This window comes from Coregonus clupeaformis, chromosome 19 (genome assembly GCF_020615455.1).
Source record: "Coregonus clupeaformis isolate EN_2021a chromosome 19, ASM2061545v1, whole genome shotgun sequence".
Lineage (NCBI taxonomy): Eukaryota > Metazoa > Chordata > Actinopteri > Salmoniformes > Salmonidae > Coregonus > Coregonus clupeaformis.
This window is the reverse complement of record NC_059210.1, coordinates 56,922,741-56,994,829: the sequence shown is the minus strand read 5'-3', so window position 1 is coordinate 56,994,829 and position 72,089 is coordinate 56,922,741. Positions and strand designations below refer to the sequence as shown.

General features: G+C 44.5%; 1 protein-coding gene, 1 long non-coding RNA gene and 5 other non-coding genes across 8 annotated transcripts; 2 read left to right on the top strand and 5 right to left on the bottom strand.

Annotated features, from left to right (window-relative positions):
• Positions 1–1,468: 1,468 nt before the first annotated feature.
• On the bottom strand, positions 1,469–1,540 carry trnag-gcc. The gene has a single exon. It is a non-coding gene; the product is annotated as a tRNA-Gly (tRNA).
• Positions 1,541–3,243: 1,703 nt separating this feature from the next.
• On the bottom strand, positions 3,244–3,314 carry trnag-gcc. Its single transcript has one exon. It is a non-coding gene; the product is annotated as a tRNA-Gly (tRNA).
• Positions 3,315–5,018: 1,704 nt separating this feature from the next.
• Positions 5,019–5,089, bottom strand: trnag-gcc. Its single transcript has one exon. It is a non-coding gene; the product is annotated as a tRNA-Gly (tRNA).
• A 1,704-nt stretch (positions 5,090–6,793) lies between these two features.
• On the bottom strand, positions 6,794–6,864 carry trnag-gcc. The gene has a single exon. It is a non-coding gene; the product is annotated as a tRNA-Gly (tRNA).
• Positions 6,865–8,568: 1,704 nt separating this feature from the next.
• On the bottom strand, positions 8,569–8,639 carry trnag-gcc. The gene has a single exon. It is a non-coding gene; the product is annotated as a tRNA-Gly (tRNA).
• A 32,434-nt stretch (positions 8,640–41,073) lies between these two features.
• Positions 41,074–54,758, top strand: LOC123481391. The gene is made up of 3 exons (XR_006657082.1): positions 41,074–41,209; positions 53,171–53,222; positions 53,413–54,758. It is a non-coding gene; the product is annotated as an uncharacterized LOC123481391 (long non-coding RNA).
• Positions 54,759–63,092: 8,334 nt separating this feature from the next.
• On the top strand, positions 63,093–66,718 carry LOC121532330 (uromodulin-like). Of its 2 annotated transcripts, none has more exons than XM_045205173.1 (9): positions 63,093–63,284; positions 63,383–63,458; positions 63,552–63,659; positions 63,763–63,971; positions 64,189–64,346; positions 65,245–65,487; positions 65,735–65,909; positions 66,054–66,159; positions 66,583–66,718. In XM_045205173.1, the coding sequence occupies exons 1-9, from the start codon at positions 63,261–63,263 to the stop codon at positions 66,699–66,701; spliced, it is 1,218 nt and encodes a 405-aa protein (XP_045061108.1). In that variant the 5' UTR covers positions 63,093–63,260; the 3' UTR covers positions 66,702–66,718. The 2 variants fall into 2 exon arrangements, with proteins under 2 accessions (XP_045061108.1, XP_045061109.1); XM_045205174.1 differs by having other exon boundaries at positions 63,094–63,284; positions 63,407–63,458.
• Positions 66,719–72,089: the final 5,371 nt, after the last annotated feature.

The following is a 72,089-nucleotide window of genomic DNA, read 5'->3' as shown; positions in this document are numbered from 1 at the left end:
ATCTTACCCTCCTCCCCTCTCCCCTTGTGCTTCTCTGCCTGTGTGTGCACCGTTGCTGTGACTATTGCACAGACAGCTGTGTGAAAAGTCCCCAAATGCTATAAAACGTTAGAGACAACTGGAAGGCAGCTTGATAGTAGCTGAATTTGTCATTAGGCTCTTTCACAAACAGTTGCTGGAGAAAACTGAAAACTTGCCAAATTCTTGCTAAATTGTTAACACTCGGCTCTAGATTCTATTTCTGTTCATTTCACCCCTCCTGTGATGTGAAGGATATGCAGGGGCACATGTGCAACGTTCAAACTATAGCCCATCTCAAGCATGGGTGGTTGAGTGGTAGAATTCTCGCCTGCCACGCAGGGCCCGGGTTCTATTCCCGACCAGTGCATGGATCCTTTTGAAACATTGCAGGGTTTGCTTGGTTAAGAATAATAAAAACAGCAACTATGTATACACTTGCAAACAAAACACTAGCTTTAAGAGTAGACTAGAAACTATCTGTGTATACCTGAAGTTCCTTGTACGAGTGTTGTCACGATACCAGAATTGTACGTTTAGTATCACGATACTCAATACCACGGCAAAGAAAAGGCATATTAGCCAAAGTCACAGAATGGCACTTGATCCTGACAGATAAACTCAGCTAATGCGGTTCAATCTTTATGCATTGTTTGAGCTCAACATCACATTACATTATACTTTTTTACGTTAACATTTGTCAGAGGCAGCCATGTATGCATTAATGAATCAATGATACAGTCAATTTGACTTTGTTTTTACCAATCTAACTACATCAAATAATTGTAATCATTTATTTGAATGGTAAATCGCTATGTAGCTTAGGCCTATTCAAAATACAGGTGAATGCATATTCAATAGTAGTGCATGCATGCATTGAGTTATTGAGCTTGTTTTGGCAGATTTCATGGGGCTACAGATGACAAACAGTCTGGTTACCTTCCATTTGGGACTTATTGTACTGATCAACAACATTTGCATAGAAGTAGCTTATTTTATAAAACTGCGCAATGTCTCTTTAACCAGTGATGACATCATTCAGGAGGAAAGACAGGGAGCCTTGATCCACGAGACACAATTGACAGAAGTACCGAAAGTAACAAAAATCCGATGAACAAACTGTTGTCTAATATCGGGGGAAAAAAACTATTTTTCGGGTACACCGTGCAACACTACCGTGTACACAAGGTCCAAAGAGAATTTGGCTTCCGCTCTAGCCCAAAAAGAGACTGTATATACAGTTGGGAGAGGGTGGAGCAGGGGGCTGTTGCACTAGGTGCCCGTGGAGTAGTTGTTGTGGGGGGGGGTAGGTGCCTTGCTCAAGGGAGCAATGGCACCTAGAATTTGATACCAGCAACCCTCCGATTGCAAGCTCACTTGCCGACAGATTCTTCCAGTCAAGACTCGGGATTGTAATTGGCAACACTACCTGCCGCCCTAAAATGTAACATGCATTGGCCGGGGAATCGAACCCGGGCCTCCCGCGTGGCAGGCGAGAATTCTACCACTGAACCACCAATGCTTTGATAGCAATTTAAAGGGGGTTCCCCGACTCAATGGAGTGACTAAACAAGTTGATGGAGTGACTGAACAATACAGAAGACTCCAATTATCAGAGAACAATCAAGCTCCATTGTGCCTGTTTTTCCTACCCTTCAATATTCTTCCCTCTTCTCTTCATTCCACTCTATGTTGCCAACTATTTAGCAGCAAAAAGTGCTATTGGCTGCTTGATCTGTCGCTAAAGTTGCTAGATTCCATCTTACCCTCCTCCCCTCTCCCCTTGTGCTTCTCTGCCTGTGTGTGCACCGTTGCTGTGACTATTGCACAGACAGCTGTGTGAAAAGTCCCCAAATGCTATAAAACGTTAGAGACAACTGGAAGGCAGCTTGATAGTAGCTGAATTTGTCATTAGGCTCTTTCACAAACAGTTGCTGGAGAAAACTGAAAACTTGCCAAATTCTTGCTAAATTGTTAACACTCGGCTCTAGATTCTATTTCTGTTCATTTCACCCCTCCTGTGATGTGAAGGATATGCAGGGGCACATGTGCAACGTTCAAACTATAGCCCATCTCAAGCATGGGTGGTTGAGTGGTAGAATTCTCGCCTGCCACGCAGGGCCCGGGTTCTATTCCCGACCAGTGCATAGATCCTTTTGAAACATTGCAGGGTTTGCTTGGTTAAGAATAATAAAAACAGCAACTATGTATACACTTGCAAACAAAACACTAGCTTTAAGAGTAGACTAGAAACTATCTGTGTATACCTGAAGTTCCTTGTACGAGTGTTGTCACGATACCAGAATTGTACGTTTAGTATCACGATACTCAATACCACGGCAAAGAAAAGGCATATTAGCCAAAGTCACAGAATGGCACTTGATCCTGACAGATAAACTCAGCTAATGCGGTTCAATCTTTATGCATTGTTTGAGCTCAACATCACATTACATTATACTTTTTTACGTTAACATTTGTCAGAGGCAGCCATGTATGCATTAATGAATCAATGATACAGTCAATTTGACTTTGTTTTTACCAATCTAACTACATCAAATAATTGTAATCATTTATTTGAATGGTAAATCGCTATGTAGCTTAGGCCTATTCAAAATACAGGTGAATGCATATTCAATAGTAGTGCATGCATGCATTGAGTTATTGAGCTTGTTTTGGCAGATTTCATGGGGCTACAGATGACAAACAGTCTGGTTACCTTCCATTTGGGACTTATTGTACTGATCAACAACATTTGCATAGAAGTAGCTTATTTTATAAAACTGCGCAATGTCTCTTTAACCAGTGATGACATCATTCAGGAGGAAAGACAGGGAGCCTTGATCCACGAGACACAATTGACAGAAGTACCGAAAGTAACAAAAATCCGATGAACAAACTGTTGTCTAATATCGGGGAAAAAAACTATTTTTCGGGTACACCGTGCAACACTACCGTGTACACAAGGTCCAAAGAGAATTTGGCTTCCGCTCTAGCCCAAAAAGAGACTGTATATACAGTTGGGAGAGGGTGGAGCAGGGGGCTGTTGCACTAGGTGCCCGTGGAGTAGTTGTTGTGGGGGGGGTAGGTGCCTTGCTCAAGGGAGCAATGGCACCTAGAATTTGATACCAGCAACCCTCCGATTGCAAGCTCACTTGCCGACAGATTCTTCCAGTCAAGACTCGGGATTGTAATTGGCAACACTACCTGCCGCCCTAAAATGTAACATGCATTGGCCGGGAATCGAACCCGGGCCTCCCGCGTGGCAGGCGAGAATTCTACCACTGAACCACCAATGCTTTGATAGCAATTTAAAGGGGGGTTCCCCGACTCAATGGAGTGACTAAACAAGTTGATGGAGTGACTGAACAATACAGAAGACTCCAATTATCAGAGAACAATCAAGCTCCATTGTGCCTGTTTTTCCTACCCTTCAATATTCTTCCCTCTTCTCTTCATTCCACTCTATGTTGCCAACTATTTAGCAGCAAAAAGTGCTATTGGCTGCTTGATCTGTCGCTAAAGTTGCTAGATTCCATCTTACCCTCCTCCCCTCTCCCCTTGTGCTTCTCTGCCTGTGTGTGCACCGTTGCTGTGACTATTGCACAGACAGCTGTGTGAAAAGTCCCCAAATGCTATAAAACGTTAGAGACAACTGGAAGGCAGCTTGATAGTAGCTGAATTTGTCATTAGGCTCTTTCACAAACAGTTGCTGGAGAAAACTGAAAACTTGCCAAATTCTTGCTAAATTGTTAACACTCGGCTCTAGATTCTATTTCTGTTCATTTCACCCCTCCTGTGATGTGAAGGATATGCAGGGGCACATGTGCAACGTTCAAACTATAGCCCATCTCAAGCATGGGTGGTTGAGTGGTAGAATTCTCGCCTGCCACGCAGGGCCCGGGTTCTATTCCCGACCAGTGCATAGATCCTTTTGAAACATTGCAGGGTTTGCTTGGTTAAGAATAATAAAAACAGCAACTATGTATACACTTGCAAACAAAACACTAGCTTTAAGAGTAGACTAGAAACTATCTGTGTATACCTGAAGTTCCTTGTACGAGTGTTGTCACGATACCAGAATTGTACGTTTAGTATCACGATACTCAATACCACGGCAAAGAAAAGGCATATTAGCCAAAGTCACAGAATGGCACTTGATCCTGACAGATAAACTCAGCTAATGCGGTTCAATCTTTATGCATTGTTTGAGCTCAACATCACATTACATTATACTTTTTTACGTTAACATTTGTCAGAGGCAGCCATGTATGCATTAATGAATCAATGATACAGTCAATTTGACTTTGTTTTTACCAATCTAACTACATCAAATAATTGTAATCATTTATTTGAATGGTAAATCGCTATGTAGCTTAGGCCTATTCAAAATACAGGTGAATGCATATTCAATAGTAGTGCATGCATGCATTGAGTTATTGAGCTTGTTTTGGCAGATTTCATGGGGCTACAGATGACAAACAGTCTGGTTACCTTCCATTTGGGACTTATTGTACTGATCAACAACATTTGCATAGAAGTAGCTTATTTTATAAAACTGCGCAATGTCTCTTTAACCAGTGATGACATCATTCAGGAGGAAAGACAGGGAGCCTTGATCCACGAGACACAATTGACAGAAGTACCGAAAGTAACAAAAATCCGATGAACAAACTGTTGTCTAATATCGGGGAAAAAAACTATTTTTCGGGTACACCGTGCAACACTACCGTGTACACAAGGTCCAAAGAGAATTTGGCTTCCGCTCTAGCCCAAAAAGAGACTGTATATACAGTTGGGAGAGGGTGGAGCAGGGGGCTGTTGCACTAGGTGCCCGTGGAGTAGTTGTTGTGGGGGGGGTAGGTGCCTTGCTCAAGGGAGCAATGGCACCTAGAATTTGATACCAGCAACCCTCCGATTGCAAGCTCACTTGCCGACAGATTCTTCCAGTCAAGACTCGGGATTGTAATTGGCAACACTACCTGCCGCCCTAAAATGTAACATGCATTGGCCGGGAATCGAACCCGGGCCTCCCGCGTGGCAGGCGAGAATTCTACCACTGAACCACCAATGCTTTGATAGCAATTTAAAGGGGGTTCCCCGACTCAATGGAGTGACTAAACAAGTTGATGGAGTGACTGAACAATACAGAAGACTCCAATTATCAGAGAACAATCAAGCTCCATTGTGCCTGTTTTTCCTACCCTTCAATATTCTTCCCTCTTCTCTTCATTCCACTCTATGTTGCCAACTATTTAGCAGCAAAAAGTGCTATTGGCTGCTTGATCTGTCGCTAAAGTTGCTAGATTCCATCTTACCCTCCTCCCCTCTCCCCTTGTGCTTCTCTGCCTGTGTGTGCACCGTTGCTGTGACTATTGCACAGACAGCTGTGTGAAAAGTCCCCAAATGCTATAAAACGTTAGAGACAACTGGAAGGCAGCTTGATAGTAGCTGAATTTGTCATTAGGCTCTTTCACAAACAGTTGCTGGAGAAAACTGAAAACTTGCCAAATTCTTGCTAAATTGTTAACACTCGGCTCTAGATTCTATTTCTGTTCATTTCACCCCTCCTGTGATGTGAAGGATATGCAGGGGCACATGTGCAACGTTCAAACTATAGCCCATCTCAAGCATGGGTGGTTGAGTGGTAGAATTCTCGCCTGCCACGCAGGGCCCGGGTTCTATTCCCGACCAGTGCATAGATCCTTTTGAAACATTGCAGGGTTTGCTTGGTTAAGAATAATAAAAACAGCAACTATGTATACACTTGCAAACAAAACACTAGCTTTAAGAGTAGACTAGAAACTATCTGTGTATACCTGAAGTTCCTTGTACGAGTGTTGTCACGATACCAGAATTGTACGTTTAGTATCACGATACTCAATACCACGGCAAAGAAAAGGCATATTAGCCAAAGTCACAGAATGGCACTTGATCCTGACAGATAAACTCAGCTAATGCGGTTCAATCTTTATGCATTGTTTGAGCTCAACATCACATTACATTATACTTTTTTACGTTAACATTTGTCAGAGGCAGCCATGTATGCATTAATGAATCAATGATACAGTCAATTTGACTTTGTTTTTACCAATCTAACTACATCAAATAATTGTAATCATTTATTTGAATGGTAAATCGCTATGTAGCTTAGGCCTATTCAAAATACAGGTGAATGCATATTCAATAGTAGTGCATGCATGCATTGAGTTATTGAGCTTGTTTTGGCAGATTTCATGGGGCTACAGATGACAAACAGTCTGGTTACCTTCCATTTGGGACTTATTGTACTGATCAACAACATTTGCATAGAAGTAGCTTATTTTATAAAACTGCGCAATGTCTCTTTAACCAGTGATGACATCATTCAGGAGGAAAGACAGGGAGCCTTGATCCACGAGACACAATTGACAGAAGTACCGAAAGTAACAAAAATCCGATGAACAAACTGTTGTCTAATATCGGGGGAAAAAAACTATTTTTCGGGTACACCGTGCAACACTACCGTGTACACAAGGTCCAAAGAGAATTTGGCTTCCGCTCTAGCCCAAAAAGAGACTGTATATACAGTTGGGAGAGGGTGGAGCAGGGGGCTGTTGCACTAGGTGCCCGTGGAGTAGTTGTTGTGGGGGGGGTAGGTGCCTTGCTCAAGGGAGCAATGGCACCTAGAATTTGATACCAGCAACCCTCCGATTGCAAGCTCACTTGCCGACAGATTCTTCCAGTCAAGACTCGGGATTGTAATTGGCAACACTACCTGCCGCCCTAAAATGTAACATGCATTGGCCGGGAATCGAACCCGGGCCTCCCGCGTGGCAGGCGAGAATTCTACCACTGAACCACCAATGCTTTGATAGCAATTTAAAGGGGGGTTCCCCGACTCAATGGAGTGACTAAACAAGTTGATGGAGTGACTGAACAATACAGAAGACTCCAATTATCAGAGAACAATCAAGCTCCATTGTGCCTGTTTTTCCTACCCTTCAATATTCTTCCCTCTTCTCTTCATTCCACTCTATGTTGCCAACTATTTAGCAGCAAAAAGTGCTATTGGCTGCTTGATCTGTCGCTAAAGTTGCTAGATTCCATCTTACCCTCCTCCCCTCTCCCCTTGTGCTTCTCTGCCTGTGTGTGCACCGTTGCTGTGACTATTGCACAGACAGCTGTGTGAAAAGTCCCCAAATGCTATAAAACGTTAGAGACAACTGGAAGGCAGCTTGATAGTAGCTGAATTTGTCATTAGGCTCTTTCACAAACAGTTGCTGGAGAAAACTGAAAACTTGCCAAATTCTTGCTAAATTGTTAACACTCGGCTCTAGATTCTATTTCTGTTCATTTCACCCCTCCTGTGATGTGAAGGATATGCAGGGGCACATGTGCAACGTTCAAACTATAGCCCATCTCAAGCATGGGTGGTTGAGTGGTAGAATTCTCGCCTGCCACGCAGGGCCCGGGTTCTATTCCCGACCAGTGCATAGATCCTTTTGAAACATTGCAGGGTTTGCTTGGTTAAGAATAATAAAAACAGCAACTATGTATACACTTGCAAACAAAACACTAGCTTTAAGAGTAGACTAGAAACTATCTGTGTATACCTGAAGTTCCTTGTACGAGTGTTGTCACGATACCAGAATTGTACGTTTAGTATCACGATACTCAATACCACGGCAAAGAAAAGGCATATTAGCCAAAGTCACAGAATGGCACTTGATCCTGACAGATAAACTCAGCTAATGCGGTTCAATCTTTATGCATTGTTTGAGCTCAACATCACATTACATTATACTTTTTTACGTTAACATTTGTCAGAGGCAGCCATGTATGCATTAATGAATCAATGATACAGTCAATTTGACTTTGTTTTTACCAATCTAACTACATCAAATAATTGTAATCATTTATTTGAATGGTAAATCGCTATGTAGCTTAGGCCTATTCAAAATACAGGTGAATGCATATTCAATAGTAGTGCATGCATGCATTGAGTTATTGAGCTTGTTTTGGCAGATTTCATGGGGCTACAGATGACAAACAGTCTGGTTACCTTCCATTTGGGACTTATTGTACTGATCAACAACATTTGCATAGAAGTAGCTTATTTTATAAAACTGCGCAATGTCTCTTTAACCAGTGATGACATCATTCAGGAGGAAAGACAGGGAGCCTTGATCCACGAGACACAATTGACAGAAGTACCGAAAGTAACAAAAATCCGATGAACAAACTGTTGTCTAATATCGGGGAAAAAAACTATTTTTCGGGTACACCGTGCAACACTACCGTGTACACAAGGTCCAAAGAGAATTTGGCTTCCGCTCTAGCCCAAAAAGAGACTGTATATACAGTTGGGAGAGGGTGGAGCAGGGGGCTGTTGCACTAGGTGCCCGTGGAGTAGTTGTTGTGGGGGGGGTAGATGCCTTGCTCAAGGGAGCAATGGCACCTAGAATTTGATACCAGCAACCCTCCGATTGCAAGCTCACTTGCCGACAGATTCTTCCAGTCAAGACTCGGGATTGTAATTGGCAACACTACCTGCCGCCCTAAAATGTAACAAGCATTGGCCGGGAATCAAACCCCGGCCTCCCGCATGGCAGGCGAGAATTCTACCACTGAACCACCAATGCTTTGATAGCAATTTAAAGGGGGTTCCCCGACTCAATGGAGTGACTAAACAAGTTGATGGAGTGACTGAACAATACAGAAGACTCCAATTATCAGAGAACAATCAAGCTCCATTGTGCCTGTTTTTCCTACCCTTCAATCTTCTTCCCTCTTCTCTTCATTCCACTCTATGTTGCCAACTATTTAGCAGCAAAAAGTGCTATTGGCTGCTTGATCTGTCGCTAAAGTTGCTAGATTCTATCTTATCCTCCTCCCCTCTCCCCTTGTGCTTCTCTGCCTGTGTGTGCACCGTTGCTGTGACTATTGCACAGACAGCTGTGTGAAAAGTCCCTAAATGCTATAAAACGTTAGAGACAACTGGAAGGCAGCTTGATAGTAGCTGAATTTGTCATTAGGCTCTTTCACAAACAGTTGCTGGAGAAAACTGAAAACTTGCCAAATTGTTGCTAAATTGTTAACACTCGGCTCTAGATTCTATTTCTGTTCATTTCACCCCTCCTGTGATGTGAAGGATATGCAGGGGCACATGTGCAATGTTCAAAATATAGCCCATCTCAAGCATGGGTGGTTGAGTGGTAGAATTCTTGCCTGCCACGCAGGGCCCGGGTTCTATTCCCGACCAGTGCATAGATCCTTTTGAAACATTGCAGGGATTGCTTGGTTCAGAATAATAAAAACAGCAACTATGTATACACTTGCAAACAAAACACTAGCTTTAAGAGTAGACTAGAAACTATCTGTGTATACCTGAAGTTCCTTGTACGAGTGTTGTCACGATACCAGAATTGTACGTTTAGTATCACGATACTCAATACCACGGCAAAAAAAAGGCATATTAGTCAAAGTCACAGAATGGCACTTGATCCTGACAGATAAACTCAGCTAATGCGGTTCAATCTTTATACATTGTTTGAGCTCAACATCACATTACATTATACTTTTTTACATCAACATTTGTCAGAGGCAGCCATGTATGCATTAATGAATCAATGATACAGTCAATTTGACTTTGTTTTTACCAATCTAACTACATCAAATAATTGTAATCATTTATTTGAATGGTAAATCGCTATGTAGCTTAGGCCTATTCAAAATACAGGTGAATGCATATTCAATAGTAGTGCATGCATTCATTGAGTTATTGAGCTTGTTTTGGCAGATTTCATGGGGCTACAGATGACAAACAGTCTGGTTACCTTCCATTTGCGACTTATTGTACTGACATTTGCATAGAAGTAGCTTATTTTATAAAACTGCGCACTGTCTCTATATAACGAAATGCTCCGTCGCAACTTTGACGCGACCTCAAAAAGGCCGTCGTCAGAAATGGGGGCGTTCAATAACGAGGCTCTGTCCGACTCTTTCATGGCTGTCATTGACAGCCAAAGGTGTCGCTCTGCGACCACCGAGGTGGCCATAGACCTCCCTGCACAAACAGCCGACGCCTGCGTTAGGTGGAGATGGACGCTTCCTCCCCTGTGAGCTCAGACTTACCCGTGGTTAGACGGGACAGAGAGGCTGCTAGGAGGGCAATATTATTCGCCGCTGCTACGGCCTGGGCTCCCAACACAAAGGACTTCTCAACCAGCTGCGCTGTGAATCGGTCCTTCTGTGTAGGCAGAGCGGCTTTCTTCGACGAGGGCCAGGGACTCGAACCCGGCACGGGGTACGCAGCCAAGACGCTCTCGAGTCTTGGGTTCCCTTGTAGAAGCCCTGCTGTCTCCCTTCCACTCTGGTGAATGGGAGGTACGCCTTAGCTGGCAAACGCGCCGCCAAAGGTGCCTCCCATGAGCCCTCCACATATTTACTGAGCGAGGGCATGGTCGGTGCCAGAGGCTCCGCCACCCTCCTAGGCCTAGAATAAGGGCTGCCCTCCTAGGCCTAGAATAAGGGCCGCCCTCCATCATATCCACTTCCGGGTTGGAGGGAATTGGGGGCAGTTCTATATCGTGGAGCTCCGCCCCATAGGGGAGCTCTGCTCCTATTGGTTTACCCACTGCCCTAAGGCAGCATCAGCCTGAGACAAAATGATGCACACACCTGCAGCCAATAGGAGTACAGGTGTCCCTATAAGAGGGGATGCCTCCCCTCAATCAGACTCCCTTTATCTTCAGCGACTGGACTAGACTGAAGAAGCCAAGAAGAGACGAAGAGAAGACTCAAGACGAAGAAAACGCCGTCGATTTTCCAGATCATCGACATCGTCCCACAATGAGCACACCAAGCTTATCCATAGGGTAAGTATTTAACAAAAGCTATTTTCAGAGCTCAATGTCGCTGTTCCCCTTGGTGGCTGTCGACCCCCCGACTTATGTTTTGTGGGTTGAGGGACACAGCACGCCAGGGACGGCCTCATTAGTCCCCCACTATGCGCCAGCTGCGCCCTCCTTTTTTGAAGGAGAGGAAGCAGCGTTGGGCATTTTTAGGGTGGATATTCCTCTTGAGGATGTGCTATCAGTGTTAGCCTCAGCTTCTGAGGCATCATCTGAAGGCGCTGACTCAGGAGATGACAGGGCTATTGGGGAAGAAATGAATATTCTATTGGAACAATTCATTACACTGAACCAGATGTTTAACACCCCTTTTCCCTCAGGAAAGTGTGAGGTCATTTACATCCCTGGATGATGACGCCACAGCCTCTCTGTGCTCTGAATTTTCAGGTCTCATTGAGTGGGCTGCTAAACAGTGGGAGATTAAGCTGCCCCCCATTCCCTCCAACCCGGAAGTGGACATGATGGAGGGCGGCCGTTACTCTCGCTACAGCTTGGCGAGAGTGATGCCAGGATGATGCTTTAATGACCCCCCTGCAGCGCCAGAGGTGCCGACCATTCCGCCGGCGAGAGAGGTCATTAAAGCATCATCCTGGCATCACCCGAAGGGCGGCCAGAAGAGATGCCGTTTATGACATGGCGAGGGGGAGAGAACGGAAGACGGCGCAGCGCCTGGTGTGACTGAGCCCACTGTTCCCCCCCACCCTACCGTTGAGTGTATGGAGGAGAATGTTTTTTGTTGATGTGTGTAATAAAGAGTTGGCTAGGAGTGCTGTATTGAGTGTCTCACATAGCAGGCTGCAGTCTCAGCCGGATAATGGCATGATGACGCGACCGCTATTCGGGACGGCGCTCTGTCTCAGGCTAAGGTCTCAGTCAGTGCAGTTCAGACCCGTGCTGCGTTCATGGAGGGCCGGAATACTGTGGTTACGAGTTTAACCAACGTATCGGCGCCCCCGTTTCTCTCAGAACGCGCTGATGCTCACCACACTGAGTGTAGCTCAGCCCACCAGGGGTGCAGAGCTGAGCACACACAGGAGGTGAATGTTAAAAAAGAGTATCAAGGCGCCGCCTTGTGTTACCTCATAGAGACCTCACATTACAGACTCCTAGGAGTGCTGTAGTGAGTGTCTCACATAGCAGGCTGCAGTCTCAGTCAAATAGTGACAGGATGATGCAACCGCTATTCGGGGATGGCGCACTGTCTCAGGCTAAGGCCTCTGTCAGTGCAGTTCAGACCCGTGCTGCATTCAAGGATGGCCGGAATACTACGGTTACGGGTTTAACCAACATATCGGCGGCCCCGTTTCTCTCAGAATGCGCTGATGCTCACCACACTGAGTGTAGCTCAGCCCACCAGGGGTGCAGAGCTGAGCACACACAGGAGGTGAATGTTAATAAGGTATCAAAGCGACGCCTTGTGTTACCTCATAGAGACCTCACATTACAGACTCCTAGGAGTGCTGTAGTGAGTGTCTCACATAGCAGGCTGCAGTCTCGGTCAGACACTGACAGGATGACACAGCCGCTATTTGGGGATGGTACACTATCGCAGACTAAGGTCTCTGTTAGTGCGATTCAGACCCATGCTGCGTTCACGGAGGGCCCGATTACCACGGTCACGAAAGTAACCAACGTATCGGCGCCCCCACCTCTCTTAGAACGCGCCAATGCTCAACACACTGAGTGTAATTCAGCCCACCAAAGGTGCAGAGCTGAGCACACACAGGAGGTGAAAGGGAAAAAGATACCAAGGCACCGTCTTCGGTTATCTCAAAGAGACCTCACATTACAGACTCCAAGGAGTACTGTAGTGAGTGCCTCTCAAAGCAGACTGCAGTCTCAGTCAGGAGACATGATGACGCAGCCGCTATTTGGGGATGGCGCACTATCGCAGACTAAGGTCTCGGTTAGTGCGATTCAGACCCATGCTGTGTTCACGGAGGGCCCGATTACCACGGTCACGAAGGTGCCCAGTGTATCGGCGCCCCCACTTCTTTCTGAACGCGCCAATGCTCACCACACTGAGTGTAGTTCAGCCCACCACACTGAGTGTAGTTCAGCCCACCAGAGGTGCAGAGCTGAACGCACACAGGAGGTGAAAGGAGGAAAGATACCAAGACGGCGTCTTGGTTGATCTCAAAGAGACCTCACATTACAGACTTCAAGGAGTACTGTAGTGAGTGCCTCTCATAGCAGGCTGCAGTCTCAGTCAGGAGACATGATGACGCAGCCGCTATTTGGGGATGGCGCACTATCGCAGACTAAGGTCTCGGTTAGTGCGATTCAGACCCATGCTGCGTTCACGGAGGGCCGGATTACTAAGGTTACGGGAATAACCAACGCACGGGCGCCCCCACCTCTCACAGAACGCGCTAATACTCACCACACTGAGCGTGACTCAACCCACCAGAGGTGCAGAGTTGAACACACACAGAAGGTGAAGGTTAAGAAGGTATCAAGGCGCTGCCTTGTGTTGCCTCATAGAGACCTCATATTACAGACTCCTAGGAGTATTGTAGTGAGGGGCTCTAATAGCGAATTGCAGTCATCTACGATGACACAATCGCTTGCTGGGGATGGTGCCCTATCGCAGGCTGTGGCCTCGGTCAGTGCAATTCAGACCCGCGCTGCGTTCACGGAGGGCAGGAATACGACGGTTACGGGTTTAACTGACGTCTCTGCCCCTCCTTCTGGTTCAGAACGCACTAATGTTTCCTCTCCCTTTCATGGGAGGCCCGCCTTGGGCTGTTCCACCACCTCAGTGTTGGAGAACAGCGGCGGCAAGGGCCATAGAGGAATACAGGTCCTTCCTACTGAATGTACCACAGCTTCGCGCTCGGCAGCTTTCTCTGTATTGCTGGCAGTGGCAGCGGAGCTGCACCCTCTCACGCTGGCTAGAACAGATGTTGCAGAAGGGTTATGCTCTCCAATTCCATCGGACCCCACCCCCATTCAGGGGAGTGGTGGAGACGGTGATGAAAACGCCCGAAAAAGTGGCCGCTCTGGTTTCAGAGATTACGGAATTTTTGGCGAAGGAGGCGGTCACAGTGGTTCCCCAGGAGCAAAGGAACAAAGGGCTATATTCGCCCTACTTCCTGGTGCCCAAAAAGACGGGGGGAATGAGGCCGATATTGGATTTACACATTCTCAACGAGAGCGTAGCCAAACGGCCCTTACGAATGCTAACGACAAAATGTCTGCTGGAATGTGTCCAGAAAGGAGACTTTTGTACGACCATAGACCTAAAGGACGCGTACTTTCATGTGCCGGTACAGCCGCGTCACAGGAAGTTTCTGCGATTCGCCTTTCAAGGGGTGGCGTACGAATACACGAGGATGCCATTTGGGTACGCCCTGGCACCTCACACGTTTTCCAAGTGTGTGGAGGCGGCATTGGAACCGTTGCGTCGTCAGGGAATACGGATACTAGCCTACCTAGACAACCTACTGGTTCTCGCCCCGTCAGCAGAGCTGGCGATCACTCACACAACACAGACAGTGATTCATCTCACACGTCTGGGGTTCGCTGTGAATTGGAAAAAGAGCGCGCCCTGGCCCAGTCATCAGATTGTCTACCTGGGGATACAGCTAGACACTGTAATGATGAGGGCTCGAATTTCGGACCCCCGAAGGGTAGCCTTGTTGCTAGCCCTGAGGAAGTGTCGTCCGAATCACACGGTGACGGCGCTGTCGATCATGTCACTCTTGGGTCTCATGTCGTCAGCCCACTCTGTGGTTCCGCTGGGACTCCTGCACATGCGCAGGATGCAGCGATGGTTCACCCAACTAAGACTAGAACCATTACGTCAACGTCATCGGTTGGTGGTGGTTCCCCTCTCGCTCAGTGCAGATCTGAACTATTGGAGAAACCCGCGCGTTCTCACGCACGGAGTCCCGATAGGCAGAGTGTCCTCTTACATCCCAGTGTTCACAGATGCGTCTCTGACGGGATGGGGAGGGACATGTCAGACCCAAGCGATAGGAGGTGTGTGGCCTCTTTCGAGTGGCCACATCAACCTCTTGGAGTTGGAAACGGTTCGACTGGTTTTGACCCACTTCGCGTCTACCCTTCAGGGTCGCGATGTGCTGGTCTGGTCAGACAACCGGACCACAGTAGCCCACATAAATCGCCAGGGAGGAGTCAGGTCTCCTGCTCTCCATTGGGCAGCAGAGGAATTGTGGCTGTGGGCTCACGAGCACCTTCGCTCATTGAGAGCAGCACACATTCCGGGCTACTTGAACGTAGGAGCAGACCTCATGTCAAGAGGGGGTCCTCGAGACGACGAGTGGTGTCTGCATCCGGACATTGTTCTCCAAATTTGGGAACAGTTCGGGAGAGCCGAGGTGGATCTATTCGCATCACGTGTGAACGCGCAATGTCCCCTATGGTTCTCTCTGAGGGAACAGGAAGAACCGCCACTAGGAAGAGACGCCTTTGCACACCACCCGTGGCCGAGAGTTCTTCTGTATGCATTCCCTCCGCTGTCCTGCATTCTCCCACTGTTAGCCAGGGTGAGGTCAGGAGGGCTGTCAGTGATACTGGTAGCCCCCGATCGCCCAGGGGCTGCTTGGTTTGCGGAGATGAGTCAGATGTTGATTGCGTCACCTTGGCCAATTCCACATCGACGGGACGCGTTGTCTCAGGCGGGGGGCACGATAGGGCAGTTGCCCATAATCGGCCAACCACTGAAGGCCTGGCTGCTGAGAGGGACAGGCTAGAGCGCCATGGGAGATCTGATGCGGTGATCAGGACCATACAGGGTTCACGTGCCAGTTCCACTTCTAAGATGTATGCCAGTAGATGGAACATGTTTTCACAATGGTGTGTCACACAAGGTGTAGACCCCATGAGCTGTCAGGTTGAGAGTATTCTCTCTTTCCTACATCTTATGTTTGACAAGCAGAGATCGCCCGCCACCATTAAGGTGTTTGCAGCGGCGATTTCAGCTTGTCACAAGGGGTTTGGCAGAGACAATGTCTTTAGCCACCCTCTAGTGAAACGTTTCCTATTAGGAACGCGGCGGCTTAGGCCAACACCTAGAACCACGCTTCCTCAGTGGGATTTGGCTTTGGTACTCGAAGCGCTATGTAAGTCGCCGTTCGAGCCATTGAATCAAATACCCCTCAAGATGCTGTCTTTGAAGACAGCACTGTTGCTTGCTTTGACTACGGCTAAGCTGTTAGTGATTTGTGTGCCTTCTTTCGACGAGACCCGACTGCCTGGCCATTAATGGCGATCTGAGCAGAGCGGTGTTACGCCCCTAACCCGGCATTTGTGCCGAAGGTTATTAAGAGCTCATATAGATCACAGACCGTGGAGCTGTGGGCTTTTTTCTCCTCCTCCTCAGAGAGAGGAGTGAGGAAAGGCTCCACTCGCCTGTGCCCAGTACGCGCCTTGGTGTGTTACGTCGAGCGCACAGCAGCGATTAGGTCATCGCCTCAGCTGTTTGTGTGTCATGTGCTGCTGCACTAGGTAGACCACTTTCGAAACAGCGTCTGTCTCATTGGCTCTGTGAGGGCATTGAGACAGCTTATGAGGCAGCGGGGCGACAATTGCCTCAGGGTATCAGGAGCTCACTCCACTCGTGGAGTAGCAGCTTCTACTGCCCTTTCAGAGGAACAGGGGTAGAGGATATATGTAGAGCGGGCGTCATGGTCAACACCGTCTCCATTTATCAGTTTCTATCTCTTGGATATGTCTTCTAACTCTTTGGCTCAGTCTGTACTCAGCGTGGCTGAAGGGAGACTTTGAGCTAGGAGGAGAGGAATGCAGGACTGTGGAGACAGGGTCTCTATCAGGACATATTGTTTGCATGACTCCTGACTGACAGGTTCAGTACAGTAGAGGGCATGTATTGATCTGCCCACCAGTGATTCACTGGAGTGAGGCGGAATGATGGGGGATAATAGTAGTAACTTGGTTACGATACTATTAGACCGGTCATGACAATTTGACGGAATGTGACGTCATCTATCTGCTTGTTCAGATTAGTATGAATCATGTTCTGGGATCTGCCCACTAATCTCTGGGGTTCCATTGATTGAGTGAGGCGGCCTACCGTGTACACAATGTAGAGTGACACTTTTGTGTCATTCCATTAGTGGTCGGTAGTATTGTAACAGGATATTGAGGTACCATCTATCTGCTAGTACAGATTAGTATGGCCTGTATTCTGGTGATCTGCCCACTAGTCATTGGTGTTGCCATTGGACTAGGTGGGGCGGGTTTTTTGAACCGATGACGCAGTATATTGTGACACTTGTAGGGTGACAGTGGTTACAGTACTGCGGGAATTGGTTGCAGCCATTGCTAGGCCTGACCTTTTCATTTTGATGGGAAGTGTTGTTGCTCGGGGCAGGGAGTACATTTTGGGAGCGCTACGCTCCGCCTTAAACCAATAGGAGCAGAGCTCCCCTATGGGGCGGAGCTCCACGATATAGAACGATTAGTTACCGGAGTGTAACTCCAGTTCTATGAGTGGAGCGGAGCCCCATAGGACTTAAGGCCCTGCCGACCCTCTCTAGTCTCGCTGAAGATAAATATCTCGGGAGGCTGATTGAGGGAGGCATCCCCTCTATAGGGACACCTGTACTCCTATTGGCTGCAGGTGTGTGCATAATTTTGTCTCAGGCTGATGCTGCCTTAGGGCAGTGGGTAAACCAATAGGAGCAGAGCTCCCCTATGGGACTCCGCTCCACTCATAGAACTGGAGTTACACTCCGGTAACTAATCGTTTAATCTGAAGGCGCTCAGCAGCCCTCTCAATAAGCCCTGTAAAGTCAGAGCGCAGAGAGGCTGTGGCGTAAGACGAGGCTGCTGAATTTTCAGAGCCCATGTCGTCATCGCCCGGGGATGAGAACGACCTCGCTCTTTCCAATGGAAAAGGGGTCTTAAAAGTCTGGGTCAATGAGACGGATTGTTCCACTGGAATATCCATCTGTTCCCCAATATCCCTGTTATCTCCCAAGTCAGCACCCTCAGATGACGCCACAGAAGCAGAGGCTAACACCGATAGCACATCCTCCAGAAGGATATTGTGGGGATCTATTTTCTCATAATTGGATCTGTATGTGATGACTAGCTTAGAAGGAATGCATTGGTGATTAAACATAGAAGGTTTGTACTGTACTGATATAAATTGTTTCAGATAACAAGCTGTGATTCATGTGAGGAACGTTAGGGGGTAGGATGAGATAAGAACTTGTGTCTCAAAATACTAGACTACACTGCTTCTTTGTGATCTGTGAACCGTCCTTGAACTTAGGTACTTAGAGTACAGTGGAACGGTGTCTATGGGAGCTGACTCTACAGGTTGTTATGATAACAACTTATGCCTGGCAACAGTGTGCAACAGTGGAGCGCCAAGGGGCTGGGACCAGCCTGAGCGCCAGCGATAGGTTGGGCAAGTCTAAACCACGCCCAACCTCTACCCTGATAGGCCCAGCAAGGAGCGGGAACTATCACTGTCAGGGTATTTAAAAGAACAGCCTGTAACAATGGATCAGTTCTCTGTCTGCCCTGTGTGGTATTTCAGTGAGCCCGTATACGAACCATCATACTTATCATACATACATTTTGCATATAATAAATTTAGCTTGGATTGAATATCTCTTGATTATGTTTTCTATTATTCCAATACCAGATTTGAATTACGCAATTTCTAACAATTGGTGACCTCCGACTGTGATCTGGTAGCGGAACTTCACTGGAATTCATCCAGCCCATTGGACATCGCTGTCGTCGAACGGTGTGTTTCACAAAGTGCCCGGGCTTCTAAAAACAGGTAAGCAGACACCTATTGTTATGTAACTAAAGTTCTGCACATTGGCTTTATCCAAATTAATTTTGTGAAGCACCTGTTTGATGTAAGTGAACTCTATTATGCTATAAATAACGATTATAGAATACTAATTCAATTTTATAGAATACCATGCAAATGTTTGATAATTCTGATGGTTAAACCCATGGGAAATAGAAGCGGCTGTGTGCCCATAGAGGAGGCTGTGTGCCCAATAGAAGCGGCTGTGTGCCCATAGAGGAGGCTGTGTGCCCAATAGAAGCGTCTGTGTGCCCATAGAGGAGGCTGTGTGCCCAATAGAAGCGGCTGTGTGCCCATAGAGGAGGCTGTGTGCCCAATAGAAGCGGCTGTGTGCCCATAGAAGAGGCTGTGTGCCCAATAGAAGCGGCGTGTGCCCATAGAGGAGGCTGTGTGCCCAATAGAAGCGGCTGTGTGCCCATAGAGGAGGCTGTGTGCCCAATAGAAGCGGCTGTGTGCCCATAGAGGAGGCTGTGTGCCCATAGAAGAGGTTGTGTGCCCATAGATTGTGTGTCGAGAGTGTAAGTGTGTCATTTATGACTGTGTGACATATTTGACTGTGTGATAGGATTATGACTGTGTATTGTGAGTGAGTGCGATAACTGTGTACTATTTTTGCTGTGTGATAACTGTATACTACGTTTAACTGTGTAATAACTGTGTACCATTTTTGGCTGTGAATACAAACAATATTTTAAAACAGTAAATAATGAGAATTACAATTAGGAAATAAAGTTTAAATTGTGCAAACGTTAACAAAAGACACCCATAGGAGGTACTTTAAATAGATAGGCAGTGCGACGCTATGGCACATATCAGTTCAGACTAGATATGACTAGGTTCAAAGGAGGCACTTAAAATTCTTTAAGACAGGGGTGACGCTATTGATACGTATCAGCAAAGGCTAGGTACGGCTAAGATCAGAGTGTTGTAGTATGCATGAGAGTGTGAATGATAAACCTGTATCCCTTGATAGAAAACTAATTGGGAATTAAAGACGTCTGTGGCTGTCCAAACTGTATAATTTGTGAATAACTGTTGGGTTTGTGGTTGCTTAAACCGTATAACCCGTTAATAACAATTGGGAAGATAAAGCTAAAGTGATGAATGGCTAGTGTGACTGAACTGAAACGTTTGAGCTGATATGATTGAACTGTGGCGTTTGATGTTTGACATAGCATAATACTGGTTTTGAATAGTTGTGTTGAAGCAATTCGGTTTATTATTTTATTTAATGTTTGATGTTCGACATAGCATAATACTGGTTTTAGGTGCTTGGGTTGAGGCTATTTTGTTTATTATTTGATTTAATGTTTGATGTTTGACCCTGCAAAATACTGGTTAAATAATTAGACCGAAATAATTCGGTTTATCGTTGAAATATAAATATGCACCGACTTTAATTAATTAGGTGGGAATAATTTTATTTAAATAAATAGACTAAAGTACTTTAAATAACGGCAGAATATTGGAAACGCTAAAACGAAAAACAGACAAAGCCTGTTCCCACTGGACACGGAAGAGAGAGTTGCGAGGGGAGGGGCTGGAGACAGCGAGAGTGTGGCTCTTGGAGTCAGGAAAGACTGGTAGTTGGCTGGGAACACCACGGGGCGATTGTTTGAGAGGTGCCTGTGGGTTTCTGACGATATATATACGTATGAACTTGCTCACCCGAACGTAGACGTACATCATGGGTGAGAAAGTAGAGAATATTTACATTTGCATTTTTGGTAATTTAGCGGACGCTCTTGTCCAGGGCGACTTGCAGGAGCAATTGGGGTTGGGTGACTTGCTCGAGGGCACATCGGCAGATTTTTCGCCTGGTCGGCTCGGGGATTGGAACCGGCGACCTCTCGGTTGTTGGCGCGGCACTATTGGTCACTAAGCTGCCTGCCGCCCCATATGAGTTTAAGGTTGTGCCGTTGTTTGATCATGTGATAAGGTTTAATGGGTAATCGGACCATAACTAATGTGGTTATGGAAGTCATGTATAAATAGTGGAGAGCCAGTAGGGGGCTCCATTGAACTATTATGGTTTATTTGGCATTTCAATGGCATAAGGTGAAATCTGTATGTATGAGGGGAATTCGCTTATGTTTTATTATAGTATTATGGACACTCCGTAATAAATAAACTGAACCAAACAAGACGTTACTACAGCAATAGAGGATGGTTAATGTTGTTACGTTAGTTTTTAAACCCGATGATAGAGGTAAATGCAGAACGCTGTTAGAGAGTGTGTTTTATTTTTGCTACTAGGGTGTTTGAGATGAGAGGGCTGGCTAGACGGGGAGTGATGACGTGGCTGCTTGTGCGACATGGAAGTATTTACTCTGAAAGCATCGCGGAATGTGTGGAGTGACTGGCGATGTATGGAGAGGGTCCCTGGTTCGAACACAGGTAGGGACAGTGGGTAAAGCTTTCGCATTGGGGCTATAGACCTAGATTACTATGTGAATTGGGAAATGTGAAAGGTTGAATTAGATAGCTTAAGTAGAAGTATTCTAGAAAGGTCGATGAAAATATGTTACTAGGTCCCCGCCCCTTCCCCGTTGGATAGAAAGGAGCAAGGGGAGGGGTGAGAGATAGTTCAAATGTTAGGAACATCATTAAATGTATGCTTATCAACGATAGCAAGTATTTGTTTTATTAATTAGGGCCTAATCAGAGAGAACAGTTAAAGAAATTGAATAGCGAACTGAAATGGGTTAGCGGAAAAATACAAATAGTTGGTAAATTTTAGAACAATAATTTATTTTAGTTACGGGAAGCAAGTGGCATTGGCTGTTGTGCTGGGGGAATAGCGCCAGCCTGTGGTGGGTTCTGGATTTGTTGTAAACAAACGTATATTTTAAACTAAAGTGATGGAATAGGCTACAATTATAACATATCAGAAAAAAGGCACAATTTAATGTGAAATAGTTACTACAATTATTATTAATAGTTATTACAGTTATTATCATTGATCCAGTAATGATAGAAGGATAGTAGAGGAAAGGCAAGGGATTAAATCTCATTTAGGGAAAGAAGGAGAGTATGAAGTTATATTAGGGAGAAAATACCATTAACTGAGGGAACATTTGATGTAACCGTGATTGTATTGGCTAAAAACTGAAATATGACATTTACAGGGGGGACAGGAACAATAGAAGGGGAGACAGATTTTCCTAGGGGGTTGAACAAATAATTGATAATGGATCATTTGAGATGAGATCACATGTAGCAGAGTTAGGGTAATCAATTAAATAATCATTGTATACTCTGGGAATTTTGAGTGATTTTATGGATTAGTTATGAGGAATTAGATTGATACAAACAATTATTGATGGGTTAAGACTGGGGATATCTGTATCATGTTTTGTGTGTACTACCATCTTTAGATTATAACCAGGAGAAAGAGATTAGCTCATCTCATTGGAATGTTGCCCAGGGCTAGGGGGAGCAGTAGTGAAGTTAGGCAGCATTTAGGTCATAAAAGTGAGCTACCAAATTAAGTGAGGCCTGGCTATTTGTGGTTGATGTTTTTAAAATTGGGTTTTTCAAACAAAAAACAACACACCTAGTATGATGTTTATAAAGCCTTGTTGTTTCAATTTTGGGGGGTTTTCAGCAGGTGAAGGGTGATAGGTCTTAGAGGAGCACGCACAGTGAATTTTATGGAGTTTTTTAGGTTTTGGCTGAGTTTGGGGTATATATGATTTCTTATGAGAATGAATGTCATGAGGACTTAATGAACACTTGGGATAACTAACATTTATGAAATATTTAGAATAATGGTAATGTTTAGTATACTATGGGATGGAACAGTTCGTTGAATGATTTCAATGGCCTCTGAACTCTTTAACTTTCTGGTGTTAATTAATCATCCACACTAGTAAATTCTAAAGGCATGAGAGGAGGACTTTAAGATAGTTTATTTTACTAAGTTGAGGTTAATTTATAATACTGTGAAAAGTGTGACGAAGATTACAATTTGGTAATAATATATATGATTTGAACCATAAAATAACAGAGGAGAGAGTGGAGGGATGGCAATTGGATAATGAATTACCAATATTACCTAAGTGATTGTTTAGGTAGGTGGTAATATTGACACATGGGCAAATCATGTGTCAAAAGGGGGATGGTAGGATTAAATAATAAATATATACGAAGGAGAGGACAAAATACTTTAAAAAAACAAAACAACAACAATAGTAATTGAGAGCTGAATGTGTATGTGTGAAGATAGTTTATTAACCACACCCGTATGTCAGAGGTTTTGTGCCCCACAGGTGAACTCAAGGAGAAGGTGACCCACTATCTAACCAGGAGACTGGTGAGCATCCAGTCCCTAAAGAAGAAAAACTGGAAGCAGGCCTGTTGGGAAGGGCCCTACCAAGTCCTATTAGATCCACCTGGGTGCATGTCACACACTGCAAAAAGGTAAACCCAGTTACACCTGACGAACAAACACAGAGTTAGGAGAAAGATCCGATCACCACTAGGGCTCGGGGGTTGGCTCCTTAACGAAGATTCCCTTACCCTGTCTGATCATCCCTGTGTGAGTTCGATAGAAGGTAAAGCAATGGGTTGGCCTCTGGCGTCTGACATGTTCTCAGGGCGAGGGTGGGGATTCACAGGTCTCCTGACGGTAGGTAGCTGTCTGATTGTGGGGGCCATATTCCTAACACACTCAAACCCTCCTGATCCGCCAGAAGTAGAAGTTAACAAGTTGATAAAATAATACCTGAGCACAGTCTACGAAGGCATAGGAGACAGCTAGACGTAGGGAAAGGGGAAGTACTAGGGACTGTAGGGAAGGACATCACCATATGTATGTCACCATGTACATCCTGGGACTATGTAGTTGCTCATACCATGCGGGAGGGGATATGTCAATCTCCATACACAGTTTAAGGACAGGTGTAGTATTGTGAAAGTAGGGAATTACCAGAAATGGCAGTGCGACCCATATAAGGGTAGGTACTGTCTGAAAGTCTGAATTACGCTAAAACAGGTTACAGACCTGACAAGTAGATATCCTCTTCAACTGGGGCACCCTATAGAGTAAACCTCTCTGAGGGAGGTAGTGAGACCGGGGCTGTGGTGAAGATAGTGCAAACTGTAGACCTGAAGGAAGTAGTACAGGTGGAGACGGGGTGTGGAGATCTTGACCTGTGGTTGGAATGGGTTCAGTATACGGCAATAACTATGTCTAAAGAGGACTGTTATGCCTGTGGGACAGCCAAACCAAGGTTAACAACTACTCCGTTCCCCTTGACAGGCTTTAACTCTCTGTCAGGTTTATCCTCCATGATTACATTGTTCAAGCCACCTGGGAATGTGGTGAAGGAGTCTTGTAGTAACTTGCACTATCTGTTTCCCCCGATAACAAAGTCACCCCGACCTAGGTTGCCTCCGTTTGAAGTCTCAGGGGATTCTTATTATTGTTTTTCTAGGACTAGTAAGATAGGATACAGGGTAGGGCATCTTAGCTCCTGCTCCCACACAGAGAATGTCACAACTAAAGAGACCATGACTAATCTCTCCTCTTTGTTGCAGCCAGAGGATTTTAGGAAGCAAAACCAGGCCTGTGCTGACATCTGATGGTTGTGTGGTGATAACAGATTGTGAACTCACCTACATATGCAAACCATCAAACGTGTCAGAGACTGGTGAGTTGTCACGTAGAAAGTGGGACCTCCTCACGGGATCCTTTGATGAAAGGATATATATTGATGGGATAGGAGTACCTCGAGGGGTTCCAGAAGAATTCAAAGCTAGGAATCAGATCTCAGCTGGGTTTGAATCAAGTCTTTTTTGGTGGTCAACAATTAATAAAAACGTAGATTGGATAAATTATATTTACTATAACCAGCAAAGATTTATAAACCACACTCGTGATGCAATAAAGGGATTGGCTGAGCAGACAGCGGCAACTAGCTTAATGACATGGCAGAATAGAATAGCTTTAGATATGCTTTTGGCTGAGCGGGGCGGAGTTTGTGTTCTGTTTGGATCTATGTGCTGTACTTTCATCCCCAAACAATACAGCACCGGACGGGTCCGTGACCAAAGCGCTTCAGGGACTCACCACGCTGGCGAACGAACTGGCTGAGAACTCTGATATTGATAGCTCCCTAAACGGTTGGTTTGATAACATATTTGGTAAATGGAAAACTATTGTTGTAACTATTCTGGGTGAAGTTATAGCTTCTATGGGTATACAGTGGGGAAAAAAAGTATTTAGTCAGCCACCAATTGTGCAAGTTCTCCCACTTAAAAAGATGAGAGAGGCCTGTAATTTTCATCATAGGTACACGTCAACTATGACAGACAAAATGAGAAAAGAAATTCCAGAAAATCACATTGTAGGATTTTTAATGAATTTATTTGCAAATTATGGTGGAAAATAAGTATTTGGTCAATAACAAAAAAGTTTCTCAATACTTTGTTATATACCCTTTGTTGGCAATGACACAGGTCAAACATTTTCTGTAAGTCTTCACAAGGTTTTCACACACTGTTGCTGGTATTTTGGCCCATTCCTCCATGCAGATCTCCTCTAGAGCAGTGATGTTTTGGGGCTGTCGCTGGGCAACACGGATTTTCAACTCCCTCCAAAGATTTTCTATGGGGTTGAGATCTGGAGACTGGCTAGGCCACTCCAGGACCTTGAAATGCTTCTTACGAAGCCACTCCTTCGTTGCCCGGGCGGTGTGTTTGGGATCATTGTCATGCTGAAAGACCCAGCCACGCTTTCATCTTCAATGCCCTTGCTGATGGAAGGAGGTTTTCACTCAAAATCTCACGATACATGGCCCCATTCATTCTTTCCTTTACACGGATCAGTCGTCCTGGTCCCTTTGCAGAAAAACCGCCCCAAAGCATGATGTTTCCACCCCCATGCTTCACAGTAGGTATGGTGTTCTTTGGATGCAACTCAGCATTCTTTGTACTCCAAACACGACGAGTTGAGTTTTTACCAAAAAGTTATATTTTGGTTTCATCTGACCATATGACATTCTCCCAATCCTCTTCTGGATCATCCAAATGCACTCTAGCAAACTTCAGACGGGCCTGGACATGTACTGGCTTAAGCAGGGGGAAACAGCAGGATTTGAGTCCCTGGCGGCGTAGTGTGTTACTGATGGTAGGCTTTGTTACTTTGGTCCCAGCTCTCTGCAGGTCATTCACTAGGTCCCCCCGTGTGGTTCTGGGATTTTTGCTCACCGTTCTTGTGATCATTTTGACCCACGGGGTGAGATCTTGCGTGGAGCCCCAGATCGAGGGGAGATTATCAGTGGTGTTGTATGTCTTCCATTTCCTAATAATTGCTCCCACAGTTGATTTCTTCAAACCAAGCTGCTTACCTATTGCAGATTCAGTCTTCCCAGCCTGGTGCAGGTCTACAATTTTGTTTCTGGTGTCCTTTGACAGCTCTTTGGTCTTGGCCATAGTGGAGTTTGGAGTGTGACTGTTTGAGGTTGTGGACAGGTGTATTTTATACTGATAACAAGTTCAAACAGGTGCCATTAATACAGGAAACGAGGGGAGGACAGAGGAGCCTCTTAAAGAAGAAGTTACAGGTCTGTGAGAGCCAGAAATCTTGCTTGTTTGTAGGTGACCAAATACTTATTTTCCACCATAATTTGCAAATAAATTCATTAAAAATCCTACAATGTGATTTTCTGGATTTTTTTCCCCAATTTGTCTGTCATAGTTGACGTGTACCTATGATGAAAATTACAGGCATCTCTCATCTTTTTAAGTGGGAGAACTTGCACAATTGGTGGCTGACTAAATACTTTTTTTCCCCACTGTACTTGTTCTTTGTGGATGTTGTCTTATTCCCTGTGTCTGAGGGTTGGTGAGAAAGGAGATGGAGGAGGCGGTTTCCCAACAGATGGTGAGATACGGCCCAATCCCGGACTCCGACCTAAGGAATGAAGGATATGACCTACCAGGCTTGGTTGAGTGACACCCTAGGGTGTCTAAAGGGGGCCAAAATTTACTTCCCTGTTGGTGTTTTATGTTTTAATAATCTTGTGTTTTGTGTTCTATTAATCCTGTGTTTTATGCTTTATTAATCAAGTTAACCATTGTGAATGTTTGTCTTTCCTTATGTGAAGGTTTGAAGTTCCTGGGTGATTGGTAGCCAACCGTTTACAAGTTGGGTGTAGATGGAAGGACTGAGGGTTTTTATTTTGTTTATCATTATTGCCTATTAATAAAAGTGTGATTCTTTTTGTTTGTATTGTATTTTAATGAGTAACACCCTAGAGGGTGTCAATACGGGGAATTATAAATTTCCTTGAAATGTCTTATCTTTTGTTTTCTTATTTTGGGGTCACACCCAGTGGGTGTGAAAAGGGGGATTGTGGAGATCTATTTTCTCATAATTGGATCTTTTAATATTAATATAATATGCCATTTAGCAGACGCTTTTATCCAAAGCGACTTACAGTCATGCGTGCATACATTTTTGTGTATGGGTGGTCCCGGGGATCGAACCCACTACCTTGGCGTTACAAGCGCCGTGCTCTACCAGCTGAGCTACAGAGGACCACATAGCTTAGAAGGAATGCATTGGTGATTAAACATAGAAGGTTTGTACTGTCCTGATATAAATTGTTTCACATAACAAGCTGTGATTCATGTGAGGAACGTTAGGGGGTAGGATGAGATAAGAACTTGTGTCTCAAAATACTAGACTACACTGCTTCTTTGTGATCTGTGAACCGTCCTTGAACGTAGTGTGGGGATCTATTTTCTCATAATTGGATCTGTATGTGATGAATAGCTTAGAAGGAATGCATTGGTGATTAAACATAGAAGGTTTATACTGTACTGATATGAATTGTTTCACATAACAAGCTGTGATTCATGTGAGGAACGTTAGGGGCTAGGATGAGATAAAACTTGTATTTCTTACAGATAAGACTTGTATTTCTTACAGATACGAACACTGCCTCTTTGTTGTCTGTGAACCGTTGTCTGTGAACCGTCCTTGAACGTAGGTACTTACAGTACAGTGGAACGGTGTCTTATGGGTGATGACTCTACAGGTTGTTATGATAGCAACTTTTGCCTGGCAACAGTATGCAACAGTGGAGCGCCAAGGGTCTGGGACCAGCCGGTGCGCCAACGGATTGGCTGAGTAAGTCTAAACCACGCCCAACCTCTACTCTGATTGGCCAGCAGGGAGCGGGAACTATCACTGTCAGGGTATTTAAAAGAACAGCCTGTAACAATGGATCAGTTCTCTGTCTGCCCTGCGTGGTATTTCAGTGAGCCCGTATACGAACCATCATACTTATCATACATACATTTTGCATATAATACATTTAGCTTGGATTGAATATCTCTTGATTATGTTTTCTATTATTCCAAAACCAGATTTGAATTACGCAATTTCTAACAATATCCTCCCTAAAAAATGCCCAACGCCGCTTCCTCTCTTTCAATGAAAGGAGGGCGCAGCTGGCACATAGTGGGGGATCTATGAAGCCGTCGACTGCGTTTTCTTCGTCCTGAGTCTTTGTCTTCTTATCGGCTTCTTCAGTCCAGTCCAGTCCAGTCCCTGAAGATAAAGGGAGGCTGATTGAGGGGGAGCATCCCATCTTATAGGGACACATGTACTCCTATTGGCTGCAGGTGTGAGCATAAATTTGTCTCAGGCTGTTCGCTGCTGTCAAAGTCGCGTCAATTCAAATCTGGCATTAGGAACAAAAGAGGTCAACACGACTTCTAAGATATACTAGTTATTTGAATTAATGCAAAACCTTCAATGGTAAATATGATGTTTCGTATATACGGGCTCTCTGAAATACCTCGCAGGGCACCCCAGAGAACTAAATCCATTGTTTCAGATTGTTGCTCAAATACTCTGACAGAGAGAATTTCCCACCTCTCTGCTGACCAATTAGAGCAAAGACTTGAGCGTGGTTTAGACTTACTCAGCCAATCCGTTGATGCACCCCTGTTGCCAGACATATGTCCATATCATAACAACCTGTCATAGTGAGAAGAGCCAGCTCCCTTAGACACCATTCCTACGTCCAAGGAAGGTTCACAGATCACAAAGAACCAGTATAACCAGTATATTCCAGCATCTGGAGACACAAATCCTTATCTCCCTTTACCCCCTAAAACAGCTCTTCACATCAATCACAGCTTGCCAGGTGTCACAACCTACATTAGCACAGTCCAGAATGCATTATTTCTAAGTTAGTCATCCCATCAATTATAAACATAATAAATCTCTCACACTGCCTAGGCAGCGGGGTAAACCAATAGGAGCAGAGCTCCACAATATAGAACGTCGTGGGAGAGACAAAAAGTGAGTAAAAAACACCCTACGTTTACATATTACATTTTAGTCATTTAGCAGATGCTCTTATCCAGAGCGACTTACAGTTAGTGAGTGCATACATAATTTTTTTATTTTTCATACTGGCCCCCCGTGGGAATCGAACCCACAACCCTGGCGTTGCAAACGCCATGCTCTACCAACTGAGCTACATCCCTGCCGGCCATTCCCCCCCCTACCCTGGACGACGCTGGGCCAATCTCTAGTGGCACAGCTAGCACTGCGATGAAGTGCCTTAGACCACTGCGCCACTCGGGAGATTAACATCCCGTCCTGAATGTAAGCCAGGGCGGGATCAGCCAGCGGCGGCTTCCCGAACGCTCGATTCATTTGCAGTCTGGACCAGTGTTGCCAACTTAGCGACTTTATCGCTATATTTAGTGAGTTTTCAGACCCCTCTAGCGACACATTTTCAAAAAAGCGACTAGCGACAAATCTGGTGTTATTGGAGACTTTTGGAGACTCTGATGTGAAAGCACGTATCGTTCTTACTCTTCTCAACGAGCAGCAGGTGCTGCCTTGGGCCCCACCCCCGTCCCAAAGCACTCACAGGCGGACCAGTCCTCACGCAGCAGTCCCTCCCAGCTGCAGTCAGAGCAGATGTTCATCCTTCCACGTCCAGACTGCAAATGAATCGCGCATGCGGGAATCCGCCGCAGGGCGGGATGTAAATGTAGGGTGTTTTTTACTCACTTTTTGTCTCTCCCACAACATTATTCCTCTCTCCTACAGCGTCCATCACAATTACATGCACATGGCCAATTATGCAAATTATGTGATGACATCATGTAGCGACTTTTAGGTCAGCCAATAGCTACTTTCCTTACTGAGGAGTTGGCAACACTGGTCTGGACGTGGAGGGGTGAACATCTCCTGCTCTGACTGCAGATGGGAGGGACTGCTGCGCGAGGACTGGGCCGCCTGTGAGTGCTTTGGGACCGGGGTAACAAAGCACCCGCTGCTCGTTGAGAAGAGTAAGAACGATACGTGCTTTCACCAATAACACCAGAAAAAGTCGCTGGATTTGTCGCTAGTAGCTTTTTTGAATATGTGTCGCTAGAGTGGTCTGAAAACTAGCTAAATATAGCGACAAAGTCGCTAAATTGGCAACACCGGTTAGGACAGCAGAGTCCCTGCCCATCTTCTGTAAACATCTAAAACCTTACCTCTTCAAACAGTATCTTAAATAATCCTCCTCCTCACCCCCCTTCTAACTCAGACTACTGATAGCTACCTTATTGAGGAAAATTGTACTTTCTGTGCCTGTGGTGTGGTTGTCCCAACTAGCTTTCTTAAGATGAATGCACTAACTTTAAGTCTGGATAAGAGCGTCTGCTAAATGACTAAAATGTAAACAGTCCTCTCCCAGGACAAGAGCAACAGAACAGTGAACTCTCCAATAGAGCAAGACATCCATCTCATTAAAGCTTGAATTCTTAAAACAATAAAGTGGGCAACCCGCCTCTGTTTTGGTAAAAAGCTGAGGGATTGGCCTGGAGAAATGCAACCACTGAAATTCAGACAGAGCGAAAAGATACAAGGACTGACCATCCATTTGATCCAAATTATAGTTTTAACCATGTTGAGGCTATACAGTGTTTATTTACATTTACATAGTAAAACAAGCTTATATATTGGGTTCTGACTGAGGGGGTATGACAGTTGAACTGAAGTTCATGGAGGCAAATTTTTTCAAGAATCAATATCATTAATTTATAAGTCAAAAAATGGATGCGTGGGGATCTATTTTCTCATAACTGATGGGATGACTAATTTAGAAAGAATGCATTAATGATTAAAGCATAAAAGGTCTGTACTGTACTGATATAAATTGTTTCACCTAACAAGCTGTGATTAATGTGAGGAGCTGTTTTAGGGAGTAGGGGAAGATAAGAACTAGTGTCTCCAAATACTACATTTACATTTACATTTTAGGCATTTAGCAGACGCTCTTATCCAGAGCGACTTACAGTTAGTGAATGAATACATGTTTTGTTTTTTTATTCATACAGGCCCCCACGTGGGAAACGAACCCACATCCCTGCCGGCCAAACCCTCCCCTACCTTGGACGACGCTGGACCAATTGTGCGCCGCCCATGGGTCTCCCGGTCGCGGCCGGCTGCGACAGAGCCTGGACTCGAACCAGGATCTCTAGTGGCACATCTAGCACTGCGATGCAGTGCCTTAGACCACTGCGCCACTCGGGACTACACTGCTTCTTTGTGATCTGTGAACCGTCCTTGAACGTAGTGTTAAGTTGCGTCAATTCAAATCTGGTATTAGGAACAAAAGAGGTCAATACACGTCTTCTAAATAGACTAGTATTTTAATTAATGCAAAACCTTCAATGGTAAATATGATGTTCGTATATACGGGTCCACTGAAATACCACGCAGGGCACTCAGAGAACTAATCCATTGTTATGAGTTCTCCTTAAAATACTCTAACAGAGATAGTTCCCGCTCCCTGCTGGCCAATCAGAGTAGAGACTGAGCGTGGTTTAGACTTACTCAGCCAATCCGTTGGCGCACCGGCTGGTCCCAGCCCCTGTACTGTAAGTACCTACGTTCAAGGACGGTTCACAGACAACAAAGAGGCAGTGTTCGTATCTGTAAGAAATACAAGTCTTATCTGTTCTACCCCCTAACGTTCCTTTCATGAATCACAGCTTGTTATGTGAAACAATTTATATCAGTATAGTACAAACCTTCTATGCTTATCATTAATGCATTCCTTCTAAGCTATTCATCACATACAGATCCAATTATGAGAAAATAGAACCCCACAGTAGGTACTTAGGGTACAGTGGAACGGTGTCTATGGGAGCTGGCTCTACAGGTTGTTATGATAACAATTTATGCCTGGCAACAGTGTGCAACACTGGAGCGCCAAGGGCCTGGGACCAGCCGGTGCGCCAACGGATTGGCTGAGTAAGTCTAAACCACGCTCAGTCTCTACTCTGATAGGCCCAGCAGGGAGCGGGAACTATCTCTGTCAGAGTATTTTATGAAGAACTCATAAACAATGGATCAGTTCTCTGTCTGCCCTGCGTGGTATTACAGTGAGCCCGTATACGAACTCTCATACTTACCATTTAAACATTTGCATTAATAAATACTAGACTAACTTGGATACTGTGTAATGACCTCTTTTGTCCCAAATACCAGATTTGAATTGACGCAACTTGACAATTGGTGACCTCCGTAAAGGTGATCTGGTAAAGGGACTTCGCTGGATATCGTCCGGCCCATTGGACATCTCTGTCATTGGACGGTGTGTTTCACAAAGAGTCCGGACTACTAACAACAGGTAAGCAGACACCTATTGTTATATAACTGAAGTTCTGCACATTGGCTTTATCCAAATTAATTTTGTGAAACACCTGTTTGATGTAAGCGAACTAAATTATGAATTATTATGAGTAAATAAGAAATTGTCGCTATTGTGATATGCAAATGTATGGTAAATGTGAGTGTTAAACCCTGGTACCATAGAGTTTTTGTGCTACCGGCAAGGTCCGTAACTGTGGAGTACGGCTAGGTTCGGAGACAATACTGACATCTATCGGCAAGGTCCGTAACTGCAAGAATACGGCTAGGTTCGGAGATACAGGGAATAATTGACTTAAGTAATTGCTATCGGCAAGGTTCGTAACTACATCAGTAGGACTAGGTTCGAAGAATTACACCGGCAAGGTCCGTAACTTCAAGGATACGGCTGGGTTCGGGAAATTTTAGATAATACTGGTGACTGGCAAGGTCCGTAACTTAGGGGTGTGGCTAGGTTCAGCTGAGTATTTTTATTTATTTTTTAGATAGGGAGAAAAATAGTAGACGAGGTTGAATTTGATAATGTAAAGGTAAAATAATGAATAATTAGTATGACTAAACTGAAACGTTTGAACTGATATAATTGAACTGTGTCGTAGTAAATATAAAATGTTATAACGTGAAGAGGGGGATTTTGTCATGTGTCTGGTATTAACAGTGGGCTGTTGTGTTGGTTGTCGAACAAAGGACAGTAGAAGAGCAGCCATATCTTGTCACCGATATGGCCTAGTCAGGAGTGTAATAACAGGACAACACCCACGCCCAAGGCCACAATCACCAGATGGTCCTCACCAGTTCCCTGGACACACACAAATATTTCATTTGCACGCACACTCATTCTCATGCCTCACGAGTTCTTTGACACACACAGACATTTCACTGTGGACGCACACTCAAACTCCACTTCCTTCTACTGGTCGGGTGCCAAGGGCAGAGGACTCTGCCGTGCACCAATGGGGCATCTGCTCTGGACAGAGCAGACCCGCCTCCTACGCCTCGGGAACCAATCAAGGGACTAGAAGAAGGACCCCTTCCTTTATGTTACATTGTATAAGTAATGCTGTAAACTCTGTTTATTCATCCTTTCTCAACTGTCTCCTTAAGAGGCAATTGGTTGGGTCCATGCATGTAGCTTGAGCAGTACCAGCTATCTCTGTTTTAATAAACTGCCTTTTGCTTAAGCAAATTCCTCTCTGTCTAGCGTCGTTGGTTTTGTACTTCCTCTCCAATTATGTGTTCACCAACAACTGTAACGTTTGATGTTTGACATAGCATAATACTGGTTTTAAATAATTAAATTGAAGTAATATGGTTTATCGCTTGAGTTGACATAACAACCATTGGTTAAATAATTGAAACACTTTGGTTTATTCGTTCGATTTACCATTTGATGTGTGGCGCTTGAGTTGACATAACAACCATTGGTTAAATAATTGAAACACTTTGGTTTATTCGTTCGATTTACCATTTGATGTGTGGCGCTTGACTTGACATAACAACCATTGGTTAAATAATTGAAACACTTTGGTTTATTCGTTCGATTTACCATTTGCTGTGTGGCGTTTAATTTGACATATCAACCATTGGTTAAATAATTGAAACACTTTGGTTTATTCGTTTTGATTTACCATTTGATGTGTGGCACTGTAAGAATATTGCTTTCAAATAATTAAGGCTGAAATAATCTGGCACCGAGTTTAACTAATTAGGTGGGAATAATAGATAGACGTACTTTAAATAACTAAATAACGGACGAATATTACAAATTAAAACGAAAAACATGACTACCAGTGGAGAAGCGGAAAGAATATTGAAGGCTCTAAAATCCACACTTGAAACAAACGGAGGAAAAGATGGAAAGGAATGGAGCAGGCGAGGAGAGAAACTCTATAAGGAATGGATAGACGATGGTTGTATACTGTCCCCCGATGGAGTGCCTGTAGAAGGCGAACCAGGGAGAATACTGGAGACGTTGAAGCGGAAAACCCAGAAAGCAGAAGGTGAATGGAAGAATGAAGGAGAGCCCCGCAGTGGCAAGATTAAAGACGCAATGGAGAAAGCAAAGCTAAAGGAGCGGATTGGCCTAGCAATGCTTGGAAAATTGAAGAAACTGTGGGAGGAGAAAACAGGACAGAAGGAAAGGACCCGTTTATACCCACCCCTACCAACAGCGCCACCACCATATGACGACCACCCAAAAACAATGGCTCCGGTTCTGGATATAGCGGGAAAAGTCCACTATCAACAAAGGACAGATGAGGAGGAAGAAGGAATGTGGGTCAGAAAGAGTGATATGACTGACAGAAGGGGAGAAGTGGATGTACTTCTAAAAGCTGCAAAAGCGCTAGAAAAAGGAGTGTTTGAACTGAGTAGAATCGAGGGAGAGACGGGGGCAGATGCGGAACAGAAGGAGGAGGGAGTGTTGACGGTGATGGTGAGGGTGAGAAGGAAGAGAGAATGAGCCTAACTGAAGGAAACATAAGGGGTGGTCTAGCCCAGGGGGAGTGGCAACGAAACAAGGATGCTGAAGAAGGGGAAAGGAGGGAGAGACTTGAGAGACAGAGAGATGAAGAACGACTGGAAAAGTTGAAAATGATAAAAGAGGAAGTACGACACCAGGAAGCACAATTGCACAAGTTAAAGATGGAGCTCAAAGCGAACAAAAACAGAAGTGAAAGTGAACGCTCACCAGTAAGGGGACACTGTATTGACCTCAGAGATGGGGAAGAGAGTGAGGAGGAAAGAGTGAAACAACAAAAACTCATATGTGGAGCTTTTGATGGAGACATATGGGACAACAATGATGGACCCGCGTACCACACCCGAGCCAGGGCCCAGTCCAGAGAAGGACACAAAGGGGGGCAGTACCCGTTGAGGGAGACCCCAGGGGGGGCCTCAGTTTACAAGCCATGGGCCCACAGAGACATACAGACCCTGGTGGACAGTCTCCCCCAACCTGAAGAATCTGGACACAGATGGGTGAAGTCTTTTGAGAGTCTCACCGCAGCGGATGAACTCACCATAGGTGATATGGTTACTGTAATGAACAGGTGTATGGGTGACCAGGAATGCAAAGAGATAATGACCTCTGGGGGACTGAGAGGGCAAGTGGGGTCGGCTACTAGATTTGACCCCCACCGCAGTGACGTATGGGACGCCATAAGGAGGAAGTATCCTACCCAGGCCAGACCCGAACTGATGAGAACTCTGACATTGAATGACGATGAAACCATACCAGCATACATGAATAGGGCAAAGTGCCTCTGGAGGCAAGCGTGGAATGAAGAACCAGGAAAAGACACCATGAAGCACCTCTTCCTGACGAACTGCCTGGGGGGACTCCCGGCAAGCTGAATGTGAAAAAGTTGTGGCAATCACCGCAAAATCGATTCCGGAATTTACCGAGATAGCACAACACCATGTGGAACGATGGAGAGAGGGTAAGCGAAAGGAAGAGGATGAACTCAAACAACATCAGAAGAAGGTTCTGAAGAAGCAACTGACAGAGGACAAGCCAGGAAAACAAATGGTGGTAACCAGTACCCCAACATCTAATCCTACCACTCCTGCACCTGGAAATGATACTACTGCTGCAGTTACTGCTGTAATACAGGCAATGACGGGAATGATGGCACCTTCTGGTCCTCCTGGATATGGTGCACCCGCATACCAGCAACCCTATGTACCGCCACGACAACAGGGATACACCCCTAGATATGCTGACCAAGGGTGTTTTAACTGTGGGATGCATGGCCACCTGGCAAGACACTGTTATCTCCCAAGAAAGGGACAACAAAGAGGGAGGGGTTACATGGGACAGCCCAGAAGACAAGCACCGAGATACCAGCAAGGATGGGGAAGCTGACAAGGAGGAGGAATGCCAGTCCAGCAGCACCAACCACCACAACAGCAGAACCGAAAACAAGACCCAGCAGTGCCTAACGCTGCCCTCCTGCCCAGCATGTCATGGCTGGGTGACGAACACAATTACTAATGAAGCTGCCCAGAAACCCATAAGGATCCCACCACCAACATTTACACTTTCCCACCAGGTTCAGAGCCGGTAGTGACATGTTTGATTGGAGGAAGACAACATAATATGCTGATTGATACAGGATGTACATGGTCTTCTGTACAAGCAACATATCAACTCACTACCAAAACACAAGCTTTCTCTGGGGTTTCTGGGGCTATTATGAGAAAGCCATACACAGTTCCATTGGAGGTTGTATGGGATGACCTACAGGTTACCCATCAGTTTCTATACAACCCGGAATGCTCGGTGGGGCTCATGGGGAGGGACCTGCTTTCCAAACTGGGATGTAGTATCTATTGTAACCAGGAGGGCCTACACGCATCCATCACGCCCATTGATGAACTCATGCCAGTAATCATGGAAAAACTCTCCGACCCCCCTCGCATTCTATATGTGGGAACACACCTAAACGAGGAAGATGAGGAGGAAGCATATGTTTACTGGCTGAAGCTCATGGATACTGACCCTGATGCTCCCCGAGTATGCAGAGAGTTCCAACTATGGAAGGCCTGGATACAGACCTTAAATGCATACTATCCACCTGAGGACCCTCCGCACATGACAATGAACTATACAAGGGACTTGGATGAAGCATATGATGAAGCCTGGGAGGAGGAAATGGACGATAGGCGCCCGATTGTGACCAGCAATCATATGTACATACTCAAAGAAGGGGTGGCTACCAGCTGCATGGTCATGGATGGAGACGTGGTGCTAACAGACAAATGGTTTGCTCTTCCTAGTGATTCTGTGCCGCATGTTACCCTTCTCGTGGGATTTGGATACGAGGCAAGATCTCTGGGACCTGCAGTAAAGGCAGCAAGTTGCCTACGGTGGAATAAAACCTCTTGTTACAACGTGGAAAGCGCATTCCTTGATGGAAATCAAGTATGGAGAATTAAACTCAATGTGGATGATGTGTCAAAACCAGAGGTTGTGAGAAGATCACGTTACCATGGCAGGGAGATGACTGATCATCCGGATACTCCTAACATTTTCAATCAACTACCAGAGGAACTGTGGACAACAAGTGCTGAAGATGTGGGGCTGGTTGATGTAGAACCAGTGGTTGTCTCCATTCGAAAGGAAAGTGAACTCACTGTCCCAGTTCACAAATCTCAATACCCTCTCAGTGAAGAGAAGACGAGGGAATTGAGCCTACGATATCAGGACTCCAAAAAGGACAGGTTATATATCCAACCTGTTCTGCGTGGAATACACCCATCCTTCCAGTGAAGAAAGGTGACACTGGGAAATGGAGGATGGTGCAGGACTTCAGACCAATCAACGAAGTAACTGTACCAGATGTTCGACCTGTACCAGACCCATATCTGGCCTTACAGAACATTTCACCCACCCAAGATTGGTTTACAGTTGTGGATCTCGCCAATGCATTTTTCTGCATCCCATTACATCCAGAGTCCCAGCCACTTTTTGCATTTACCTACAGAGAGCAGCAATTTACGTATTCCCGTCTTCCACAAGGCTACCGTGATTCCCCGGGAATCTTCAACGCTATCCTGAAGAGCCACTTGGAAGAACTAACATTACCTGAGGGGGTGACGCTACTCCAATACGTTGATGATCTTCTGTTGGCAGCACCCACTGCCGAGTCTTGTTTGCAGGCCACCAAGTCCCTTCTCCTGTTGGTAGCCAAAAAGGGATACAAGGTAAAGAAAGAGAAAGTGCAGTGCTGTCGGAGAAGTGTCCAGTTCCTGGGAAGAGTGCTGTCCGGGAAGGGACAAGCTGTGTCTGTGGCCCAGAGGACCTCCATCTTGGAACATCCCAAACCCACTACTGTACAACACCTTTTGTCATTTCTTGGCCTTACTGGATACAGCAGAACACACGTGCCAGAATACTGTCTTAAAGTGGAACCACTGCGGGCAATCTTGAGAGAAGCAGGAAACAGAAACCTCACAGCAGTCCTTAAGTGGACTCCAGAGGCAGAGGCAGCTTTAATCCAACTCAAACAGACGCTGGCACAGGCTGAAGCACTGTCCTTACCCGATTACACCACGCCATTCTGTTTGGATGTTTCTGAGCAGGACGGTTATGTACATTCCATCCTGTATCAGAAACAAAAGGGGGAGAGAAGAGTGTTACACTACTACAGCGCGAAACTGGACAACATTGAAACAGGACAAAATGACTGTGCCAGACACATGGCTGCCATTGCAAAAGCTATAGGTAAAACAGCCCACATTGTGATGAGACATCCACTTGAAATCAATACAGATCATGGGGTGACCGCTTTTATAGGCTCCAAACTTTTCACACTGTCCAGTAAAAGAAAATCCAGCATAACAAAAGCCATCACTGCAAAGCACATTACATATGTGACAACAGCAACCAATATGACCGATGGTATGGGTCTTGGAGAACCACATGTCTGTGAGGATAGAGCAGCCAAACAGATCAAAGTCCGAATGGACCTGCAAAACTCACCCTTGGAGGGGAAACAAAATCACCCTGTTCACTGATGGATGCTGCTACAGGTCAAAGGACCCAAAGGAAGGAAACACTGCTGCCTATGCAGTGGTGAAACAAGACACAGAAGGAGGACATGAAGTAATGGAAGCAGAGAAACTTGGTCCAAATGAAGCTTCAGCACAGCTAGCTGAACTTAGGGCGTTGAGGAGAGCTCTACAACTAAGTGAAGGAAAGAATGTGGACATCTACACAGACTCTGCCTATGCACATGGGATTGCACACATTGATGGACCACAGTGGATGAGGAGAGGATTTGTGACCAGCTCAAATGAGCCCATCAAACACAAGGTTGAAGTACAGAAGTTAATTGATGCAATCCAGCTTCCCAAACGAGTGGCAATAATGAAGTGTAAAGGTCACAGCAGAGAAAGCACCAGAGTGCGTGAAGGAAATGATCGGGCTGATCAAGCAGCAAAAGATGCAGGAGGATACACTGCCCAGCAGATGGTGCAACGAGCCACTCAAGGACAGGAGGAGTTGACAACAGACACAGTAAGACAGTTGCAAGAAGCAGCAGGCGCCTACGAACAGAACGTATGGAGCAGACAGGGAGCAAGGCAAGACCATCATGGGATTTGGAGATCTCACACAGGAAAAACAGTGGGACCTGCAAAACTCCTCAGATCAATCTTAAGGGAAGAGCATGAGAAGGCTCATGGAGGATGGAAAAGTGTCACAAAATCAGTTGAGAAAGCATGGTGGCATCCACACATGTTGGACATGGCAAGAGAGACATCAGAGAGCTGTGAAGTGTGCAAACAATACAACAACAAAGTGTCACTTGGAGCAGTGATAGGTAGCTTCCCAATACCTGATGCACCATTTCAAGACGTTTGCATAGACTTCACGGACATGGGACAGGACAACAGAGTGGAAGGAAAAAGGTACCTGTTGGTAATGGTGGACAGATTCACCAGATGGGTGGAAGCCATCCCCACAGCAAGAGAAGACGCAAAGGCCGTGATTAAGTGGTTGATGCGAGACCTCATTCCAAGGTTTGGAGTCCCGTGAATGATCCGTTCCGACAATGGTACCCATTTCAAGAATGAACACCTGAGAGAGGTAGAACAGGCCCTAGGGATCACTCACAAGTTCGGGTCAGTGTATCATCCCCAATCGCAGGGACTTGTTGAACGCGCTAACCAGACTCTGAAACGAAAAATGGCTAAAATCATGGCAGGCACCAAACTGAAATGGGTAGATGCCCTACCCCTTGCTCTAATGTCAATGAGAAATTCACCTGGGTCTGATACCCACTTGACTCCACATGAGCTTATGACAGGACGCAGAATGCCAGGGCCACCAGCAGACAATCTTAGTATGCCTAGGCTAGATATTGCAAAAATCAGATACACAGACTACATGCAGGCGCTAATTTCTCTTGTTGAAAGATTGTCTAAACAGGTGGTGGAAGTGCGCACTCCTGCTGTTGAAACCACGGACGAGAACAGAGACATCCTGGTGGGAGACTGGGTGAGAGTAAAGGTGCATTCCAGGAAGTGGACGGAGCCAAGGTGGGAGGGACCCTTTCAGGTGAAAGAGGTATCAAGTCACTCGCTGAGGGTAAACACGAGTAAGAAGGACGTGTGGTACCACAGAACACATTGTGCCAAAGATATAGCTCCAGGAAGAACTCTAGATCAAGTACAACAGGACTTGGCTGCAGAAGGGGAGGATGTTATGGTTAGTAGTGGGGCTGGCCCTATGGCAAACAGTGACTTCCAGTCAGTATCATAATATAGTCATTACCTTACAGGAAGGGGAATCTCAAGTGATGTCCCTAGAACCATGTAAGATCTGGTCATGGAGGAATAGGGCTAGTGGAATTGGGGACACTGGTTGCAATTGGAACCAGAAGGGAAACTGTAACAAAATGTATCCCCATGTGTTAAAGAGAGGTACTTATCTGTGTGAGGGAAAGTGGTGTCCATATTGGGACTATATGATCACAAATGTTGGCACCTTCTGGGAATGGCGTAGAGGCTATCCATATGCATTAGGAGATGCTTCTAAAGCAGCTAGGTTTTCAATGATAAGGGGTGTGCAGGGGTCAAAAAGGGGGTGCATGTAAAGGCGATGAAATCCTACTAACCATCCAAGACATTAAACTTACAGACGCAGCTGTGTACACCTTAGCAGCAGTACGATCCGGACCAGACACCATGGGTATGTTCACCATCGCGGTCACACCCAAACCTGCAGCTGGGGAGAGACAGACCCAGTTGAACCACATCACCACTCCAGGACCAGCTCAGCTTCAACCCACTAAGGTACCAAACCCCATTCAGGTGATTAATGTTAGGGATATAACGGACAGCGACCAATTGGGGACAGAAACTGGCTATGAAGGGAAAGAAAATATGTGGTTGGCATACATGAGGTATACGGCTAGGACACTGGTCAGGCAGAATTGTGTTATCTGTGGGCATGCAAGACCTGGGTTGGCAACCCACCCATTCACCTTAGGAGAAGGGGAAGGATGGCAGTGCATATTGGAAGAGTTATACCATTCACTGCCAAACACCACCCTGTGCAAAGCCCTAAGTTTGATTTTCCCTGAGGTTCCCCCACAAAAGGCACCTGCGGGAGTTCAGGCTTATGGAGGTAATTACAGTTGCATTACTGGAACAGGTAAGGGTGTTAACTATGGTAGGCTACCACCAGGGGACTGTGCTGTGAATGTAACTATGAACAGCACTTGGCCAGTAGAGGGTAAAACCCAGACAAAGGGGGTGGCTGATGTGTGGTGGATCTGTGGGCCAAATAGAAAACTAACCCCGATTCTAAAGGGGGACTGGCAGGGCACGTGTGCATTAGCTAGTTTGATTGTACCACTGACCATTATTGATGTTTCCTCAGACCAACTTTTGGGGATCGCCCAGCTAGCCCCAGACAGAGAGAGAATGAGGCGGGGGAGACGTAGTGCCCCATGGTCAGCAGGAGAGGAGATCCACTCTAACCTGTTGGGGGTGCCTGTGGGAGTACCATTACAGTTCCAGGCACTCAACAGGAATGATGGGTTGTGGCATTTGTTGCCAATCATAGGACCTGCTATAGATGCTGCTAAACAGCGATCTTGGATAAATGACATCTATTATAACCAACAGCGATTTGTTAACTACACACGCACTGCCCTGACTGGAATGTCCGAACAACTAGAGGCCACCTCTAGGGTGGCTAGGCAAAATAGACTAGCACTTGACATGTTGCTTGCTAACCAAGGGGGTGTGTGTAAGATGTTTGGGGAACAATGCTGTACGTTTATTCCTAACAATACTCGGAAAACAAAAGGCCCTTGTTGGCCTGGATAAGTTGTCAGCAGAAATGAAGAGCATGGCTGGAGTGGAGAGTGGTGGGCTGTTCTCCTGGTTAAGTGACTGGTTCGGTAAGTATTCTTCTATGGTGGTTACTGGATTTCTGACCCTAGTGATTGTGTTTTTGCTGTTAATGTGTTGTGCTGCTTGCATCATCCCCTGTCTCAGGAAGTCAGTGGTAGGAGTGGTGCAGGCATCAGGTATGATGCCGTTGTTACGGGCCCAGGATGATGCGGATGACTCTGCTACTGACTCTGAGACCAAGCTGGATGATCCATGGTTTGCCTAAAAAAAAAAAAACGCATTTATTTTCAGTTCTTGCTCATTTATTACCTTATGTTTTTACTAACCACTGTGATTGTTTATTCCTCCTGATGTGAAGGTAAATGATTCCTGGGTGGCTGGTAGCCAACTCAGTACATGTTAGATGTAGGGGAGAAATAGAGGGTTAAAATAATTATTTTTATTTTATTAACATTTTTTGATGTGATTTAATTTCCATATCCTGTTATTCTCAGGGTTGTTTATATTCTGTTCAAACTGTTATTTGGAGTGACACCATAAATGGTGTCAACAGAGGGAATCCTAAATTTTCCCTTTAACATTTTTTGAATCACACCCTAGAGGGTGTCTAAAGGGGGTCAAAATGTACTTCCCCGTTTGAGTTGAGTTGAGTTGAGTTTGAGTTTATTTTTACAGGGACAGTGCACATTAATCAACATTTCAGTAAAAGTGCCGGTTTTAGCCAGCCGGCTAATTTTCAACCGCAGTCCCTGGGCAGGTTATTAAAAACAATTACAATATAGACAATAACAACATAGAACAAGACATAGCATACAGACATAGCAACATAGGACAAACAAGACGTAGCATACAGACCGAGCAACATAGAACAAAAAGCAGCAAGACAAAATTCATAAAAGCAACAAAGTGTTTCCACACCTCACAAGTTACAGACAACAGACATGGAAAGCGGCAACACACAGCTAGGGACCATGTTCACAAATCTGATTGACCTTTAGCCATGTCTTCAAGCATTTTGTGAAAGTGTGATATGTGGTGCAGTTATGTGTGTCTGATGGCAGTGTATTCCAGACATGGGGAAGCTCTCACAGAAAAAGCGGATTTACTAAAGGTGCTTTTCCTTAGGGGAACTACACAGTCACCTCTCATGGCAGACCTTGTGGATCTGCTGCCATATGTTTGGGTTTTCTGTTTAACAAAAATACTGAGTGGAGGGGGAGCCAAGCCATTTAGGATCTTGAATACAAGACATGCATCGGTGTATTGCACAAGATTTTCCCAACTCAGGAGCTCATGCTTTCTAAGGATGTGACAGTGATGATGGCTATTGGGCTTCCTATCAAGCACTTTGAGAGCCTGTTTGTAGACAGACTGAATAGGTCTTACTGTTGTACAGCAAGCTTGGGCCCAACTAGTCAAGCAGTATGTTAAGTGGGGGGAGTATCATAGATTTGAAGTACAGTTTTGCTACCTCTGTAGTCAAACAATTTCGTATAAATCGGAAATTAGCTAGGTTGAATTTGGTTATTTGAATTACCTTTTTCACATGCTTTTTAAAAGAGAGGTTGGAATCAAGTATGATGCCAAGGTACTTAAAATCAGATACCCCCTGGAGCTTCTCCCCTGACACATAGACTTCTGGCTCAGTAGCATCTGTTGCCCCCTTTGTGAAGAACATGCAAACAGTTTTTTTCACATTGAGATGCAAACACGAGTCACTGAGCCACTTTGTAACCTGGACCATTACAGTAGTGAGTTCTTGTGCAGCTTGTTGTTTGCTCTTTGCATGCACATATATCACTGTATCATCTGCATACATTTGAACTTCAGACCCAGTACAGACAGAAGGCAGATCATTAATGTACAGGCTGAACAGGAGGGGCCCCAGTATTGACCCTTGGGGCACACCCACATCATAGCTAAGAGTGGGCGACAGCTCATTGCTCACTCTGACACACTGAGTTCTGCCTTCAAGGTAAGATTTCATCCATCTCAAGGCATCGGGGGAAAAGTTGAACTTGGACAATTTTGTGATGAGAATCTCATGGTTAACAGTATCAAAAGCCTTCCTTAGGTCCAGAAACACAGCCCCAACAACGCCCCCTTTGTCCATCTTGGACTTCACATTTTCCAGAAAAAAGCAGTTGGCCATTTCTGTAGAGTGTTTCGCTCTGAAGCCAAACTGCATGGAATGTAATGTGAAGGGGCTGTTGTTGAGGTGGGCAATCAGTTGTTCTGCTACACACTTTTCAACAATCTTTGACACCACAGGTAGTATACTAATGGGCCTGTAGTTACTCACATCAGCAGGGTCGCCTGATTTAAAGATGGCCGTTATTATGGCCGACTTCCATACCCTTGAAACACCCCGAGACCAATAGATGTGTTGGTGACCTTAGTAATGGGGCCAATGAGTGACTCTTTGTAGTTTTTAAGAAAGGTAGAGTCCATCCCAAACACATATTTGGCTTTAGAGTTCTTTAGTGAGCTAATCACCTTGTCTACCTTTGACTCAGAAACCTCCCTTATGATGAAGACAGGTTGAGCATCATTTACTAGCACTGAGCCCAAGAAACCAGTGGAGGGGTTCTGTGTCAGTACCCTGACAGAGTCAATAAAGTAGGAATTGAAGACTATTGCTATTTCGACTGCATCCTGTGTTAGATTGTTATTCACCATGATTTCTAGTCTTTTTGCAGTGTTACTATGGTCTTTCCCTGTTAACTTTTTTAGATTCTCCCAGATCATTTTAGAATTTCCCTTTGCTTCACCAATTATGTTAATAAAAAAGTTTGCCTTGGCCTGTCTGATTTCTTTCATCACCTTATTTCTCAACATGGTAAACCTACGTCTGTCATGCTCTAATTTGGATCTTAGGGCTATTTTTAGATAATAATCTCGTTCTTTCATCAATTTCCAGATTTCTCCATTTAGCCAAGGAAGAGTGCTCTTTTGGCCAGGTTTGGATTTGATTTTCTTTAGGAAACCATTTAATGTAGTCTGGATTGTGGATAGAAAAACTTGACTATCAGCTTCCACGTCTGCATAGGACAAGAGATCATTCCAGTTAATTCCCTTAATTGCATTTTCAAAATAGCTTAATTCACTCTTAGGTATTCTTAGTTGATCAGGCTTTCTAACAGTAGAGAGGTTAAACCTGCTCTTAGACAGCTTTCTGGCTATAAGTGTCAGATTATGATCAGATAGCCCAGTAACCATATTGAATGATTTAGTCACTCTCTCTGGTTTATTACTGAACACCAAATCAATCTGTGTTTTAGAGCAACAAGTCACCCTGGTTGGCCCTTTAACTAGCTGTGTAAGGTCAAAGGTATTAGTGATTCGTTTGAGGGTTTTCCTACAACACTTGTCTTCATAATTAATGTTAAAATCTCCCATTAAGATGACCTCTTTCCCAAAATCACATTCCCTAAGCATGTTATTAAACTGATCAAAAAACACACTTTTGGTGGAAGGTGGCCTATACATTCCAATGAGGGTAAAATACATTTGGGGAGACAGTGTAATGTTCAGGCCAATACATTCTAGTTCATTATCACATGACCACTCAATTTGTTTACATCGGATATGTTCTTTAATATAAATCATCACACCCCCTCCTCTTCCTTCAGTCCTGTCTCTCCTGAAAACATTGTAGCCAGGCACAATCAAAGCAGCAGATGGAGAGTTTCTATGGAGCCATGTCTCTGAGAGGCAGAGAAAGTCAAGGTTGGAGTCTGTGAGTAGATGTTGAATTTGATCACTTTTTGGAATGACACTACGAATGTTCAAGTGCCCCCCTAGTAGTCCCTTGGGCTTAGCTCGTGGGTCCCAGATGACTCGAGAGTGATTGACACATTGAAAAAAATTAAATTTTCTGTGTTTTCTGACGGCTGGGTTTAGGCCGTTTTGTTTCGTTTTGATTAGGGCAGTTCGGTAGCACAATTAACAATCCCTCCCGCCTGCACTGGATGCGGGAAACTAATTAAAACAGCTTGCATACCAGAAGCAGAGTCAGGGATCGCATATAGCGACTTTGGTATGTTTGAAGAGTCTAAATCCATCCTGGAGCCGGGTGAGTCGAGAGAAACCACAGGACCATAGCACTCACCCACCTCCACAGCGGCGACGATCAGTGGACGAGGCCATCCACCGCCCTCCACTCCGGTGCGTATCGCTGGCTCGGTGATGTTGGGCCCAGGATTGAGTTGCACATCCCCGGAGAGCAGGAGGGTAGTGAACAGGTAGTTTAACAGTTTCCGATAAATGTTGGACTTGTGTTTGTTGCGCCTAAGCGGTTCAGTAGAATAAGGAGCGAGGTAGACTTGGCCATTATTCAGAACATTATGGTATGCTGTGTACTGTCCGCTCCCGTGGAACGGTGAACCAATGTGTTTGTGTTTGGTGTTAATATTCTCCGGTAGTAGACTGATTGTGTCATCCCAGCAAGGACGCACTGAGATTATCAGTAGAGCAGCTACATAACTGACAATCATGGCAGAATACTGGAGATAAAACACATAATTGCGCTTTAACTCTTTGCATGAGTTACTTAGCTGGGGTCGGCGTACACCTGATGGTTTAGATAAAATTACAGCATTCGAATGAGAAGCGGCACCTGCCACACCACCCTGTCTTCCGTCCGCCATTAACTGTGCTGTTTGGCTTTGAGGGCTAGTTTCACAGCCCCCAAAGTTTGTGTTTTATGTTTTAATATTCTTGTGTTTTGTGTTCTATTAATCCTGTGTTTTATGACTTATTATTCAACTTAACCATTTTATTTGTATTGCATTTTAATGAATGACACCCTGTGTTTTTCTTATTTTGGGTTCACACCCAGTGGGTGTGAAAAGGGGGATTGTGGGGATCTATTTTCTCATAACTGATGGGATGACTAACTTAGAAAGAATGCATTAATGATTAAAGCATAAAAGGTCTGTACTGTACTGATATAAATTGTTTCACCTAACAAGCTGTGATTAATGTGAGGAGCTGTTTTAGGGAGTAGGGGAAGATAAGAACTTGTGTCTCCAAATACTAGACTACACTGCTTCTTTGTGATCTGTGAACCGTCCTTGAACGTAGGTACTTAGGGTACAGTGGAACGGTGTCTATGGGAGCTGGCTCTACAGGTTGTTATGATAACAATTTATGCCTGGCAACAGTGGAGCGCCAAGGGACTGGGACCAGCCGGTGCGCCAACGGATTGGCTGAGTAAGTCTAAACCACGCTCAGTCTCTACTCTGATAGGCCCAGCAGGGAGCGGGAACTATCTCTGTCAGAGTATTTTATGAAGAACGTATACGAACTCTCATACTTACCATTTAAACATTTGCATTAATAAATACTAGACTAATTTGGATACTGTGTAATGACCTCTTTTGTCCCAAATACCAGATTTGAATTGACGCAACTTGACAGATGTAACAAAGGATTCTAGCTTTAAGATTAAGATAATTGTATTAATTTGTACACACAAGGTCCAACGGAAATTTAACTTTTGCGTTGGAGCAGGGGCTGCCATACTATGGTGCCCATGGAGTAGTTGTAGGCAGTGGTGTTTTTTTGGGTTGGGAAACTGCGCTATGCCACTAGCTGTGGGGGGGTTTAAGTACCTTCCTCAAGGGCACAACGGCAGGCGATGGCATCTGGGATTTGATACCAACAACCCTCCATTTGCCAGTTCACTTCCCGTCAGATTTTACCCTCACTTCACGCCTTGCTCAGACTTAACTTTTATAATCTACCAGCCAATGTGGCAAGTAGATTTGTTATTTATTTTAAAATGTACCTGCCACTCAAGATTTATTTGCCCGCATTAATTACACCAAAAAACACTAAACTAAACAGATGAGCATGCTTAGTAATGTTTCTAAAACAAGGAATGTATTACTAGTAAGAAGAAATGTGGTATACTGCTCAATTTAATATTTTGTGACCTGTCTTTTAACCAAAATATCACAGATTTGACAAAAATGGTCAGTTGCCCCTTTAAGGTTACCATGGTAATGGGCCACTCGAGTTGTTGAGGCTGACAACCTCTCTTCCCTAGCAGTGGTAGCAAACTCAAACATTGAAAAACAACCTAACTTGTTAACAAAACAATGTAAATATCCAAGAAACACGAGAATAAAGTCTCACTTTAGTAGGTTGACCAACTGTTATGCCTGTGCACATCACTTCTAAAAAACAAAATCTTTCAGCACTTCACTCACAGCAGGCGATGGGATTCGATACCAGCAACCCTCCGGTTGCCAGCTCACTTCCCGCCTGATTTTACCCATCAGACCATTTCTACGCCTGACCATGGCTACCTCTGGAGAGTATGTGGACATGAACCATCAAGCATTTCAGGAGAAAACAGGATTGGTGCCGATTAGTGTCAGGACTGGCCTCGACAATTTTCTTTTAGTAAATTATTTTACAATGAAAAATGTAAAAAAATAATGACTACAAAATTCACAAGATGAGCAGGGTAATCAGAATAGAAAAAGTTCCAACATTTTGACTTAACCAAGACCTAAACAAAAATTGAGTCACAGCGAGCTGCGGTGAACAATGACAGGATTTGGGAATAACATTGCCTTGATAAAATTCTCCTCCCTGTTCACCTTGGAATTAAGGACCATCCTTGTCATCCAGGCCAATTTGGACAAAAATTTAAACAAATTAAACCATGCATCACTAGTGCTAACTTACCGTTAGTATCCCACTCAGTCTTTGGCGGGCTGTCTTCTCTGGGTGGGCTGTTACCGCTTCCATCTTCTTCTTCTTCTTCTTCATCATCATCTTCAGGGGTCACCAGCTTAATCAGGCTGTGGTTGCAGGCGCTTGCAGCCTCTTTGGTGCCTGTACAGGATCAGTGAAGGATACAAACCTCCAGAAACACAGAACTCTTGCGCCATCTGTTGGCCAGATTTTACATAAGCGAGCACTTGCTCTTGTGAAATTCTTATCTTATAGTACATTTTCCCATCTTATAGTACAGTTACAGTGGGGGAAAATAGTATTTAGTCAGCCACCAATTGTGCAAGTTCTCCCACTTAAAAAGATGAGAGAGGCCTGTAATTTTCATCATAGGTACACGTCAACTATGACAGACAAAATGAGATTTTATTTTCCAGAAAATCACATCGTAGGAGTTTTAATGAATTTATTTGCAAATTATGGTGGAAAATAAGTATTTGGTCAATAACAAAAGTTTCTCAATACTTTGTTATATACCCTTTGTTGGCAATGACACAGGTCAAACGTTTTCTGTAAGTCTTCACAAGGTTTTCACACACTGTTGCTGGTATTTTGGCCCATTCCTCCATGCAGATCTCCTCTAGAGCAGTGATGTTTTGGGGCTGTCGCTGGGCAACACAGACTTTCAACTCCCTCCAAAGATTTTCTATGGGGTTGAGATCTGGAGACTGGCTAGGCCACTCCAGGACCTTGAAATGCTTCTTACGAAGCCACTCCTTCGTTGCCCGGGCGGTGTGTTTGGGATCATTGTCATGCTGAAAGACCCAGCCACGTTTCATCTTCAATGCCCTTGCTGATGGAAGGAGGTTTTCACTCAAAATCTCACTATACATGGCCCCATTCATTCTTTCCTTTACACGGATCAGTCATCCTGGTCCCTTTGCAGAAAAAACAGCCCCAAAGCATGATGTTTCCACCCCCATGCTTCACAGTAGGTATGGTGTTCTTTGGATGCAACTCAGCATTCTTTGTCCTCCAAACACGACGAGTTGAGTTTTTACCAAAAAGTTCTATTTTGGTTTCATCTGACCATATGACATTCTCCCAATCCTCTTCTGGATCATCCAAATGCACTCTAGCAAACTTCAGACAGGCCTGGACATGTACTGGCTTAAGCAGGGGGACACGTCTGGCACTGCAGGATTTGAGTCCCTGGCGGCGTAGTGTGTTACTGATGGTAGGCTTTGTTACTTTGGTCCCATCTCTCTGCAGGTCATTCACTAGGTCCCCCCGTGTGGTTCTGGGATTTTTGCTCACCGTTCTTGTGATTATTTTGACCCCACGGGGTGAGATCTTGCGTGGAGCCCCAGATCGAGGGGAGATTATCAGTGGTCTTGTATGTCTTCCATTTCCTAATAATTGCTCCCACAGTTGATTTCTTCAAACCAAGCTGCTTACCTATTGCAGATTCAGTCTTCCCAGCCTGGTGCAGGTCTACAATTTTGTTTCTGGTGTCCTTTGACAGCTCTTTGGTCTTGGCCATAGTGGAGTTTGGAGTGTGACTGTTTGAGGTTGTGGACAGGTGTATTTTATACTGATAACAAGTTCAAACAGGTGCAATTAATACAGGTAACGAGTGGAGGACAGAGGAGCCTCTTAAAGAAGAAGTTACAGGTCTGTGAGAGCCAGAAATCTTGCTTGTTTGTAGGTGACCAAATACTTATTTTCTACCATAATTTGCAAATAAATTCATTAAAGATCCTACAATGTAATTTTCTGGATTTTTTTCCTCAATTTGTCTGTCATAGTTGACGTGTACCTATGATGAAAATTACAGGCCTCTCTCATCTTTTTAAGTGGGAGAACTTGCACAATTGGTGGCTGACTAAATACTTTTTTTCCCCCACTGTATAAAACGGGTGGTTCGAGCCCTGAATGCTGATTGGCTGACAGCCGCAGTATATCAGACCGTATACCACAGGTATGACAAAACATTTATTTTTACTGCTCTAATTACGTTGGTAACCAGCTTATAATAGCAATAAGGCAGCTCTGGGGTTTGTGGTATATGGCCAATCCTTTGCGTTGCGTCGTGCATAAGAACAGCCCTTAGCAGTGGTATATTGGCCATATACCATAACCCCCTCGGGCCATATTGGTTAAATATACAACCATTTCCAAGTATCTGTGTTATAGGCCTAATAGTTACTGTTCTATGCTAGTAGATACAGTTGAAGTCGGACGTTTACATACACCTTAGCCAAATACATTTAAACTCAATTTTTCACAATTCCTGACATTTAATCCTAGTATGAATTCCCTGTCTTAGGTCAGTTAGGATCACCACTTTATTTTAAGAATGTGAAATGTCAGAATAATAGTAGAGAGAATGATTTATTTCAGCTTTTATTTCTTTCATCACATTCCCAGTGGGTCAGAAGTTTACATACACTCAATTAGTATTTGGTAGCATTGCCTTTAAATTGTTTAACTTGGGTCAAACATTTCGGGTAGCCTTCCACAAGCTTCCCACAATAAGTTGTGTGAATCTTGGCCCATTCCTCCTGACAGAGCTGGTGTAACTGAGTCAGGTTTGTAGGCCTCCTTGCTCGCACACGCTTTTTCAGTTCTGCCCACAAATTTTCTATAGGATTGAGGTCAGGGCTTTGTGATGGCCACTCCAATACCTTGACTTTGTTGTCCTTAAGCCATTTTGCCACAACTTTGGAAGTATTGTTGGGGTCGTTGTCCATTTGGAAGATCCATTTGTGACCAAGCTTTAACTTCCTGACTGGTGTCTTGAGATGTTGCTTCAATATATCCACATAATTTTCCTTCCTCATGATGCCATCTATTTTGTGAAGTGCACCAGTCCCTCCTGCAGCAAAGCACCCCCACAGCATAATGCTGTAACCCCTGTGCTTCACGGCTGAGATGGTGTTCTTCGGCTTGCAAGCATTCCCCTTTTTCCTCCAAACATAACACAATGGTCATTATGGCCAAACAGTTATATTTTTGTTTAATCAGACCAGAGGACATTTCTCCAAATAGTACGATCTTTGTCCCCATGTGCAGTTGCAAACCATAGTCTGACTTTTTTATGGTGGTTTTGGAGCAGTGGCTTCTTCTTTGCTGAGCAGCCTTTCAGTTTATGTCAATATAGGACTTGTTTTACTGTGGATATAGATACTTTTGTACCTGTTTCCTCCAACATCTTCACAAGGTCCTTGCTGTTGTTCTGGGATTGATTTGCACTTTTTGCACCAAAGTATGTTCATCTCTAGGAGACAGAACACGTCTCCTTCCTGAGCGGTATGACGGCTGCGTGGTCCAATGGTGTTTATACTTGCGTACTATTGTTTGTACAGATGAACGTGGTACCTTCAGGTGTTTGTAAATTGCTCCCAAGGAGGAACCAGACTTGTGGAGGTCTACAATTGTTTTTCTGAGGTCTTGGCTGATTTCTTTTGATTTTCCCATGATGTCAAGCAAAGAGGTACTGCGTTTGAAGGTAGGCCTTGAAATACATCCACAGGTACACCTCCAATTGACTCAAATGATGTCAATTAGCCTATCAGAAGCTTCTAAAGCCATGACATCATTTTCTGGATTTTTTCAAGCTGTTTAAAGGCACAGTCAACTTAGTGTATGTAAACTTCTGACCCACTGGAATTGTGATTCAGTGAATTATAAGTGAAATAATCTGTCTGTAAACAATTGTTTGAAAAATTACTTGTATCATGCACAAAGTAGATGTCCTAACAGACTTGCCAAAACGATAGTTTGTTAACAAGAAATTTGTGGAGTGGTTGAAAAAGCAGTTTTAATGACTCCAACCTAAGTGTATGTAAACTTCCGACTTCAACTGTATATCCCACCAGACATTATAATGCTCCCACACTATGCTTAGTGGATACTTTTTTTGCAGTCATCTTAGGACAGGCAGGGCAGCGGTCAGGATGCAAGAGGAGTAGGGCAGGACCGCCCTCCTATGAACTGACGGGCATACTAGTTATTGGAGTAGATTCTCTCACGCAGCAGGGGGACAAACGCCATCAGGTCAAACTTGTTACTCTCAGTCAAAATGTCCTGTGAAGGCAGAGAAGTGTCATCATTTTAGTTACTGGCCGAAGTCCAATCTAAGCCGACATTAAACTTACAGGAAATGTCTTGACATGGTTTGTACTGTAATCTCACCTTCAACAGTCTGGGGTCAGGATCTGCAGCAAGCTGGAGGAGAGAGCACACAATATCAGAGGTATCCTAAATAAAAGTATTATCTGAGCACTTTCTATGTCCACAGGCAAGCAATATTGTGGTGTCAGTGTATTCATTGTTTAGCTTTCGGTCATTGAACTTCCTAAAACATGACCAGTGCATTAAAATAGATTGTGAGTAACCATTGTGTTTAACCATTGTGTTTAACATGTATGATTGGCTCTGGACAGGTTAGTCCTGTGATTGGTGACAGGCTGCACACTCGGGTTACCTTGCTCAGTCCATGGAAGAGCACGTTGAAGTGTGGTAGCACTGCTCCCGTGGCCACTTTCACTATGTTGTAGAGCGCCTCACAGGCATAGTACTGCAGTCTGCTGTCTGAGTCATTAAAGCAGGTGAGTACGGGCTCGATAAGCTCCTTCAGGTACAGGCCAGAGTCCTGCAAAACACACATACATGAACACACTCACTTGAACACACACACGAACACACCAAGGATGCAAGCACAACTTATAAAATAATTTTAAAGGCAGTCTTCTAAAAGCATTTACTTCCAGTAGACTCAATGATTACAAACTTCAAACAACCCAGTGTAATGTGCTCTAATGTGTTACAGAACTATTACAGACTGTATGGAATATTGATGCCCAGATCCCTTTACCTTGCCCAGGGCGATGGAAGATGCTGCCAGGCCGATGAGGCCTCCTTTGTGGCTGTGAGGGTGCTGGGACAGGGCAAACTCTGAGGCCAGGATCTGGATAACATGTCTGATCTGGGCAGAGTTGTTCTGAGCCACAAACTCCCTCACCAGTCTGTGTATCAAGGCAACAGACACAGAAACAAATGTCTAGACAGATGGACACACTAAAATCAGAGTAGTCTTCAATCCTGTTCCTGGAGATACACATGGTGCAGGCTATTGTTTTAGCCAAACACATTTGCCTCCACTGATCAACTAGACCTAATCATCAAGCCATTGATGAGTTTAATCGTACAAATCCTGCACACACTCTGTGTGTCTCCAGCCATTATCTTATCATACAACGCAGCGACACAACCCAATCAGGGGCCAGTGGCAGGACCATCTAACGTTCCATAATCCTTTCCCATTTTAACTTCAATGTCACATGGTGCCTCTTACATGTCACAAGAATGAAAATACAAGGACAAACCAGTATCATGTGCCTGAAAGAATGCACATTTACCCATTTTAATTTAACTTTCAAGTTTAAGGCCTCCACTTTCAAAATCCAAAGCAATTGATCATTTGATGACAGTTTGTCACATGGTTTCTCAGGAGATTAGTCAGCATATGCAGCGCCTACATCCAAACCCATGCAGTTTCTTACTTGAAATTCTATGGAGTATGTGTGTGTATTGATGCTCACAAACACTTCCTACTCAGCTGAGTCATACAAACTGCAGAAAGACAAACAGCCTAATCTTGGGTGGAAAGATACATCAACGTTTTAGAAGGCTGTCACCTCCAAGTCTACAAACACAAAACAAAATACTTTCACCAGAATCATGAGCAAGGAAGAAGACTCACTTTTCAATCTCTAGAGCAGCAACCTTCCTCTTCTCATAGAGCTTGTCATTGAGTGCTCTGACAATGTTTATAGTCAATGGCGAGAAGTCTTTCTAGGTGTTCATTTAGTTAAATGGGAACTTGACAGCTTGGTTAATAATCAGGTGCACGTTTTTTCATAAACTCGCCCTAAATCTATTTTAATAACGATACAGGTCACTTAAGTAATGAAAATAACTAATACAATCATTTAAAATCGGAAGACTCAAACTCTGTATTATTCAATTGTATATAGCTGCTTGCTACAGCCCCCCCTCAGCCCACAGTTGTGCGCTGGACACCATATGTGAATTGCTTGCCCCCCATCTATCCTCAGAGTTCGTACTGCTTGGTGACCTAAACTGGGATATGCTTAACACCCCGGCCGCCCTACAATCTAAACTAGATGCCCTCAATCTCACACAAATCATCAAGGAACCTACCAGGTACAACACTAAATCCGTAAACATGGGCACCCTCATAGATATCATCCTGACAAATTTACCCTCTAAATACACCTCCGCTGTCTTCAACCAGGATCTCAGCGATCACTGCCTTATTGCCTGCGTCCGTAATGGGTCCGCGGTCAAACGACCACCCCTCATCACTGTCAAACGCTCCCTAAAACACTTTAGCGAGCAGACCTTTCTAATTGACCTGGCCCGGGTATCCTGGATGGATATTGACCTCATTCCATCAGTAGAGGATGCCTGGATGTTCTTCAAAAGTGCTTTCCTCTCCATCTTAAATAAGCATGCCCCATTCAAAAAATGCAGAACTAAGAACAGATATAGCCCCTGGTTCACCCCAGACTTGACTGTCCTTGACCAGCACAAAAATATCCTGTGGCGTACTGCATTAGTATCGAACAGCCCCCACAATATGCAACTTTTTAAGTCAGGAACCAATATACACAAGCAGTTAGGAAAGCAAAGGCTTGCTTTTTCAAACAGAAATTTGCATCCTGTAGCACTAACTCCAAAAAGTTTTGGGACACTGTAAAGTCCATGGAGAATAAGAGCACCTCCTCCCAGCTACCCACTGCACTGAGGCTAGGAAACACTGTCACCACCGATAAATCTACGATAATCGAGAATTTCAATAAGCATTTTGCTACGGCTGGCCATGCTTTCCACCTGGCTACCCCTACCCCGGCCACCAGCTCTGCACCCTCCACTGCAACTTGCCCATGCCCCCCCCGCTTCTCCTTCACCCAAATTCAAATAGCTGATGTCCTGAAAGAGCTGCAAAATCTGGACCCCTACAAATCAGCTGGGCTAGACAATCTGGACCCTTTCTTTCTAAAATTAGTCGCCGAAATTGCCGCAATCCCTATTACTAGCCTGTTCAACCCCTCTTTCGTATCGTCTGAGATCCCCAGAGATTGTGTTAAGTTGCGTCAATTCAAATCTGGTATTAGGAACAAAAGAGGTCAATACACGTTTTCTAAAATAGACTAGTATTTTAATTAATGCAAACCACTTCAATGGTAAATACGATGTTCGTATATACGGGTCCACTGAAATACCACGCAGGGCACTCAGAGAACTGATCCATTGTTCTAAGTTCTTCTTCAAATACTCTGACAGAGATAGTTCCCGCTCCCTGCTGGCCAATCAGAGTAGAGACTGAGCGTGGTTTAGACTTACTCAGCCAATCGTTGGTGCACAGGCTGGTCCCAGTCCCTTGGCGCTTCACTGTTGCACACTGTTGCCAGGCATAAGTTGTTATCATCACAACCTGTAGAGTCAGCACCTTTTTGCAGTACACGTCCTTGAGCGCGGTTTAACAAAGAGGCAGTGTGTATGTGTCTGTGAGAAATACAAGTCTGTCTCACCCTACTCCCTAACATTCCTCACATGAATCACAGCTTGTTATGTTAAACAATTTATATCAGTACAGTACAAACCTATTATGTTTAATCATTAATGCATTCTTTCTAAGCTAGGCATCACATCTAGATCCCCACAATTGGAAAGCTGCCGTGGTCATCCCCCTCTTCAAAGGGGGTGACACTCTAGATCCAAACTGTTACAGACCTATATCCATCCTGCCCTGACTTTCGAAAGTATTTGAAAGCCAAGTTAACAAACAGATCACCGACCATTTCGAATCCCACCGTACCTTCTCCGCTATGCAATCTGGTTTCCGAGCTGGTCATGGGTGCACCTCAGCCACGCTCAAGGTCCTAAACGATATAATAACCACGATCGATAAAAGACAGTACTGTGCAGCCGTCTTCATCGACCTGGCCAAGGCTTTTGACTCTGTCAATCACCGCATTCTTATTGGCAGACTAAATAGCCTTGGTTTCTCAAATGACTGCCTCGCCTGGTTCACCAACTACTTCTCAGATAGAGTTCAATGTGTCAAATCAGAGGGCCTGTTGTCTGGACCTCTGGCAGTCTCTATGGGGGTGCCACAGGGTTCAATTATCGGGCCGACTCTATTCTCTGTGTATATCAATGATGTCGCTCTTGCTGCTGGTGACTCTCAGATCCACCTCTACGCAGACGACACCATTTTGTATACATCTGGCCCTTCATTGGACACTGTGTTAACAAACCTCCAAACGAGCTTCAATGCCATACAACACTCCTTCCGTGGCCTCCAACTGCTCTTAAACGCTAGTAAAACTAAATGCATGCTCTTCAATCGAACGCTGCTTGCACCCGCCCGCCCGACTAGAATCACTACTCTCGACGGGTCTGACCTAGAGTATGTGGACAACTACAAATACCTAGGTGTCTGGTTAGACTGTAAACTCAACTTCCAGACTCACATAAAGAATCTCCAATCCAAAGTTAAATCTAGAATCAGCTTCCTATTTCGCAACAAAGCCTCCTTCACTCATGCTGCCAAACATGCCCTCGTAAAACTGACTATCCTACCGATCCTTGACTTCGGCGATGTCATTTACAAAATAGCCTCCAACACTCTATCTACTCAGCAAATTGGATGTAGTCTATCACAGTGCCATCCGTTTTGTCTCCAAAGCCCCATACACTACCCACCACTGTGACCTGTACGCTCTTGTTGGCTGGCCCTCACTACATATTCGTCGCCAAACCCACTGACTCCAGGTCATCTATAAATCACTTCTAGGTAAATCCCTACCTTATCTTAGATCATTGGTCACCATAGCAACACCCACCCCTAGTATGCGTTCCAGCAGGTATATCTCACTGGTCATCCCCAACGCCAACACCTCCTTTGGCCACCATTCCTTCCAGTTCTCTGCTGCAAATGACTGGAATGAACTGCAAAAATCTCTGAAGCTGGAGACACTTATCTCCCTCACTAACTTTAAGCATCAGTTGTCAGAGCAGCTTACCGATCACTGTACCTGTACACAGCCCATCTGTAATTAGCCCACCCAACTACCTCATCCCCACATATTGTTATTTACATTGTTATTTATTTTGCTCATTTGCACCCCAGTATATCTATTTGCACATCATCTTCTGCACATCTATGACTCCAGTGTTAATACTAAATTATAATTATTTTGTACTATGGCCTATTTATTGCCTTACCTCCATAACTTACTACATTTGCACACACTGTATATAGATTTTCTATTGTGTTATTGACTGTACGTTTTGTTTATTCCATATGTAACTGTTGTTGTTGTTGTTGTTGTTTTTATCGCACTGCTTTGCTTTATCTTGGCCAGGTCGCAGTTGTAAATGAGAACTTGTTCTCAACTGGCTTACCTCGTTAAATAAAGGTGAAATAAAAAAATTAAAATAAAAAAATCATGATAACACGCAGACGTTTCCTACATATTCTGCTTTCGTTCAAATGAAGCGCAGTTACTCTTCCTCCAAATAGAACACAATTGAATACACAACGATACAATGTTGCCTGTTGTAGCCAGTGTTCTTAGCGAGCAGGGGTACACTGGTTTGGGTGATGAAAGTGTTCTTGCTAGTTAAATTCACCCTATAACCCGGCGATACCCAAACTAAGAATAGCAGGCTTCGACGCAGAATTATATTTCAAAGCTATCTTTGATTTTGAAAATTGCCATAACCTGTTACGACTGCGCGTGGAACGTTATTGTTCTCGTCGCGACGATAGCTATTGACAATATGTAGCGATTCGTCCTAACACAGGCTTGCTCATGTTGCCATACTTCCCCGCTCACATGACTTCCTTGAAGAGCGGCTAGTCAAGCACGGATCTAGAGATCAGTTTTGAACAGCACGTGCAAATATGGTAGAGCTGTAAAATCTGTGGAATGACGTCTCTACATAAGCAACGCGAACACACGCCGATAAACATTTCTTTTTATTATCTAGCACAATTCAAAAATAGTTTTTCCCACTTTAACATTTGAAATGAGATGCCATTTGTGCGCAATAAACTTTATCACTAGCGAGGTTTCCATCCAATTTGCGTCAGATTTTCATGCGAATATTATTAAAAAATGTTTTGTTGCATTTCCCACCAGAAATGCATTTAAATCAATCGGATTTATTGCGGATAAAAGTCTGTGCGTGATGGTGTAGTGCACATAAAAATTACTTTTGCGGTTAAATTTCCATGTTCCGTATGAAAAATACAAGTTAAATGGGTTTCCATCACATTTTCAACTCTACTGATGGTTTTGTCACAAATCAAATCAAATCAAATCAAATTGTATTGGTCACTGTCACGGTTTCGGCCGAGGCTGCTCCTCCTCCTGGTTCGGGCAGGCTTCGGCGGTCGTCGTCCCCGGAGTACTAGCTGCCACCGATCTATGTTTCATGTTCGTTTGGTTTTGTCTGGATGTTGTACACCTGTGTCTTGTTAGTCCTCGTTAGTGTCCTATTTAGTTCTCGTTGTGTGTGCTTGTCGTTGTGTGTGATTGCGCTTCTGTTTCGTGTTGGAGCTACATTTTCCCTCCAGTGTTTTGGAGAGGTTATTTTGCACATGTTTGTGCGCCGTTTGTTTTGTCTACTGTGTGCGCCGTGTATTCGCCTTCGGGCTTATTGTGCTTCTGTCTTTTATTAATATTGCACTAAAGCCTTTGGACTGAGCCTCTGCGTCCTGCGCATGATTCATACACCACACCCACCTTCAGCACGCCTTGACAGTCACATGCGCCGAATACAACAGGTGCAGACATTACAGTGAAATGCTTACTTACAGCCCTTAACCAACAGTGCATTTATTTTAAACAAAAAAAGTAAGAATATAACAACAACAAAAAAAGTGTTGAGAAAAAAAAGAGCAGAAGTAAAATAAAGTGACAGTAGGGAGGCTATATATACAGGGGGGTACCGTTGCAGAGTCAATGTGCGGGGGCACCGGCTAGTTGAGGTAGTTGAGGTAATATGTACATGTGGGTAGAGTTAAAGTGACTATGCATAAATACTTAACAGAGTAGCAGCAGCGTAAAAAGGATGGGGTGGGGGGCAGTGCAAATAGTCCGGGTAGCCATGATTAGCTGTTCAGGAGTCTTATGGCTTGGGGGTAGAAGCTGTTGAGAAGTCTTTTGGACCTAGACTTGGCACTCCGGTACCGCTTGCCGTGCGGTAGCAGAGAGAACAGTCTATGACTAGGGTGGCTGGAGTCTTTGACAATTTTGAGGGCCTTCCTCTGACACCGCCTGGTATAGAGGTCCTGGATGGCAGGAAGCTTTGCCCCAGTGATGTACTGGGCCGTACGCACTACCCTCTGTAGTGCCTTGCGGTCAGAGGCCAAGCAGTTGCCATACCAGGCAGTGATGCAACCAGTCAGGATGCTCTCGATGGTGCAGCTATAGAATTTTTTGAGGATCTGAGGACCCATGCCAAATCTTTTTAGTCTCCTGAGGGGGAATAGGCTTTGTCGTGCCCTCTTCACGACTGTCTTGGTGTGTTTGGACCATGATAGTTCGTTGGTGATGTGGACACCAAGGAACTTGAAGCTCTCAACCTGTTCCACTACAGCCCCGTCGATGAGAATGGGGGCGTGCTCAGTCCTATTTTTTTTCCTGTAGTCCACAATCATCTCCTTTGTCTTGGTCACGTTGAGGGGAGAGGTTGTTGTCCTGGCACCACACGGCCAGATCTCTGACCTCCTCCCTATAGGCTGTCTCATCGTTGTCGGTGATCAGGCCTACCACTGTTGTGTCGTCGGCAAACTTAATGATGGTGTTGGAGTCGTGCCTGGCCATGCAGTCATGGGTGAACAGAGAGTACAGGAGGGGACTGAGCACGCACCCCTGAGGGGCCCCCCGTGTTGAGGATCAGTGTGGCAGATGTGTTGTTACCTACCCTTACCACCTGGGGGCGGCCCGTCAGGAAGTCCAGGATCCAGTTGCAGAGGGAGGTGTTTATTCCCAGGATCCTTAGCTTAGTGATGAGCTTAGAGGGCACTATGGTGTTGAATGCTGAGCTGTAGTCAATGAATAGCATTCTCACGTAGGTGTTCCTCTTGTCCAGGTGGGAAAGGGCAGTGTGGAGTGCGATAGAGATTGCATCATCTGTGGATCTGTTGGGGCGGTATGCAAATTGGAGTGGGTCTAGGGTTTCTGAGATAATGCTGTTGATGTGAGCCATGACCAGCCTTTCAAAGCACTTCATGGCTACAGACGTCAGTGCTACGGGTCGGTAGTCATTTAGGCAGGTTATCTTAGAGTCCTTGGGCACGGTGGTCTGCTTGAAACATGTTGGTATTACAGACTCAGTCAGGGACATGTTGAAAATGTCAGTGAAGACACTTGCCAGTTGGTCAGCACATGCTCGGAGTACACGTCCTGGTAATCCGTCTGGCCCTGCGGCCTTGTGAATGTTGACCTGCTTAAAAGTCTTACTCACATCGGCTACGGAGAGAGCGTGATCACATAGTCATCCGGAACAGCTGGTGCTCTCATGCATGCTTCAGTGTTGCTTGCCTCGAAGCGAGCATAGAAGTGGTTTAGCTCGTCTGGTAGGCTTGTGTCACTGGGCAGCTCGCGGCTGTGCTTCCCTTTGTAGTCTGTAATAGTTTTCAAGCCCTGCCACATCCGACGAGCGTCAGAGCCAGTGTAGTATGATTCAATCTTAGACCTGTATTGACTCTTTGCCTGTTTGATGGTTCGTCGGAGGTCATAGCGGGATTTCTTATAAGCGTCCGGGTTAGAGTCCCGTTCCTTGAAAGCGGCAGCTCTACCCTTTAGCTCAGTGCGGATGTTTCCTGTAATCCATGGCTTCTGGTTGGGGTATGTACGTACGGTCACTGTGGGGACGACATCATCGATGCACTTATTGATGAAGCCAGTGACTGATGTGGTGTACTCCTCAATGCTGTCTGAAGAATCCCGGAACATGATCCAGTCTGTGCTAGCAAAACAGTCCTGTAGCTTAGCATCTGCGTCATCTGACCACTTTTTTAATATTTTACAACTGTTAAATAGCGTTATATGGCAAAAGTGGTCTTGGCACGTGCGCTTTAGACAACAGCTCGCAGATACAGTGCGGGCAGGCTAACTACATTATGAAATTATGGATAAGAGCGATATCCATAATAAGCATCAAGCTCATCACCTTGCACATTCACCACCCTGTGAAGTTCATCATAACTTATTTCATCTGTAGCCTAAAACTGCATGCTTTCCCGAGTCATAGTGGGAGGACCACACATGTCGCGTGACCCCAAATTAACTTCGATATGATGGTTATTATATAAACATTAGCGCATGAAGGCGTTTCATTGGCCATTTCTTGCATAATTACATTTTACAGACACAAAAGATCCCACCATGTCGAACGAACAAATTGCCTTTCGGTATTTATAAAATTGTACCAGCATTTCCTGTTTCCATCAGCTCAGCCCGATCATGACTTTGTTCATGTGTCAGGTAGGTAATTCAGCCACATGAAATGGTTGGATGGAGACTTGGTTAGTGTTGCAGAAATGCGTAGGCCATCTACACGAGTGTGGCCTAGGCTATCGGCTGGTGATGAATATGCCTACAGCCCGCCCCATATAGTTTCAGGAAAGGCAAGATTGCTCAATTTTATCTGAAGAAAGATTATTTAAGCAAGACAAAGGCTAAATAAACTACTTTGTCAATATTTGTATTTAAACTTTTTTTTTTGGGGGGGGTTGTAGCGTAGTAGGCGTAAAGCCTATGCTTATTCAGATTGAGTAGTAAGCCTAGGCCATCTCCATTGGAAGACCATAAAAAGATTCAGACAAACTTTGTGCAAATTGAATGAGCAATTAGGTTACTGATAGGCTGGGAAAGATGGGGTGACTTAATTTCTGTGCTTGGCCAATGAGGTTGCTCGATGGAAGTTGGAGGGAAATTGAGCAGTGTGACTGGAAAGATCCACTAGGGGGTAGGCTTATTCGCTCAGATTATAATTAAACAGGTGTTTTACATACAGGTAATCACCTACGTCTATGGTAATCACAGCTCCAGGCCTTTCGAGCTGTTGAGTATATAAGGCTACGTTTTTTGGTCTTCTTTAGACAGGACTATGTTACTTTGACCTTCCATTAATTTGAGTCAGTAAATAAAAGTAAACTACGTTGAAAACGGATTGCAAATAACCAATGGCTCTCAAATTCAACTTGAAGGTGTGTAGATAATGTTATGCTTATATTGAAACAAAAGGACACGTTTACAAACAACAATGTAGAAAATTAGTGAATGAAATCTGTTAAATGTTATGTAGGTTAATTGCTGTGGAATTTACCAGGTATTTTTGGTCCTCGTGGTCATTTTTTGCTGTGCCTGCGACTGTGTCCTTGGTGAGAAACGTATTTGTCTGACTTCTATAGATTTGACGGTATTTACTCGATAATGTTATGAGTGGCCTCCATTGATTTCATGTTTTCTCTCAGGAATATGCAATGTGACACACTGCACTGACACAACTAAGTGTTTGATATCCCCCGGCAAACGCAACTGCAAATGTGCTGTGGGCTACTATGGAGACCTGTGTGACAAAGGTACTTTTTTTTGGGTGTTTAAAAAAATAAAAATGTGTAGACCAAAATAACTAGAATAGCTATGTTGGAACTTATCTTCTAAATTGTATTTTATTTATTTTAGCTGCAACTATCAATGTCAAGTGTGGCAAAGACTACATTACGATCATGGTGAATGAGGACTTTTTCCAGTACTACAAAGTACCTGTGGAATCTCTGCACTTGAAGAATGAGTCTTGTCGTGCCCAAAAGGAGGTTATGTCTGACGTCCTATACTACATAGTGCGGATATCAAAGGATCGGTACAGTTCCTGTGGCGGTAAACCACTGGAGGTAAGTATGAGTAGTCCCACACTTCATACTATACATTGATAATCCTGTCTCAGCAAAGGCCTACTCTCTAGGCTCAATACACCGATCTGTAGTTGTCACCTCTCATGCACTAATTTGTTCTTGCCCTTGTTATCTCAGCAAGTCCAACTGTATTCATTTCTTATGACGTTGCAAGTTTTGTTTTTTTACTGGCATTGTGCTTTCTCTTTTACAACAGAAAAACATCACTCACATCACATACGCCTTAACTCTCATGTCGGCCCCTCAAGTCTATGGAAATATAATAAGAGACCCAATGATAAAAATTGAGTACACGTGTATCTACCCATACATCCGCACTGTCAGTCTGCCGTACCCCATCATCCCCTTCTCTAGGTAAGGCCCACTCTAAAAGGTGACTTGATCACAACTTTCTGTAGTTTAAAAGGTAGTCTTGGTCTGTTACTGGAGCCACCTAACAAGTAGACTCACTTGAGATGCAATTTTGTGTAACTTTGCCTTAGTGATGTCAGACTAGCAAGAAGAACTCCTGGATAGGCCAAAACTAGAGCCCAGACTTGTTCCTGGAGAGAACCCACAAGCATCAAATAATATCTGTTCCAGCTGGCAGATAGCTGTCGATACTTAGGTAGTGTTAAGGGTAAGCAACATTTGAGATGTATCTTTACTTGGTTATACTGCCTCAGTTCCCTACTTGAAAGCCACTACTGTCTTGTAAACTTTAATGGCTAGTTGCAGGTGGTTGGTTGGAATTTAGAAAATGCTGTTTATTACATTATATTTTGGCTTCTTGAAGTAATCCAACAATGTGTATGCTGCGATCTTGTCGATTTCAAATATTCTCTCTGATCGAGACGGGCGACTCAGAAATCAAGCGTTGTGTTGAATGACACTCGCCTGTCTGGATCAATGGGAGATTATTTGAAATGGACAAGATGGCAGTGTACACGTTGTTGCATTACTTAAATTCAATAAATGTTCCTCAATTAACTGAGCATTTTCTAAATTCCAACGAACCACCGCCTAGCCATGGAAATGTAGAAGACAGCTGTGGCTTTCAAGTGGGGTATTGGGGAAGATTAACCAAGTTAATGTTGGTAGAATGTTTTGCTTACTCTTAACACTACCTAAGTAGCGACGGCTATCCGCCAGCTGGGACAGCTAGTAATGTCAGACTAGCCATTGATTTATTAGCAAGAGTTCTTCCAGTTCAGTTAACGTGGACATGACAAGCGTTTCCCTCACAGTAATCCTGTGCTGTGTTTTGGTTCAGTGAGACGGTGATAAGGATGGGTGAGTTGGATGCCAAGGTGGAGATGGCCCTCTTCACAGATCACACCTACACAGAGGCGTTCCAAAGCTCACCTCTGATCCACCTCCGGGACAGGGTGTATGTGGAGATCAAGGTCGCGGAGCTGGAGGACTTCTTCCACCTGAGGGTTAACGAGTGCTGGGCCACACAGTCCCCCGAACCCAACCAGACAGAGGGCTCCGTTCACACCCTGCTGCGCAATGGGTGAGTGGACCATCAAACATTTATCCCTGGGAACATGTAAGCCTATTATTGCTCTTGAAACATGGCATGAAAAATTAATTTAGCAAGCTGTGAGCAATTCTGTTTTGAGCTGAGCTTAAACAATTTGGCACATCAGACATTTAATAAATGTAGCAGATCCAGTGTTAAGTTTGCTGATGAAGGTCTTGGATTTTCAATCTAATGATCAGGTAAAGATTTATTAAATCTAAGACACTCCCCCTCACAGGTGTGTGAATGACGAGACTGTCACATTTCTCAATACGACAATGGGTGCGAATGGAGAGGCCTCCACCATCCGGTACAGCTTTGACATGTTCCGCTTTGTCGTGGAGCCTCATGACCTGTACCTGCACTGCACAGTGCGCTTGTGCTCCCTGGATGATGAAGAACCCTGCATTCCTGTAAGTTCACTGTCAGGAACAGCTAAAATATTTGATTTCAAATTATTTCCTTTCATGAAGCAAATGCATTTTCTGAATTTGGCATGGCATACCAAGATTTTGTCTTTTCTAAATGATTCATCTCTGCCTTTCATACTACTACAGGAGTGCAAATCTATAACCAAGAGGGCAGCAGTGCGTGGAGACCCAACTCAAGGTCTACTGTCATATGGACCAATCAGGATTGACATACCAGACCGACCCCAGTCTAGTAAGGACTTGTGGTATCTTTTTTGTATTTCATTATCTACTGAAAATTGTAGAAAATATTTATTGTATCCCTTAATTGTATTTTGTTGCTGGGCTCAAATATTGCCCTTGCTCAGTCTACTTAAAAATAAAATAGACCAGAGGGTGTACTACAAAGCTGAATCAATGAGTTAGCCAGTTTGATAAACAACCAGATGACCACATTTTCTGGTTCATTTAAGAATACTATACTTGGGTATATGTTTTGGGTTGAGTCAACTAGATCGTTCCCATTCAAAGTTTAATATTTAAAAAAAAGTGTGAATATTTAGGCACGTTAGCTAACTAATTTATCCTGCTTTGTAGTGTACTCCTCTGGGCTCATGTTGAGGCTAGGGGCAGGGTGGTATGTGCAGGGTTTTCCACAGTCTTGACTTTGTTCCAGATCTGCTGCTGATGATGGTTCCTGTGGCTGGCATCTGGGTCCTGGGCCTCTTCCTCCTCGCCCTAATCACCATCGCCAAGGCAGGAAACCGACGACTGTCACAGCTAGCAAACCGCTGACAATAATTTGAATAAAATTTAAAAAGAAAGTATTTAATTTCTATGACTATTAAATGAGTCCCTCTCTGCAGAAATTGTGCTTTTCACATTTTATAAACGTCTTTACCACAGAGGTCTGAACATTCAGCCCTGTAGTTCAAGAATGTGGCTGTGGGTTAAAAACCAGTTCAAACATGAGTTACTGGTTTAAATCATGAATGGGTCTCTCATCAAACACGGCAACTCTTATTCTAGTGTCACTCGATTTGATCAAATAGTACAGTGTACTTGTAGTGATTCTTAGTTCTCAGCAGATGGCAATAGGAGCCATCTGTTGCTGCGTCAGATGGTCTATAGTTCATCCCCAGGGGAGGGGAGTTTCTTTTCCAGAGAAATTGCTTTGTCTAATAGACTCCCCCACAGTATGTAGGCAACATTGCTTTCCTCCCGTATTCTCTAGCAGAAAGTCTGTTCCCTTGTTTTCTCAGAAGGCAGTGAGGTTATTGGACTATCAATGTAATCCAGTGCAGCCTGCAAGAGATGCTGTGGTTGAACTCAAATCTAACAGACTTTCAGGATACTTGGAAATTTAAGACAATTGCGTTTTTATTTGTGTTATCCTCCACATTTACGTTTTCAGCACAGTGTGGATACATCTTACCACAGAACATGACGCTTGTTCAAACTAAAATACTTTTCTCTCGCTACTCTTCTCACTCACAGGCCTACTTCATCGTGCAGAAAAGCTATTTGACTGTAGAGGGGGAGTAGGTAACACACTGTAATATTCCAGAGGACATGCTGTTTTTACCATTCGCTCATGTGGGTCATTAGGAAATGGGCTTAAATTGAAAACTGACTCAGGCCTTTGAATAACCCATGATCACATATTTGGACAATTACAAATAATTTCTTCCAGTGCGACTAAGCCGAGCTGTTTCAGAAACGTGGATACTTTGCAAGCGATCTGATTTGAGCGCGCCTCGACCCAATGTCCAGTGGTTGAACTGCGGCGAGAACTTCATAAAACATACAAGAGACTGGATTTTGAACTCAACCAAGTTTGACTTTATGTAGTCACATAGCAGTAACATCACTTGACCGCAGTTTCCAATCACTTCTGACTGTGACCGTCCATTGCATGGGCTAACAAGAGCGCACAAAGATGGCATCCCTCTCGAGAAGCGCTTCTCCGGGGTTGTGGAAACAAATCATGGCTCCACTCGTCTTGCTCTTGTGCAACAGGCTTGTGGCCAATGCGGACGAAGACACTTTCAACGCAGAGGTACAGTATGTTGTATACATGTGTCCTTTAATGTCAAAATATGGACGTTTTTTACGGTGCGTAAATCTGTGGAATTGTGGCAGTCGCCTGATGAGCTTAGTTTCCTTCTACTCTGAAACATTGCATGACCATGATCTCTACTACCCTGGTGGTCAGGTAGTTATCTAAACTGATATAGCATTTTATGTGATCTAATGACTTCTCATTTTCTCATCACTGATCATGAGGACATGAGCAGATTCATGGAAATATTTGGTGCGCACATTTATGACCCTTGACCTTTTCCGTAATGGGTATTGTGCAACATTCCCACTTCACGTATGGCAGGCATATTATTAGGAGTAATTATGTGTTGGGTAAAAGTTGGACCTCTAGGGTAAAACCCTATGTACATGCCTGTAAACCACAGAAAGTGTTCCTCACCTACTGTACTGCTTATCCTGCAGACATGTTGTGCAAGATATCCAGATTGATCACTCTTATTATGAGTCATCATTTTGGTGGCCTGAAGCTGCTTTTCTTTGTCTCTCTGTTTGTGTGTGTGTATAGGTCTATGTGTGCAGTGCATGCCTGTTTACAGAGAAAGTTGTGCTCAGTGGGCCCATTATGTTTTTAAATTCCCATGTCAAGGCTTTTGCAAGGCAAGCTCTCTGTGCTGTCTTGGTTGGGTCTCTTTTGTTTCCATTGCATTATCAATGGGATATTAATATTGTATGCCAGACCTTACAGCCAGACACCACGTCTGCTTATGGCTATATTAATGGTATATATAGTAGAGCTGAATTTACACAGTTTATGTAAAATTTTTGTTGTAATTGACATTTATTCAACCCTGTGTGTCAGAGCTTCGTTTTGGGTTAACTGCTTACATTCCAAAGCTTTTACTCTTACACCCAATGATGCCTGCTCTGTCTGTCCTATTATCTATTGGGCCAATCCTGTGGTTATCTAAACTGCCAATAAGGAGGAGGTGCGACTCAAAGAGGAATGCCATGAAATAATAGAAACCATCTGTTTCTCTGTCCTCTACATACAGTGGGGAGAACAAGTATTTGATACAATGCCGATTTTGCAGGTTTTCCTACTTACAAAGCATGTAGAAGACTGTAATTTTTATCATAGGTACACTTCAACTGTGAGAGACGGAATCTAAAACAAAAATCCAGAATATCACATTGTATGATTTTTAAGTAATTAATTTGCATTCTATTGCATGACATAAGTATTTGATCACCTACCAACCAGTAAGAATTCCGGCTCTCACAGACCTGTTAGTTTTTCTTTAAGAAGCCCTCTTGTTCTCCACTCATTACCTGTATTAACTGCACCTGTTTGAACTCGTTACCTGTATAAAAGACACCTGTCCACACACTCAATCAAACAGACTCCAACCTCTCCACAATGGCCAAGACCAGAGAGCTGTGTAAGGACATCAGGGATAAAATTGTAGACCTGCACAAGGCTGGGATGGGCTACAGGACAATAGGCAAGCAGCTTGGTGAGAAGGCAACAACTGTTGGCACAATTATTAGAAAATGGAAGAAGTTCAAGATGACGGTCAATCACCCTCGGTCTGGGGCTCCATGCAAGATCTCACCTCATGGGGCATCAATGATCATGAGGAAGGTGAGGGATCAGCCCAGAACTACATGGCAGGACCTGGTCAATGACCTGAAGAGAGCTGGGACCACAGTCTCAAAGAAAACCATTAGTAACATACTACGCCGTCATAGATTAAAATCCTGCAGCGCACGCAAGGTCCCCCTGCTCAAGCCAGCGCATGTCCAGGCCCATCTGAAGTTTGCCAATGACCATCTGGATGATCCAGAGGAGGAATGGGAGGTCATGTGGTCTGATGAGACAAAAATAGAGCTTTTTGGTCTAAACTCCACTCGCCGTGTTTGGAGGAAGAAGAAGGATGAGTACAACCCCAAGAACACCATCCCAACCGTGAAGCATGGAGGGGGAAACATAATTTTTTGGGGATGCTTATCTGCAAAGGGGACAGAACGACTGCACCGTATCGAGGGGAGGATGGATGGGGCCATGTATCGCAAGATCTTGGCCAACAACCTCCTTCCCTCAGTAAGAGCATTGAAAATGGGTCGTGGCTGGGTCTTCTAGCATGACAATGACCCGAAACACACAGCCAGGGCAACTAAGGAGTGGCTCCGTAAGAAGCACCTCAAGGTCCTGGAGTGGCCTAGCCAGTCTCCAGACCTGAACCCAATAGAAAATCTTTGGGAGGGAGCTGAAAGTCCGTGTTGCCCAGCGACAGCCCCGAAACCTGAAGGATCTGGAGAAGGTCTGTATGGAGGAGTGGGCCAAAATCCCTGCTGCAGTGTGTGCAAACCTGGTCAAGACCTACAGGAAATGTATGATCCCTGTAATTGTAAACAAAGGTTTCTGTACCAAATATTAAGTTCTGCTTTTCTGATGTATCAAATACTTATGTCATGCAATAAAATGCAAATTAATTACTTAAAAATCATACAATGTGATATTCTGGATTTTTGTTTTAGATTCCGTCTCTCACAGTTGAAGTGTACCTATGATAAAAATTATAGACCTCTACATGCTTTGTAAGTAGGAAAACCTGCAAAATCGGCAGTGTATCAAATACTTGTTCTCCCCACTGTATGTGACAACAGCAACCAATACGACCGATGGTATGGGTCTTGGAGAACCACATGTCTGTGAGGATAGAGCAGCCAAACAGATCAAAGTCCGAATGGACCTGCAAAACTCACCCTTGGAGGGGAACAAAATCACCCTGTTCACTGATGGATGCTGCTACAGGTCAAAGGACCCAAAGGAAGGAAACACTGCTGCCTATGCAGTGGTGAAACAAGACACAGAAGGAGGACATGAAGTAATGGAAGCAGAGAAACTTGGTCCCAATGAAGCTTCAGCACAGCTAGCTGAACTTAGGGCGTTGAGGAGAGCTCTACAACTAAGTGAAGGAAAGAATGTGGACATCTACACAGACTCTGCCTATGCACATGGGATTGCACACATTGATGGACCACAGTGGATGAGGAGAGGATTTGTGACCAGCTCAAATGAGCCCATCAAACACAAGGTTGAAGTACAGAAGTTAATTGATGCAATCCAGCTTTCCAAACGAGTAGCAATAATGAAGTGCAAAGGTCACAGCAGAGAAAGCACCAGAGTGCGTGAAGGAAATGATCGGGCTGATCAAGCAGCAAAAGATGCAGGAGGATACACTGCCCAGCAGATGGTGCAACGAGCCACTCAAGGACAGGAGGAGTTGACGACAGACACAGTAAGACAGTTGCAAGAAGCAGCAGGCGCCTACGAACAGAACGTATGGAGCAGACAGGGAGCAAGGCAAGACCATCATGGGATTTGGAGATCTCACACAGGAAAAACAGTGGGACCTGAAACTCCTCAGATCAATCTTAAGGGAAGAGCATGAGAAGGCTCATGGAGGATGGAAAAAAATCAGTTGAGAAAGCATGGTGGCATCCACACATGTTGGACATGTCAAGAGAGACATCAGAGAGCTGTGAAGTGTGCAAACAATACAACAACAAAGTGTCACTTGGAGCAGTGATAGGTAGCTTCCCAATACCTGATGCACCATTTCAAGACGTTTGCATAGACTTCACGGACATGGGACAGGACAACAGAGTGGAAGGAAAAAGGTACCTGTTGGTAATGGTGGACAGATTCACCAGATGGGTGGAAGCCATCCCCACAGCAAGAGAAGATGCAAAGGCCGTGATTAAGTGGTTGATGCGAGACCTCATTCCAAGGTTTGGAGTCACGCGAATGATCCGTTCCGACAATGGTACCCATTTCAAGAATGAACACCTGAGAGAGGTAGAACAGGCCCTAGGGATCACTCACAAGTTCGGGTCAGTGTATCATCCCCAATCGCAGGGACTTGTTGAACGCGCTAACCAGACTCTGAAACGAAAAATTGCTAAAATCATGGCAGGCACCAAACTGAAATGGGTAGATGCCCTACCCCTTGCTCTAATGTCAATGAGAAATTCACCTGGGTCTGATACCCTCTTGACTCCACATGAGCTTATGACAGGACACAGAATGCCAGGGGAGGATGTTATGGTTAGTAGTGGGGCTGGCCCTATGGCGAA

Bases quoted from the DNA above. Each gene is read 5' to 3' on its own strand.
- LOC121532330 (XM_045205173.1), top strand. From the start codon at position 63,261: ATGGCTCTCAAATTCAACTTGAAG. The intron at 63,285-63,382 runs GTGTGTAGATAA...AATGTTATGTAG, and splicing joins CTCTCAAATTCAACTTGAAG to GTTAATTGCTGTGGAATTTA. The intron at 65,488-65,734 runs GTGAGTGGACCA...TCCCCCTCACAG, and splicing joins CACACCCTGCTGCGCAATGG to GTGTGTGAATGACGAGACTG.